The sequence below is a fragment of the Taudactylus pleione genome, unplaced genomic scaffold (genome assembly GCF_031769625.1).
Source record: "Taudactylus pleione unplaced genomic scaffold, aTauple2 ptg000064l, whole genome shotgun sequence".
NCBI classification, from domain to species: domain Eukaryota; kingdom Metazoa; phylum Chordata; class Amphibia; order Anura; family Myobatrachidae; genus Taudactylus; species Taudactylus pleione.
In genome coordinates this window covers 7205352-7277440 of record NW_028284466.1, presented here as the reverse complement: position 1 = coordinate 7277440, position 72089 = coordinate 7205352, and positions in this window count along the sequence as shown.

Here is a 72089-nt window from a genome sequence, read left to right as displayed (position 1 = left end):
ATTCCATGGGAGGCTTTGGAGATAACTATGAATTGAATGGTTTCTGTGTGAAGGGCCCCCATACGAACCTGTACGGGTCAAGTACGGTGAGATACAGTTCCATGAGTAATTAAAGTGCCATCCACAGCAGATAGGGTGATAGTATGATCTAGGATGGTCACAGGAATCTGGAACTTCCGGACGAGCTCAGCGGAGATGAAGTTCTCGGTCGCCCCTGAATCAAGGAGAGAGAGAACAATTTTAGGAACGTGTTTTACTTTCACAGTAATGGTCAAGGCAGACTCAGCTTTTGATGGAGACAAAGACATAACTCCCAACCTGGTGTCTCCAGTACTGGTTAGGAGCGTGAGTTTTCCGGATGACGGGGACAGGTAACGACCAGATGACCAGTCTCCCCGCAGTACATACAAAGATTCTCTTGACGGCATCTTTGACGTTCCTCAATAGTGAGACGAGCCCAGTTGATTTGCATGGGTTCGTCGCCCACGGCTGGAATCTGAAGCGATCACCTCTAGTTTTCTCACTTTGTTGCTCTCGAAACCACGGATCCACTTTATTACAGAGGAAACATAGTTCATTAAGAGTAGTAGGAAGGTCTCGGGTGGCGAGATCGTCCTTTATTCGGGCAGACAACCCACTCCAAAAGGCAGAAATCAGGGCCTCCTCATTCCATTTTAGCTCTGATGCCAGCGTTTGGAACTGTATAATATACTGGCTGACCGGGCAGTTCCCTTGACGTAGGCATAGAATCTTGGCTGCGGCCGATGTAGTTCTTCCTGGTTCATCAAAAATCCTTCGGAAGGACGTGAGGAATTCAGAGTAACTGTCCAACAATGGGTCAGACCTCACCCAAAGTGGTGAAACCCATTCAAGGGCCGTGCCGGACAATAGAGAGACAATATAGGCCACTGTATTTAGGGGAAGGAAAGTTCATCGGCTGCAACGTAAAGTGGACATCACATTGGTTAAGGAATCCCCAACATAATTTAGGGCTCCCGTCAAACTTGTTGGGCATCGGGAGACGCAAAAGGGGTGGTGCAACTGGAGCGAGGACAGCTGGAGATGGTGGCTGGTTCATAGCGGAAGGCATATTTACTGTGACCAGGGAATCTTGTAACGTGTCCTGACGAGCGGACATCTCCTGTAGGAACTGAGCCATTTGCCATTGTGTAGCCTCTAATCCTTCTAACCAACTGTCAATACCTTGAAGTAAGTCGGCCCTCAGATCCTGTCCACTAGCCGAATCCATTTGGCCAGTGCAAACTGTCATGGCTAGGAGCGAACCTGGACCCAGTGTGGAATTGGATGGTACTGGAAAGGTTGCTTTTTGGTACTGGAAGGCAGCTGGTCTTATTGGGGTGTAACTCATGACTGGAGGATACAAGTAGGGCGAGGACCGTTATGGAGATACTGGCAGTACTAGCGAACCGGGGTTAGCCGGGCGTATAGCAGATGGTGAGTGCCGGAGGCGGTTGGAGACCAGGAGCCGGACTGCAAGTGGGATATGAGACAGAGGTACTGGGAAGCACTGGAACTGGAGCACACTGGTTCTGGAACACTCTGGTACTGGAACACACTGGTACACACTGGAACTCACTGATACTGTGGAATACAGAGGCAAGGGAGCACAAAGAACTAGCTCACAGCATAAGCTGTGATAGACGTTACACTGGCAACTAAAGAGCCTCTTGACAGCCCTTTAGTACCCTCAGGTAGTGCAGGATTGGTTGCTAGCACTCCAGCCCAAGCTGCAAGCTGATTGGCCCAAATTAGACATGTGACCTGGATCCAAGATGGCCGCGCCCAGTGGTCACAGTGCGGAAGTGCTGCCAGTTACATTCCCTCTCACCTGTCTCCAGATGGAAGCTCCTCAGTCTGCAGAGACTCCCTGTGCCCAGCGCTGCTCTCTCCCGCCAGACGCTCCATGCCAGAGCGCCCAAAGCGGTAAGGACCGCGATCTCGGCAGCCCCTCAGCCCTGGTCGTCACATCTGGTATCTGCCATTAGTGCAGTGGGATTTAGACAATTGATGGAGGTAGTGGGTCCCCGGTACCAAATCCCATCTAGATTCCACTTCACTAGGCAGGCGATACCGAGAATGTACAGAGATGTCAGAAAAAGTGTCCTCAGTGTCCTAAAAAATGCGGTTGTACCCAATGTCCACTTAACTACGGACATGTGGGCAAGTGGAACAGGGCAGACTAAGGACTGTATGACTGTGACAGCCCACTGGGTAGATGTATCATCTTACGCAGCAACAACAGCAGCGTCACCAGTAGCAGCATCTCAGAAATACCAGCTCCTTCCAAGGCAGGCTATGCTGTGTATCACCGGTTTCAGTAAGAGGCACACTGCCGACAAATTCTTAGAGAAACTGAGGGAAATTAACACCCAATGGCTTACCCCACTTAGACTCTCCTGGGGATTTGTGATATCTGACAACGCCACCACTATTGTGTGGGCATTACATCTGGGCAAATTCCAGCACGTCCCATGTTTTGCTCACACAATAAATTTGGTGGTGCAGAATTTTTTGAAAAACGACAGGGGCCTGCAGGAGACGTTTTGGGTGGACCGAACATTTTCGAGCCACTTTCGCCATTCAGCGACTGCATGCCGAAGACTGGAGCACCAGCAAACACTCTTGAACCTGCCCTGCCATCACCTGAAGCAAGAGGTTGTAACGCAGTGGAACTCAACCCTCTAAATGCTTCAGATGGTGGAGGAGCAGCAAAAGGCTATTCAAGCCTATAAATCCACCTATGACATAGGCAAAGGTGGGGGTATGCGCCTGACTCAAGTGCAGTGGAGAATGACTTCTGTGTTGTGCAAGGTTCTCCAGCCCTTCGAACTTGCCACACATGAAGTCAGTTCAGACAATGCCAGCTTGAGTTAGGTCATTCCCTCATCAGGCTTTTGCAGAAGCAGCTGGAGAAAGTGAAGGAGGAGCTAAGACAGAGCAATTCCGCTCGGTATGTGGGACTTGTGGATGAAGCCCTTCATTTGCTTTGCCAGGATTCCAGGGTGGTCAATTTGTTGAAATCAGACCACTACATTTTGGCTACCGTGCTCGATCCTAGGTTTAAAGCCTACGTGGTGTCTCTCTTTTCAGCGGACACAAGCCTGCAGAGGTGCAAAGACCTGCTGGTGAAAACACTGTCAGCTGAAGCGGAACGTGATCTGCAACAGCTCCTTCTTCATTTACTCCCTCAACTGGGGCTGCCAGGAAACAACTTAGGTATCCTAAGGAACCCACTGGTGGTGATGCAGGGCAGGCAGGACCAAGTTTAGACATCAGATCTGGAATGAAGGACCTGCCAACAATTTCTGACATGTCTACTGTCACTGCATATGTGATACTGTTACCATTGACAGAATTGTGGAGGATTACATTGGTGACAGCATCCAAGTAGGGATATCAGACAGTCCATACCTGTACTGTCAGGAAAAAGAGGAAATTTGGAGGCAATCTGTACAAACTGACTCTATTTTACCTAAGTTGCACACCCTCCAGTGTGTACTCCGAAAGAGTGTTTAGTGCAGCCAGGTGTCACAAGCTGCCACGCTGCAAATGCTGTGTGGGATGAATGACGGACAAGCATTCGCTGAAGTCTCCTCCTTCCTCCTGTTAGGATCTGTAGTTAGCAGCATATTGTTGCAGATCCTGTCTTGGTTGCTGCTGAGCCTCTGCACTAATTACTGCCCATCTGTGTGCACTATCAGGTGCACACTGATTGATTCTCCTGTCTGACCACAGCCCAGGTACTCAATAATCTGTCATTAGGGAAACTTGCTCTGGTAGGGCCCTGTTTCTGTTAAATTCCAACCAGCACTTTACTCCTTGCCGGTGATAGTGTACATGTGTTTCCGGTTGTCGTTTTGGTCTCCTGTTTCACAGTCGGGTTCCCAGCACCTAGCCTGCTTCACTGTTCCTTCCGTGTGTGTCATCCAGGCAGCACAGTCTGCATTTGCTCCAGCTGTCATTTGTGTCATCCAGGCGGCACAGTCTGCATTTGCTCCAGCTGTTGTTTGTGTCATCCAGGCAGCACAGCCTGCACTCAGTGTTCCGAGTGCGCATCCCAGTGTCTTGTGTCAACCCGGTGACACAGGCCGCACATCAGAGTACACAACCTTGTTTATACCGCTGGTGTCATCTCGGCGGCATTAAGCACACCTCAGCATCCTATGTATGCACCCTGTGCACAACTGCTGATGTCATCGCGGCGGCACTAAGCACACCTTAGCGTCCTCTGTATGCAACTCTGCATCATTCCGCTGGTGTCATCCCAGCACACCTTAGCATCCTCTTGTCAAATCATTCTGCCCTCAAGGCAGCATCCAGCCCAAAGGCTGCTACCGGCCCAAAGGTCGCCTCACAGCTTATTGTCCCTCAGGTCTCAAACAGCCCAGCAGCTGCTACCAGCCCAAAGGCCACACCACAGCTTACTGGAACTCAGGTCTCAACCAGCCCAGAGGCTGCTACCAACCCAAAGGCCGCACCTCAAGTCGTTTGCCTACAGGCTTCAACAGTCCTGGGGCTGCTACTGGTCCAAAGGCCGCACCACAACTTATTGGCAATCAGGGCTCAACCAACCCAGAGGCTATAACTGGCCCAAAGGCTGCATCACCACTCATTGGCCCACAGGCCTCAACCAGCCGAGTGGCGGCTACCAGCCCAAAGGCCGCACCACCACTATACAGCCGCATCTAGCCAAGATACTCCACCCCTCAAGGCTGTGCAAGACTTTTCCCCCACTGTTTGCTCTTATCCTTAACACCGGAAACCTTGTCAGTGAAAGGCGTAGGAGGTTGCTTCCACAAAATGTGGAGAAGATGATGTTCATCAAAATGAATTATCAATTCTTCAGGGAAGACCAGCCTCCAGAATGTACAGAGGGACCTGTGGTGGTGGATTCCAGTGGGGACGAATTAATACTCTGTGAGGATGAGGATGTACACAACACTGAAGAGGGTGAGGAATCGGTGGATGAGGTTGAGGACGAAATCTTGCCTCTGTAGAGCCAGTTTGTGCAGAGACAGATTAATTGCCAGCTTGTTATGTGGGGGCCCAAACGAACCAATCATTTGAGCCACAGTCATTTGGGAAGACCCTGGCACAGAAATTATTGGTTTGTTAAAGTGTGCATGTCCTGTTTATACAACATAAGGGTGGGTGCGAGTGCCCAAGGACAATTCCATTATGTACTTTTTGGGGCCTAGTTTTTTCAAACTGCCATCCTGTCTGCCACTGCAGTGCCACTCCTAAATGGGCCACATATTTATGCCGCCCACTTGTGTCGCTTAGCATAGTCATCCAGCTACCTCGGTGCAATCTTTTGTCCTAAAAACAATATTGTGAGGTGTGAGGTCTTCAGAATAGACTTGAAATGAATGTTCTTGAGGTTAATAATAGCGTAGGAACAAAAAAAACCAAATTCTGTGATTTTAGCTGTTTTTATGATTTTTTCCAAAAAAATACAGATCCAGAACCAAAACCAAAACCAAAACTCGGAAGGGTGGATTTGGCAAAACCAATGCAGATCCAAAACACAAAGAAAGATCCAGATCAAAAACACAAAACACGTAAAGTGGCCGGTGCACACCCCTAGTTCAAAGTCCGTGTTTTGGTTTTGGTTTTGGATCTGGATCTCCCCTGGTTTTGGATCTGAATCTGGTTTTGGATTTTTTCCTCCGTGTTTTGTTTTCATGTTTTGGTTTTGGTTTTGGATCTAGATTTTTTGCAAAGCAATCATAAAAACCTCTAAAACCACATAATTTCGGCCTGTTTTTGTTCCTACAGCATTATTAACCTTAATAACAATGATTTTCAGGCATTTCTAGGCATGATTAACCACCTCACAGCTCACATCATTGATTTCACTATTTTTCACCAATATAGGCCAAATGCTGCAGCGAGCTGGCTGGCTAAAGTAAGCAACAGAGCAGTGGCACAAACTCATGGCAGTTTAAAAAAATATCAGACATCTATGAAACATTGCCACACAGCAGTGGCAGACAGGATGGCAGTTTAATAAACTATAATAATGTCAGTCGGCAATGCCCCAAATTGTTGCAAATGCAAAGGAAAGAGGTGCAAGATGGAATTGTCCCTCCCACCATCTCTAATGTGGGATTTTAAAAAGGACATGCACAGTTTATCAAACCAAGCACTTTAGCCACTAGGACTGACACTTTCGTGGCTGAACTCCTTGGTTTGTTTGGGCCCTTCAAAACATTTTTTGGAAGGACTACCTTCAATTATTCAAGAGGAGGTTGATGATGAGGGTGTTGGTGGTGGAGATTGCATGTTATGGTCCAAACTGCTGGTAGCTGATACTGGACTGCTTGTTATCAATTTACAAATTATAATTTTGTTAAGCAAATTGCATGAACTCACTGCAAATGACGTAACAGGGAGGAGGTGTCTAGATGGTTAACGTCCCTTCCTCTGCTAACTTTGGCTTTACAAATGGAACAGATGCCTTCACAACTGTTGTCAGAATTTAGAATAAAATAATTCCACACCCAAGACGTTGCTTTTCTGGCATTCTTTTTTATCATTAGCAAGAACTGCTGCCACTGGTGGCTGATTTACGCAAACCACATCCTTATCATCAACATCCACATTAGCGTCAGATAGGACACAAATTTCCCCCTCATCCTCCTTTTGCACTTCCTCCACACTATCATCCTCATTTTTTATTATTTCACCATCTAATACTAGCACAGCCGTCATGGCGTCAGTGGTCCGCTGTGAAACTGGGTGACAGCTGTTATACTTACTTCCTCTATCAAAGGACTGTTTAATAGTCAATTGTTTTTTTAAATTCATTCCGATCACGAATGAGGATGTAGATGATGATGCAAGTATTGGTGTTGGAGATCGAAGGCGATTGGATCTCACAGAGAGGGAGCAGGTAGGTGACACTGGACTTGTTACGTTTTGAGTTTTGGAACTTGGCGACGTACACTTTGATATTTGATGAATGCGCTCCAAGTGACGTAACAAGGAGGAGGTTTCTAGGTGGTTTAGGTCCCTCCCTCTACTCACTCTTGCATGGCAACGGGTACATATGGCTTGACAACTGTTGTCTGGATCGGGATGGAAATAATTCCACACGTGAGAAGTAGATTTTTTTGTCTTTTGTCCCGGCATGACAACAATGGGCTTTGGCTTTTTCAAACCATGGGCAACAGCTGTTGCCTTACTTACACAAAGGACATCCTCGGCATCAACATCCTCATCACCAACACCAACATCTTCATCATCAACATCCTCCTCATCCTTAGCGCCTTCATCCACCAAAATATCCTCCTCCTCCATGTGCAATTCCTCAGAAGCATCCTCAATGACTATGTGTGCAAGATGTTGACTGCCCTTCCCCACATTTACAGAGGGCACACAAATGTTGGAACTTGGAGGATCCTCCAATACACTAGTATTTAGGTCGGGCTCACACATGGCAACCGCAGACACACTTGCACTCTCCTCTGGATTTGTGATTTCGATTTCGCAGGGCACACAGTTGGTTTTTCCGGAGCTGTCTTAACAACTTTCACATTTTTAATTGGACCACCACCACTACTACTACAAGCAGGAGGCCTATGAGAATCAGTAAGAAGGCCAAGGCCTTATCCTTTCCTTGCCGCTTCGTGTAGTGAATGGCATATTGCCAATTTTTTGTTTATCTAAAGTCAAATATCCTTTCAATTTTTTTTTTTAATTTCAGTAAAACCTGCTTTACTATTACTACCATATCGATGGCATGACTTAAGCCCTGGGGCATGGGCCTTCCTAGAGGTCGAGGAAGTTGACGGCCTTGCACTGCTGCTGGCAGCTACAACATGTGATTCTTGGCCTTGCTCTCCTGTCATGTGACAGCCCTCCTTATTTTTTCTGCAGTCTAAAAGCAGTGTCACAATCACCAATAGTGTGAAAAAATGACAAATGATGATTTATATCTTTCGTCAGCTCCAGAAGAACTTGGCCCCAGAGTAACGATTGATCACGACTGGAGTCTGGCAGCACAAGGTTGCAACTTGCGTTGCTGGCTGGATCTTGTCCACTAATGGGGTTAAGCCAAAAACCCACCCACAGAAACAAGAAAAAAATATGACACTTTAATTGTATTTTTTTTTCAAGAACAATTGGAGTCTGTCAGCACAAGGTTGCAACTTGCATTACTTTCCGGATCTTGTCCACTACTACGGTTAAGCCGAAAACCCACCCACACAAACAAGAAAAAAATATGACACTTTAATTGTATTTTTTTTAATTGAACACGGCTGTAGTCGCTATATCTTGTGCGCTACTGTGGTTAAGCCTAACACCCACGCACACACAGAAGAAAAAAATATATAAGACAGTGACACTTGTATTGGTTTTTTTTTAAGAACGACTGGAGTCGGGCAGCACAAGGTTGTAAGTGCAATGTGCATTGCTGGCTGGCTCTTGTTTTTTACTGTGGTTAAGCCTAACACGCATGCACACACAGAAAAATTTAGAAACTTAAAAAGACACTTTTTTTTTTTCTTTTTTTGGAGTCTGGAACTTGGGCCCAGAGATGGACACAGCACAAGCCCAGGACACAGCAGACAGCCCAGATGGATCACCAGACAGCACCGTGACCAGAAACCAGAATGGATCAGCAGACAGCACAATGACAGTGACAGCACTGTGACCAGAGACCAGAATGGATCAGCAGTCACCAGCCCAGGACACAGCAGATAGCACCAGTACCTCTCCCAGCCCTACACTCCCCACCCTCCCCGTTCACTTTACACAGCCGGAGTGGAAATGGCGTCTGTCGCGTGGTCCCTTATATACTACATTGATCATAGAGACGGAAGCTCGCGAACCGCTAGATTTCCGTCTCTATGGTTTTGCCTCAGTTTCGAGAACCGAGTAAGGTGGGAACCTACGAGTCTGCTTGGATTCGACTCGGTTATGCTAAATTCGGTGGCCTCGGTTCTCTGAGAACCGAACCCGCTCATCTCTAGTTGTAATGCTCATACAATGTTATTTGCATTATCGGAAATGACAAATTCTGAGGAGAATCTTAGCGGGTAAGCCAATCTGCAATCACATCCCTGAGTTTGTCCAACAGATTGGCATTGTGTGTTAGATACTACTGCTGCTGCTGAAAGCAATACACCCACCCAGTGGGCTGTCACAGTCATGTAATCTTTAGTTTGATCAGTACCGCTTGTCCACATATCTGAAGATAAGTGGATAGTTGGTACAATGGAATTTGGTAATCAAGTGCTTACAGCTACAAAAGTTGGAACAATTAAAACCCGCTTGAAAGTTGGGACAAGAATTAAAGTCACAGAAATCCAAGACGTACTTTATGTACCAGAAATGGGAACAAATCTAATAGCCATCAGTGTCCTTAAACAGAGAGGTCACAGAGTTCACTTTGCTAAAGGAAAATGCATTGTGAGAAACAGAAGAGGGACAGTAAAAGCTACAGGCACAAGGTGTCAGCAATTTTACATCCTTAATACACGGCACTTTTATGCAATGATGACAAGTGGATCACAGTCACTGGAATTCTGACATAGACGTTACCAAGGAAAGACGCAGCAGCTCCTGGTAGGGGAGGCGCAAGGTACATTGTATCGTTAGGCCCTGCAAAAAAGTCCAGAAGACCCCTCTCTGTCATAAATAAGTAAAGCCATAGAAGAGGCTAAACCAAGTGTATATTTTGATAAAATGTGTATTTCAGGAAAAGTGTTAGGAGATTGGACTTTGATATTAACCCCTTAATCACTAAACATCACTGTTGCAATTTACCTGGGACTGGTTACCACTTAAGCAGGGGGATTATTGTGAAGTGTGCAGTGCTGAATGCGGTTGAAGCCTTGTGACCTGCTCTGCCCATGAAGCATGTTTGCCCTACCTATCAACAGTCATAAAGTGCTCTAGGTACAGCCTATGCAGCAGTGAGCTGAAGCCCCTAGGACTGGGAGGTTACAAACAAGTGAGAAAGTGGGCCACAACTTCTCACCACCCTTGAAGAGCACTGAGCCTTATCCTGGACCAGAGGGTGCTAATAAGAGACATACTGTATTTATACTGTGCTTGGTGCAGTACATAGGTCCATGTGTCTAGGGAATCCCCGCGCCATACACCTTGCACCCAGGAGAGATTTGCAGTTGTCCATGCAGCAGTTCTCCTTCCTATACTTGCACCAAGCAACACCAACTTTGATGTATTATATTCAGAAAGATGGCGCCAACACACAAGGTAGCAACGTCTATGACACTGTGAGGTTCTGGTTTTGTTGTGGACCCGGGGTGGTATCAGGAGCAGACACTGAAGCAGATTTAAAGGTAAATGTGGAACTTTTAATGAGTGGCTTAACAGACATGGGAATGGCAAAGAAATAGTCCAGGTATAGCACTAAAGTGCACTTGATAACTGTAGTGGAGTAAATGGGAGAATGTCCAGAAAGTGACAGGCAGGAACAGTCCAGTATGCAGGTATGTTGAGCTGTAACAAATGTAGCTAGAGGTAACAAAGTCCAGCTGGGTGTAAGTGGAGGCAAGGTGCAGGGAAACAGCAGGTTCAGGTTCTCAGGCAGGGGAAAAAGTAAATGGAGGGTGCAGGGTAAGTCTAGATGAGACAGGTGCTCAGGCAATAGGGAAGGTAATTGGAGGAGGCAGGGGAATCCAGCAGGGTTGTAGCAGGTCAGGTGAAGCAGGCTTAGGCAATGAAACCAATAGACAGGTGAAAGCACAGGAACTCACTCTCTCAGCTCTCACTGAGGAACACGTTGCACTGGCAATGCAAGGGAGCACTGAACTCCCTTAAATCCCCAGTGCTCAGCCGTGACTGGTCAGAGAGGAGCATGTGAAACAACAGGATAGGGCAACTAGGTCACCTGACCGGAGACAAGATGGCGGCGCCCATGCCAGAACGGAACGGAAGCACCACCAGGCCTAACTAGACCAGAGTGACAGTATGCCCACACGGAAGCATGCACAGCCAACACTCCCCGCAGGGCACCAGAGGCACCGCCAGACGCTCCTCGCCATAGCGTCCTGACAGGTATTACCCGTCAACTACCATGTCGAGAAACCCTGGTCGTGACAGACACTCTGCTCTCTACTGGGCATGCACCATCTTTCCATATATATGGGAGCACGTATAGGGAGGGTTCCTCAGGGGCCAACCTACCCACTGGTATAAGTATGTGGGGTCCACTGCACATGGGCCCCTCATTTTTAAAACGCCCATGGTGGCAGAGTAATGGTGCTTGTAAAACAATTCGTATTTTGTATCTGTAATAAAAATGAAAGACAAATTATGTGATATCCAGTTGGGTAGATTCATTGTGTTTGAAATTGTAATACAAATTATACAGTGTAGAAGCATATAATAAGCTTTGATCAAAATATGCATTAGGTCCTATATATCAGAGCATGACAATGGGTGATGTGATGCCTGTTATCTGGGTACATTTTTTATGCAGTACTGTTTTAAGTAATTTAATTTAATTATTAAAATAAATAAAATATAAATCTAATATTTTTTATCAAACATTTCAAGTTAAGTTAAACAATTATATTTATCGCCTTAATAAATATTCCCCATAGTGTTTTTGTTTCACTACCTCTGAGGAAATCACACCACTGAAATAAAAGTGTCAGGTGTTTAACAAACTTCTTAAGACCTGTAAGGAGACCGTAGGTGGCTACACCATAGAGTATACAGAGGACATTGAACATTTATCACTACCCCATCTGCTATATGGCCAGCATAGACATGGATCACACTTATGGTGAGCATTTATCTGCAGAATTTGGAGCTAGTTGCTGCTTGGACATTGTTTTCCTACTATACGTCATATAATATATATGGAATTATCACCTATATAATCAGCTCGCAGTTTCTTCTAGAATTATTATCCTACTCCTAATTTCAAGACCATAACTAAGGGTGGAGGCACCACCCCACAGCCCCTACATTTGGTTTGTATGGTGCCTGGAACTGCATCCTGCCACTAGTAGTGCTACTCCAGAGCTGCTCAGAACATCCTTAGAGCTCTACTTCCTATTGCCACCCAGCGTGACACCACAAAGTCACGTGTTCAGGGGTGGAGCTGACTGCTTTGGCGCTGCATAATTTATTCCACAGTTGTGAATATTAAGAATTCTGCCCTCTAAATTTATAAACATTTACTCATGTTGTTTACCAGATTATAACAAGTTAATAGAAATTGCCCAAAACTACCAATCAGATTCTAAATGTCATTTCAAAGACTGTGCTAGATAAATGACAGTTAAAAGCTGATTGTTTGCATTGGGCAACTTCACCATTTTATTTCTCTCCAAGGCTTGATATATCTCAACCAGAGTCTAAATAATGTTTAAAGCAGTGACTGTGAGTGTTACTGTTATATACTTTAGAGAATAACTCATATTATTTTGACATAATCTCAAATTGTAGAATGAGCTCTACAGGTTGTCTACTGTTTTAGTGTTGTTTCTGCCTCCAAACTGTAGATGGCGCTGTAATAAATTTTGTTGCAGTAAAGGATTTGGGAGATCTCTGTGCCAGTTGCTATGGTACTTGTGACTAGGAGGTGAAGTTGTCATGTGTTGTGATGATGGAATCAAACACAGAGGTCTAACAGAAGAATATATTTGTGTTGGTCACCAGTAGGTTCTTTGAATGTCAGGTAAACTGGCTTAATTTAAAATTTTAATATGTGTTAGCACCCTTAATTTACAAGCAGGATGGTGCTGATCAGAGATGTACTGTACTAATCAAAAGAAATACCATTTATGTATACCCTTCACTGTGGGCTCTGTAATATATTCATTATATGTTAATGTATTTTATTTACAAAAATGTGTTTCAGTTGGACAAGTAATAGAGAGATGGCCATCTGATAGGATTGTCTGGGTGGCTCAATTATTTAACTAGTGTAAAAATAAAAGACTTTTGAAACAATTAATTGAGCTCAGGAAAAATGTCAGTACTAAGTTTAAGAGCAGACTAATGTTGCCTATTGTCAGAGATGCAGAGAAATGTCTTGGGCCCATACTTGCGTGCTTTCATTAACTCCTCTCAGGAAGGAGTCCAGAGAGGGGATGCAGCTAACAGCTTCAGAGGCAGGGCTAGATGCAACACATATTTTTGCTCCACCCCTCTATACAGACCTGCGAATTCTCCATATAATCTCATTCTGCCCACTTCACTAGGAAGTGGGCGGCATGCAGTAGATCCACCTACTGTGAGGGGGGTGCAAGAGACTATCCGGAAAATTGGGAGCCTCTCGCAACTTCTAGGAGAGTAAGCAAGTATGCTCCTTGGCCCCAATGTGGGATGAATCCTGAGGAGCCCTTTAAACTGCCTAATTGCGATATGACAGGCAAGAACAGCTCTATAGCTCTATGCTTCACACTCAGGACCTCATTCAGAGTCGGTCGTTGCGACCGCACGGTCGTAAGGTAAAAGGGGCCGGATATGCAAATGAAGCGCTCGCAAGTTGCATCTTTAAGATGGGATCGTTAGCTGGACGAGCGAGGAGAGGATGCGGCCGTAAGACTAAAAATACACCCATTTCTCGTTCCCATTACACGTCATCTCCGGGCATATAAGGATTAATCAAGACCATCGGGAACCATCGGAGCTGGTCGTAGACCTTAAGGTTGACCATACCCTCTCTTAAGCACTACGATCAAGTCAGTGTAAAAACCTCCCATGTCACATGTGCCATGACACTACTTAGTTAATTATGCACTCCCATAAAACGCCGTTTGCATAGTCAGGCACGCCTGCGTTCGGATCTTCACTCCCCCGTTCACAAGCACCTTCCCCTGTTACCACCCACAAACGCCTCATCCTGTCACTCAAACTAACGACCTGGCCAAGTTGAAGGAGAGAGCAATTTCTGATCGTAATAGCTAGTTTGCGCACATGCATTGCGAATTTTACGCATGCGCAGTTTAGCGAACATCGGTGGCGTACGACCGTGCGGCCGTAACGACCGACTCTGAATGAGGTCCTCAGTCTACCAGAGATAGATGTGACTGCATGTTCTTCTTATAGGAGACCCACAATCTGGCCAAGATGAGTCAACAGCTCATCCAACCCCACAATAATCACAACCGCTAGGACCCCAAAAATGATTGAGCCAAGATGCTCCCCTCTTCCACCGCTCAGCATACTGCCTATATGCAGTGAGACAGTTTGCTGTTCTATGTTTAGCTTCTATTACTTAGAACCCTCTTTCTTAGAAAGTTTTAAAAATCAGGCAGGAGAAAAGTAAATAATTGCTGCTGATTGTAGATAATGTCATACACACAGACATAATTGACAATTATTTACTTCTACGGCTACTGCGAGGCATAGTGTTACACAACCTAATGAGTTGGGGAATGCCAGTGCCAGAATGAGTAATGGGTAATTTATAAATGTAGTTTAGTATATTTCCGTCATGGTGCTCCATATGACGGGTTAAAAAAAAACATTATCTGGAAGATCCAAGTCCAAAGGATTCTGAATAATATATATCACACCTGTACTTATTTCACATATTTACTGTACATACAATTTCAATAATGACAATGGGACTTTTGCAGCAATCTAACCTTATTATTGTATTTCTAAGCTCTATTTATTACATTAAATATGAAGCAAATAAGATATTAGAATTTATAATGGCAATGAGGCTGTGAGAGGATTTGTGCTGGAACAGTTATAGTAAGTAATCTAGCCAGGGGCGCTTCTAGAGAGGAGGGGGCCGGTGTGCAGTCTCCGACATGAGCTCCCTCCTCTCTGTCAGCTGCACTGAGCTCTGTGCATGGCTAGCACCAGAGTTATAGACCCTGGGCACTAGAGTGCGACCAGAGTCTATAGAGTATACGCAATCTATAGACTCTACGGCAGCCATTTTCCAGTCGTTTTAACAGCGCCGGACCACCGCGCCGATGTGGTACTCCGGAGAGTAAGTAATACTATGGATGCAGGGTGAGCGGTGCGGGGCCCCCCTGGACCCAGGGGCCTGTGTGCTCCATACACCCTGCACCCATTATAGACATGCCCCTGAATCTAGCCTCAACATAACAAATTTAGGGGCTGATGTACAGTTATACGTACACCTGGTGGTTCACATTTCCATCTCTCCACTTCTAACTGAAATGTCAATATCCAGAGAGGGCACGTTGAAGGAGTTGCAGGTTTCACTTAAGCTGGGTACTGTCAGGGCTCAGCCGGGGATCGGCTCTCCCTTACCGTCCCACTGGCTTCCTCTGACAACCTGGGTGGTGGAGCGACTGGCACGGTGGTGGGGGAGAAGCTGAGTATTCTCTGAGCATGCAGTAGTCAACAGGTGGTCCGGTGTCAGGGATCGCAGTTCCTGACATGGGCGCCGCCATGACAGTCGGCCCATATGACAGTATCTTCGTTCCAGGATAGGTGAGTAGTCAGCTGATGCTGTGCACCAATCAAAGGGTTCCCCTGGGTATATATTTGGCCCACAGGTTACAGGAAGTTGCCTGAACAACGGTTGTCTCCTAGTGCTTTATAGTTGAGTTCTTGGTCCAGGTTCCTGTTCCATCGCATCAGTAGCAGTGTGTTACCATCTCCACCTGTGTGCCCAAACATCTCTGGTGATTCTCCGTGTGGCAGTGTGTTACCATCTCCACCTGTGAGCCCAAACGTCTCTGGTGATTCTCCGTGCAGCAGTGTGTTTCTACCTCCACCTGTGTGCCCAAATATCCCTGGTGACCCTCCGTGCAACCGTGAGTTATATCTCTGCCTATGTACCAAACATTACTGGAGAACTCCATGTCAGAGTGCACTTACCAGCGTGCTTCCTATACTACAAACATCCTAAACATCATACTGTTTAGTGCCTTATCCCCGGCACTTTCTCCCAGGGCCACTGTTATCTGTGTCTCCATTCCCACGGGCCCTTGGGTACCTGGTCAAAGGACCGCGACCTGCTTACAGGGTGCAGCTAAGCCCAAATCCCGCTTGGAGGGGTCACTGGCGAACACCATCTTGTGGGTTAGACTCCGCACCTTTGCCCAGGTCTCGCCAACACCCAAGACCTGTGGATGAGGAGAACATATATCCAGGCCCCCCGTCTCCACTTCCTCCCACAGCTAAGGCCCACTGGGCCCCATACCTCCGCTACAGACGTGACAGGTACACACTATGCAAACCATTGCACGATATATTTGTTCCGACATGGATCGGAGTGATTTATAGTGCGGATCGCATAGTGTGTACGGCCGATCGCACGTGCCCGCTTGTTGTTCATCTCATCATACCATCTGCAGATGGGACAATGCAATGAACGACACCATGCTGCTAAATGCAGAATGGAATAACACATGGCGCCGTCCTCCACTGCATTGTGCAGTGTGTACGGATGGCGCAATGTATCGCACCATCGTGTCATCCCACCGTCGCTGGTACACACACCGTGTATTGTGTACCCAGCATTAGTGGCCGGAGGCATAATTGTTTTCAGAAAGATCTTTTGCAGAAAGGTTCAGGCTGGCACACATGCACATTAATGTTAGAGATGGGTATCAATCCAAGCAGTCCACTCACAAAGATGTGTACAACACTGCATACAGGGGAACATACACTTTTAGTTCTGCACGCGCAATTTGGGAGCAATTATCAATGACATGTTCAACTCTACATAACCCCTTTAATACACTATCATGAAGCACCTTAAAAGAGCATCACTGCATCTTTATTCCATTATTCTAATGCAGTGCTTCAGCTATAGCAGGTTTGAGACTTGTCGAAGCTGGATAATTAGCTGAGATAAGATCAGCTTAAAATTAGATCGTAACGACGCCATCTTGCGATTGGCCACAAGACGTCATCTTGTAAATGAGATAGCAAGACGCCATTTTGCGAATGGCCGCCCAGTGCCATTTTAGCTAAACTCACACTTAAGTACATATGGCGATGGTACTATTAGCATCATGCGATTGCATCTTACACCATTCCTCATACACACATTAATACGCACAATTGCGCTGTTAACTAGTCACACATTAGCGAATGCATAAGATCCTGTATGAAAATGCTGTTTATTAGCCTCATGCGCACGCATCTGCCCCAAGTTAACTAGCGTCTTTCTATCAAACCCCAAATACTTACACATTACATATTTACATACAAGGTCCCATAAGCTTTAAAGTATAAGACTCAAGTTTGTTCATTTTTTATAATTGCTGTGAAATAAAGGTTATTTGGTAGCTAAGGTTTAATACATGATAAGTATGCCGTGCTTGGCATTATACTGATCTGCACCCTCTCCACAGCTTCCCGGTATCATCGGTGGGAAGATCGTAACATGCACTCACAACTTATGGACCGCAGAGACTTCAAGCACCGAAATGTACATTATAAGACCAACTGTTAGGATTTGCATGAGGCGGGAAACAGAGGCAACCAGCTGTCGGAGGCTGGACTGTGTCTATTTAAATCAACCTGTTAAATGCTCTGTAACAGATGCGTCCCCCTTGGGAACCAATGGCATCAGCAACCAGCCTTTCTATTGTGTTGTCTATTTCTGTGGGGGGTATAAATATGTGTGCTCTGACCCTGGGTTGCTAGTCTTCTTGCTGAATGCTGATTGATGGAGGTTTCTTGCTGATGCCGGGATCTGGTCCAGAGCGCATGCATATGTATAACTGAACTTGGGTCTGTATAATTTCTTTGCGCTAAATTGTACTTAGATCATAGCGTGTAACTGACTGTACTTTTACTTGACTAATACTTTGTGCTTTGGAACCACAGGTTCAAGGTCTGGAGTCTCTATTTACTGTATGACTGATTACGCAAAATAGCGTCATCCTTAGAGGTTTATAGGAAGGATATTAGAAGGTATAGGCAGGAGTGTATAGAGGTTCAAAGTCAATATCGTTAGACTCAATGGGGACCCAAGCAAGATACCCATTTGGGCCCCCTGTTCTCTGGCATAAAGGCCTGTGTACAGGCAAAGTCAAGTAAATAATAGGAGATATAGTCAGGAGCATTTACCTTGCGGGTTTAATAGATGGAAAGAAAGGTGTAAAAGAAACCAGGGAGAGTGAGATGGAGAACGCGTTACCTGATGTCTATGACAATAGGCGCAGTCACTGATCCTACCAACATATGAAAGCAGTCCGTAGGCGGGTACAATAGATGAAGCCTACAGGGTGTGAGGAATGGAAACAGTCATACAACAGGTGTGAGATACTGTATGTGACAGACAGGAATTGACAGGAGAAGATACTCTGGACCCCTCAGTGGTGACCTATGCAGGAACCTAGATTGCTTTATGGATGATCGAGATCTGGCTTGGAACCTTTGTGTATAGACAAGCAATTATGATATTTGAAGGCTACCACTTGTGAACAACTCCCTTAATAATAGAGATGTGCGCTGACTCCCATGCTTTGGTTTTGGATCTGGATTTTAAAAACATCTAAAATTATGTAATTTTTGCAATATAAAACCTGAAATTCGGATTTAAATCCGAACACTGAACCATGGGATGATCAGAACCGCAATTCAGATTTATCTGAATCTCCTCAGGAGATCAGAACCACGACTCGGATCTGTCCGGGTTCATGAAATTCGGGTGGATTCTGATTTCTGGAGAACCGAACCGCACATCTCTACTAATAATCAACCATATAATTGCTTCCATCCCTTGGGATGTTTGTTGTTATCAGGCTCAGGCACCCAGAGCTTTACTGCTACAGTTATGTCAAAGCAACTTCTATTGCTCACAGTACAGGAGGAATCAGTCATTCCAGATCTGTTCTGGAGAGCAGAAAAGCAAGTTCTAATTCTACTCTATTAAGTCCATAACTGGCCCTAGGCATAGGTAGTATAGGCAAATGCCTTTGGGCACCTGGAAAAGCCTAGGGGCATCTGGAAAATCCTAGGGGAAACCAAGCAGGCTGGACATCTAAGCTCTGTTGTGCCAGCTCCAAATTTCAGAAGTCCAGGCTGACAGTCGCTGTCTCCCAATAGGATGTAGAGGCTTTCCAGCATTGCTGTGCCGTTGTCTGTCATATTATATGACAGGAAGCACCAGAAAGCCTGTACAGTCCATTGCTGATCATACAGCTCCTGTAGCTTCCATCAGTGACCTAAGGTCACTGCATCATTCACAGCAGAAAGTGTGCCGCAGAGGAGAGAAGCAGAAGGACAACAGCAAGCAAAGTTAATCAAATTATGAGTTCTTGCTAAATAGATAGGCAGGGGACTGGATTGGTGGAGAGACACAAGGGGGAGAGATTTGGTGGCTGGAGACACAAGCGGGAGAGATTTGATGGCTGGAGACACAAGTGGTAGAGATTTAATGACTGGAGACACAAAGAGGAGAGATTTTCTGGAGACACTGACACCCTCTGCCTACCCAGTCACCTACTGTCATGAGGCCATTCCCATTTGGTGAGGCCATTCCCCCTTCTTGGGTCCCACATTGGCAGAGGGGGTACCAGCCAGAATCTTGCCTAGGTCATCAAGTTGGTCAGGGCCGGCTCTGATTAAGTTCTGTTGGAAGGAGTGAGTTGTCCTGTGCTCTGAGCTGCTTCAAATAAACACTGGTTTCTGACTTCCTGTCGAGCATTTTTGGGAACCCTATGCCACAAAGGGGGCTGGCCAAAAAATAAGGATGGAGATTTTGTAAATGGGGACAGAATATTTAAATGAAGTCTTCTAGTGATGTAAGAGACTAAGGATTAAAAGCTACTATACAACTGGAGAGCATAGAATTCCTTGAAAATTGCGTTACTTATATAATAAAGTATGTAGGTAAATTGTAGACAGTGTCAAACAGCTATCAAAATCTAATGACAAGTGCATTTAGACAACTTATGGGGTCTATTCACAGAGTAGTGAAAAGCCCTGTTTAGCTGTAAAACAGGACTTTTCACTGCCTTCATCAATTCATACAGGGGTTTACCGTGGTAAAGGTTATTTCTTCTCCGGCAGCACCCCAGCTTCATGTATGAATTGTAACTCCATACTTTTGTATGCTGAGTGCAATTCATAGAAGAGCAAAAAGCTCAGCTTTAAATTCCCCTGCTGCATAATCTGTACAGAGAAACAAACAGAGCAGTGAGGTTGCATACTTCTCTGCTCTCTGCCCGGCACCCTGCTGCTTTGCCCAGCGTCCTTTGCAGCAGATCTGACCTGACCTGTTGCTATCAGACACGGCTCGTACAGTGAGAAGCAGACATATAGGGCATCCAATATGTCTGTCTTCTCAATGCTTCCAGGGATCATGGAGGGGCCAGATACCGCACAATGAGCCTGATTCATTACGGAACGCAACTGTGAATGCAATAGCAAATACGCACACAGCTCAACTGCGACAGCATGCTAATTCATTGTGATCGCAAAGCTGCCGCTGCACAACATAAGGACGCCCACTTTACCTTACACACATCCTTTATGTTTAGCAAGACTGCGAAACCATCGGTACCGTCGCAGCCTCACGCACACTTGCACAAGCCCTGACCTTACTCAGAAATTGCTAACTTCCAGGCACGCTATGAGGCCTCAGGCTGCGTATGGCATCACAGTGGATAATTTTTGCATGCCCATGCAACGGCGTTCAAACGTACTGGCACGCCTGCATTCGGCTGACCACCACCCACAAATGGCACTTCACTCTGCAATGGGTCTGCGTAGTGACTGTGATCGCAGTCCCGATCTCAGTGGCTTGTTTGAGCATGCGTGCTATGATGCAGTACTCAACAATCGGCCTATTGAGTGCATATTAGCAGGGGCGTAGAGAGCCCTGCCGGACTTAGGTAAAGAGGGGACGTGGACTAATCGCGGGAGGAGTGGCCACGCCCCCTTGAGGAAAAAGAAAACACTTTTGCAGCGTTGCGAAATGGCACTGCGCACTGGGGAGGGGGGCGCTGTGAGCCCCTCAGCCCGGCACAAAGCCAGGGAGGTGCGATCAGTGTGAACGCTCCCCCCCACAGGCATAGGAGACTGCTGTGGCTGTTGCTCAGCAGCCACGAGCAGTCTCCCACTGCAGCTCAGCATACGCTGTGTGCTGGGCTGCTGTGAGGAGGGGAGAAGGGAGGGGGCTCCGCCGGACCCGGGCCCCTGCTGGGCCCCTCAGGAAGCCCGGGTAAATAGTACCGCCCCCCCCCTCTCCCTGCGTTTTAGCAACTACGTACTTTGCCGAATCAGGCCCAAAGACGCCAGACAGGTAAGTCTACATGAATGGCTACTAAACATCACTATTTATTTTATCGATGTGATGCAATATAAGGTGATATTTTTTGTTAACCACTTCATGTTCTACATTAATAGACCCCTAGATTACATGTTAGTCAAGTAGTCAACATCAGGCTAATACCTATTTGAAAATGCTTATATACAGTGGTTTGCAAATGTATTCAACCTCCTAAAAAATCAACAGACTTGTCTGTGTTACAAATGACACGCATTGTTCCAGACAGTGGGCCTGATTCAGCTTGGATCCCAATTGCAATTACATCTGTGAATCCTGATGGAACGCAGCTGCTAATATATGCTGATGCAGCTACAACCTTTTCAATCCATAGAGACACGCAGACCAGGAACATCGGTCCAGTGGCGTAACTAGGGTACTTGCAGCCCAGGGCAAGATGAAAAAACAGAGGCCCTGATTCAGGGCCGGCCGCTCTTTTTTTTTTTTTAGAGTGGCCTCCTGGCCACCCACAGCTATAGCGAGCGGCCAGGAAGATGGTCGCGATGGTCAAGACCATTGCGACCTTCGGGCTTGTGACGAGACCCTTGTGGTAGGGTCTCATTGCCGCAAGCCCCAGAGAGCTTTCGGCTCAAGCAGAGCCGAAAGGTCTCCCACTGACATCACTTGTGGTGTCAGTGGGGCCGCTCCCAAACGGAGGCATTCACATGGAAACGCCTCTGGTTGGGCAGCCACTCCTCCGGCCCGCCCACCAAAGGGCGTGTGCTGTCACTCAACATCGACAGCACGCCCCCTTTGGTACGAGACCCAGAGCGACGGATTGCCCGTCACTATCCGGGTCTCGTGCATGCACACGACGGAGACGACTCCATCGTGCGTATGCGCACTGGCCCACCATCGACCTGGTTGCGAGCGCACAGCACTTGCGACCGAGTCTAAATCAGGCCCAGAGTTTCCACCTCCCATCTATGTGTGTACGCTGGAAAAGTGGGCGTGGCCACATATCACAAGTGGTGTGGCCACATGTCACAAGGAGCGTGGCCACTGGAAAATGGGGGCATGTCAACATGACATACCACCGTTTATCGTCACTCTGGGAACATTCCTTTCCATTCCATATGCACCTTAGTGCCCCCAGTGGTAGTGCCCCTTATGCAATGCCCATAGTAGTAGTGTCCCTTATGCAATTCCCCCTGTTGTAGTGCACATTATGTAGTGTCCCTTATGCAGTGCCCCTTATGCAATGCCCCCTGTTGTAGCACACATGCAGTGCTCCCAGTAGTAGTGCCCCTTATGCAATGCCCCCTGTTGTAGTTCACATTATGCTGTCCCCCTTATGCAGTGCCCCAGTAGTGCCCCTTATACAATTCCCCCAGTAGTGCCCCTTATTCAGTGCCACTCATACAGTACCCCGCCAGTAGTGCCCCTTAAACAGTGCCCAGTACACACATAATTATACTTACCCGAATCCCCACTCCTGCGTCCACCGCCATCTACTCCACCAGTACCTCTCAGCACTATGGGAGAGACGTCATGACGTCTCTCCCTTCACCAACTGTGGGAGCTGGAAGGCGGAGCTCATGAGTGAGCCCCAGCCTCTCTTCGGTCCTAGGTGCAGCAGCCAATAAGAGCATGTCTGACTCTAATTAGCTGCAGTGCTAAAACAAACACACCGCCTATGGCGGTGGCGTGCTTGCTTTATTGTGCAGTGCCGTGGACCGCACTGCCGAGGAAGGCCGTGCCCCCCTCACCGCTGGGTCCGACAGCACCAAGGGCACACGCCCCGCTCCACCCACCCTAGATACGCCACTGCATCGACCACCATCGATCACTTGTGGATAGTCTGACCTGTCTCTAATTTTGCAAGTCTCTGCACATGCAAAGATCGCTGTGGAGGTGATCGCACTGGCTAAATTATAGACGCCCATTAAACGGCATCCAAAAGATAAGACACACCTCCCCCAAACATTTGCTAACTGTCAATCATTTCTGCATGTTCGCTGGCTTGTGTGTGCCATCGTTATGCGATCACATGCATGCGCTATGATGCATACGCACAGGATAAAAATCACAACCTTAAGCAGGTTGTCTTGTAGTATCTCCCTATATTTTTCATCATCCATTGGTCCTTCATGTTTAACAAGATGCCCAAGTCCTCTCTAAGGAAAAACATGCCTGCAACATGTTGCTGCCACCCCTATATTTCACTGTTAGGAATGGGCAATATTAGGTTTGCTCCACACATAGGGGTAAATTTACTAAAGTGAGAGTTTGTTAGAAGTGGAGATGTTTGCCCATAGCAACCAGTCATATTGTACTTAACATTTAACTTGCACCTTCTAGAACAGGGGTGGGGAACCTTTTTTCTGCCGAGGGCCATTTTGATATATACAACATTAATCGCAGGCCCGGTGCATGCCACGCCCCCTCAGTGTGATGTCACGCATGGCGTGGCCACAATTGCCGGTGATTACAGCAATGCCCGGAGCATCCTGAAGATGCTCCTGTGAGCTGTAAGGGCATCGGTGTGACCATCTGAAGCGTTCTAATGACGCTCCAGGCGGCACTGCTACCTAGATTCTGGCTGCAGGGTGCCATTCTTGGCACCCTGCAAGCCAGATGAGGCTAGCAGAAAAAAGCTCAGAGGGCCAGACCAAATGATTCTGCGGGCCTTATATGGCCCCCGGGCCTGAGGTTCCCCATCCCTGTTCTAGAAGATAATAGCTACAATCTGATTGGTTGCTATAGGCACCATCTCCACTTCTAAAAACTCACACTTTAGTAAATTTACCCCATAGAGTTTTGAATTTGGGCCATCTGACCACAAAACTTTATCCCACATTTTAACTGGGTCACTCTAATGTTTGCTGGCCACTCCATAAGTACTTTGATGTGTTTAATTCAGTAGTGACTTCTTTCTAGCCACCCTTCCATACAGGCCATCTGTATACAGAGCTCTTGATATGGATGACAGGTGCACCTTTACTCCAGTCTCGGCCATTGAACTCTGTAGCTCCTGCAGAGTGGTAATTGGCATCTCTTTTGCTTTTCTCACAATTCTCCTTCTTGCTCTGAATCTGAGGTTTGAGAGATGACATTGTCTAGGCAGTGCCTGGGTGATATGATGCAGCTCCATTTCCTCACAATAAATCCATAAATCCAACAGTGGATATTATTGTGTGGCATTTTTCTATCTTGTGCATGTCTATAACATTATCTACAGTTTTCTAAAGCTGGCAATCCACTATACAATTTTCTGTCAGATAGCTGTCCAATCTGGCTGGTTGGAATGAAAACCTGGTAATGTATGGGAGCAAATGACAGTCGATCATATGGTTTTAAACACTGAAAAAAGGACAAAAAAAATTGTTCAAATTGGTTAAATTTGTGTGTTTTAACTTTAACCAATTTGTCGGAACAACCATTTTTGGCTATTTTCCAGTGTTAGTGAGCAAATGGACGATTGTCATTTGTTCCTATACATTATCAGGTTTTCATTCCAACCAGTCAGATTGGACAGATATCTGACAGAAAACTGAGTACTTCCTCATCTTTGTGGCCCCCTGCTGGAGGCGCCGGTTACGCTACTCACTAGTCATTGAAGATACGTAAGTAGCGTAAAGATCAGCCAGTGTTCAACGTCATTCCCTACCATCCAAGTGCACATGGAGGGGGAATATATCTTTGTGGCAAGCGAAGCGAGCCACCGTATGCGCAGTGCGGCAAGCGAAGCGAGTCCGCAAGGGGCCGAATGGTATTTCCTCATGTTTACACTGCTTACGTATCTTCACTGACTAGTGAAGATACATAAGTAACGTAACCAGCGCCTCCAGCAGGGGGCCGCAAAGATGAGGAAGTACCGAAAATTGTATAGTGGATGCCCAGTTTAACACAAATGTAAGATATTGCTCTAGCAGTTGGCTTGAAATTAGCCACACTACCTGTGAATCATTAAAAAGGTCAGCTTTTATGTATATAAAAACTCCTAATGCAAATAACATTGGTCATACTCTGAATCTGAAGGAAAGCGATGAAAATGAAGACCAAAGAGCATTTTAATGCTGGGCATATACTATACAATTATCTGTCAGATATCTGTCCAATCTGGCTGGTTGGAATGAAAATCTGATAATGTATGGGAGCAAATGACAATCTACCATTTGCTCACACACACTGGAAAACAGACAAAAATGGTCGTTCAGACAAAATGGTTAAAACACACGAATTTAACCAATTTGAACAATTGTTTTTTTTGTCCGTGTTCCACTGTTTAAAACCATATGATCGACTGTCATTTGCTCCCATACATTACCAGGTTTTCATTCCAACCAGCCAGATTGGACAGATATCTGACATATAATTGTATAGTGTATGCCCAGCATTAGTGTTTCATTTTTTTAAACAGTCTGCAGAAAAATAATGACACTATTGGTTTATAATACAATTGCTTTGAACAATCTGTAATTGGCATTTATAATACAGAAAGATTGATTGACTTTTAGAGGTTTGTGAGCATATATTTGTATTATGGCGCTTATATCTTCTGTAATATACTTATTTTCTTGGTATTATTGTATGTATGCTTTATCAATGTTACTGTATGCATTTTACCTTTGCTTGTTGCATAATTTGCTTGTTGGGCCTCAACATTTTATGCACTATGCTCTACTGCATAACTCAACTGGGCTGCAGAATGTTATGGTGTTACAATAATAATAATTAGAGATGAGCAGGTTTGGATTCCAGAGATCCGTACCCACCCGAACTTAGGGGATCCAAAACAGATCCGAGCCGCCTCGGGTTTTCCTGCCTGACTCGGATCTCAAAACGAGGCAAAACATCATCATCCCTCTGTCGGATTCTCATGGGTTTTGGATTGTATAAAAGGTCCCGCGATCGTCGCCATTTTTCATTCCGACTGTGGAGATTGAAGAGAGAGGGGGCTGTGAAATTGTGAATGTGCTGTTGCTGACGCTGTGCATAGGGGCTGGCTACTTGTGTTGTCATTGTCACTTAGGGGCTGGCTGCTTATGTCCATAGCTGGCTGTTGTCCATATATAGGGGCTGGCTGGCTGTTGTCCTGTCCACTCCATAGGTGCTGGCTGTTGCCCATAGGGGCTGGCTGTTGTCCATATAGGGGCTGGCTGGCTGTTGTCCTGTCTATAGGGGCTGGCTGTTGTCCTGTCTATAGGGGCTGGCTGGCTGTTGTCCGTAGGGGCTGGCTGATGTGTTGTTCAGGGGCTGCTCTGTCCATCAGGGGTGCTCTTCACCCCCAGTGTGAAATGTATGTATTTTTCTGTGTGTGTGTTCACATTAGCCACACTTTTCAGCAACATATGTCTGCAGGGGTGCTGTGCTGCCTGTGTCATTTATCAAGGGGCTGCTGCCTCTTTCAGGGGTGCTCTTCACCCCCAGTGTGAAAAAAATAAAAACTTTTTTGTGTGTGCGTGTTAGCCACACTTATCAGCAATTTAGGTTCCGCAGGGGTGCTGTGCTGTCTGTGTCTCATTTATCAAGGGGCTGCTGCCTCATTCACGGGTGCTTCCCCCCCAGTGTAAAAAAATAAAAACATTTTTTGTGTATGCATGTTACCCACACTTATTAGCAACATAGGTGTGCAGGGGTGCTGTGCTGCCTGTGTCTCATTTATCAAGGGGCTACTGCCTTGTTCAGGGATGTTCCCCCCCAGTGTGAGAAAAAGTAAAAACAATTTTTTGTGTGTGCATGTTAGCCACACTTATCAGCAATGTAAGTGCGCAGGGGTCCTGTGCTGTCTGTGTCTCATTTATCAAGGGGCTGCTACCTCGCTCAGGGGTGCTCTTCACCCTCAGTGTGAAAAAAAATATTTTGTTTTTCTGTGTGTGGTTGTGTGTGTTAGCTGGAACTTAGCTGCACTATAATTGCTTGGTGACACTGCTGTAAGACCGCAGTGAGTATGGAGGACAGTCACATGACAGGAGAGCAGGATCCACATACCAGTCTTGTAGCTGTCGGTAGCAGTCATGATGATGATGCAAGGCCGTCAACGTCATCTATGAAGGGAATACACCAGGGCTTAAGTCAGGCCATGTAGAAAAAAAATCAACTTTTAACTGTTAAAGAAAAAAAAAATCTAAAGCTAAGTTAGCTTTAGAGAAACAAAAAAAGTTAGCTATAGAGAAATTTACTACACAAGGAAAGTATAAGGCCTTGGTCTTTATTTATGACTGGTGGTTCTAGTGATGATTTAAGCCCTTCTGCTTGTAGGAGAGGTACAGAAAAATTAAAATTGTTAAGACTAGTAAGACACCGGAACAAACTGTGTGCTCCGAAAAATAACAAATCCCCAAGGAGAGTCCAAGTGTGTCCGTGGTTGCCATGTGTGAGCCTGACTTTTCTAATAGTGTACTTGCAGAGGGCACCATTTGTGTGCCCTCTACAAATGTGGGGATGGGCAGCACAAGTCAACATGCTGATGTAGAAATAGAAGATGCTTCTGTGGAATTGCCCCAGGAGGATGAGGAGAATACTGTATTTACGTAGTTGGCGATAACAACAAAGATGATGAGGATGTTGCTGCAGAGGATTTTTGTGTAAAAACCGTAAATCAGGCAACAGTTGTTGCCCACAAAAAAACCTTATTAATGTCCTCCGAAATGCCATTGTGCCCACTTAACCACAGATATGTGGACAAGTGGGACAGGGCAAACTAAAGATTACATGACTGTGACAGCCCACTGGGTAGGTACATTGCCTCCAACAGTCCAAACAGCAGCATCTAACAAACGCCAGCTCATTCAGAGGCAGGCTACTCTGTGTATCACCGGTTTCACTAAGAGGCATACCGCTGAGAACCTCTTAGAAAAACTCAGGGAAATCATTGCAAAATGGCTTATCCCACTTGGACTCTCCTCGGAATGTGTGATTTCTGACAATGCCAGCAATATTGTGCGAGGATTACATGTGGGTGAATTCGAACACATCCCATGTTTTGCTCACACAATTAATTTGGTGGTCCAACATTTTTTTTTTAAATGACAGGGGCGGCCAGGAGATGCTCTCGGGGGCCCGAAAGATTTCTGGACATTTTTTACATTGAGCAACTGCGTGTTGAAGATTGCAGCACCAGCAAGAACTGTTGAATTTGCTCTGCCATCAGCTAAAGCAAGAGGTAGTAACTAGGTGGAATTCTACCCTCTATATGCTTCAGCGTATGGAGGAGTAGAAAAAGGGCATCCAAGGCTACACTATGGTCTATGACATAGGGAAAGGATTGGGAATGCATCTTAGTCAAGCGCAGTGGAGAATAATTTTCGTGTTGTGCAAGGTTCTTAAACCCTTTGAACTTGCCACATCTGAAGTTAGTTCAGACACTACCATCTTGAGTCAGGTTATTCCAATAATCAGACTTTTGCAAAAACAGCTGGAGAAATTGAAGCAGGAGCTGAAACAGGGTGATTCCACTAAGTCTGTCGGACTTGAAGATCAAGCCCTTCATTCACTTTGACAGGATCCAAGAATAGTCAATCTCTTGAAATTAGATCACTATATTTTGGAGACCATACTTCAACCTAGGTTTAAGTCATACCTTGTGTCTTTCTTTCCGATGGACATAAATCTAAAAAGATGCAAAAAGCTGTTGGTGAAAAAATTGTCAGCTCAAGAGGCACATGACATGGCATCATCTCCTCCTTCAGTTTCTGCAGCTGCCTGGAAAAAAAATTATATTTTCCTAAGAGACCCACTGCTGGTGGTGATGCAGATCAGTCAGCAAAACCTAATGACATCTGGTTGGGTCTGAAAGAACTGCCTACAATGAGTGACATGTCTACCGTGACTTTGTCTGATACGGTTACCATTCATAGAATGGTGGATTATTATTTTAGGGATAGCATCCAAATAGGCATGTCACTCAGTCCGTTTCACTACTAGCAGGAAAAAGAGACAATTTGGAGTCCCTTACACAAACTGGCTTTGCTGCACTTAAGTTACCCACCCTCCAGTGTGTACTCTGAAAGAGTTTTCAGCACAGCGGGAACCTTGTCAGTGATCGGCGTAGGAGGTTACTTCCCCAAAATGTGGAAAAGATGGTGTTCATTAAAATGAATTATAAATTCCACGATGAAGACCTTTATCAGCAATTAAGTAAAAAAAATACAGAAGTGTCTGTAATGGTGGATTCCAGCGGTGACAAACTAATATTGTGTGAAGAAGAGGAGGATGCACACACTGATGGTGATGACGATAACGAAATCTAATCTAATGTATTGTAAAGACAGTTTGTGTATTGGGTCATTGCCACCAATGTCCAGTGCGCATTGGCAGCTTGTATTGTGGGGAGTCCAAACAAACCATAATTTCAGCCACAAGTGGCAGTCCCTGTCGCTGAAGTGATTGGTTTGTTAAACTGTGAATGTCCTGTTTCATATATACAACATAAGGGTGGGTTGGAGGGCCCAAGGACAATTCCATCTTGCACCTTTTTCCTTTCAATTATGTGCTGGTTGGGGCATTGCTGCCTGACATTTTAATGTTATTTTTTATGAATGTCCAGAAATTTAAATAGCCACAGACAGCATCTCCTGCATGCCCCTTTCATTTTTTTTAAAGAAAATTCTGAATCAACTGCTGCTTATTGTGTCAACCTGGCAGCACAAGTCACACAACAGTGACCTTCATCAGAGGGTTTGCAGCCCTCAAAGCTGCTACATGGCCCAAAGGCCGCAATCTGCTTCACGGCCCAAAGGCCACCTGTCATCATTCCTCACCAGCCCTCAAGGCTGTAACAGGCTAGAACTCTTGCCAAGAGTTCCAGCCCTCAAGGCTGTTGCGGGACTGGTTCTTTCCTAATCATAGCTCTGTATTCTACTACTAATCAGCCTGGAGGCTGCATCAACAATTAACTATCAACTATCAATTCTTACTTCAGACAGTGGCTGCACCAATTATCAAGTATCAACTCTTTTTACTTCAGCCAGTGGCTGCTCCAACTATCAACTATCAATTCTTTAGCCAGTGGCTGCATCAATTATCAAGTATCAACTCTTCTTACTTCAGCCAGTGGCTGCGCCAACTATCAATTCTTCAGCCAGTGGCTGCACCAATTATCAAGTATCCACTCTTCTTACTTCAGCCAGTGGCTGCACCAATTATCAAGTTTCAACTCTTCTTACTTCAGCCATTGGCTGCGCCAACTATCAATTCTTGAGCCAGTGGTTGCACCAATTATCAAGTATCAACTCTTCTTACTTCAGCTAGTGGCTGCACCAATTATCAAGTATCAACTCTTCTTACTTCAGCTAGTGGCTGCACCAATTATCAAGTATCAACTCTTCTTACTTTAGCCAGTGGCTGCGCCAACTATCAACTATCAATTCTTCAATCCTCAAAGGGTACCCCAGCCATCATCTTTGCACAGTCCTCAACTCTATTTATCACTCAGTTTTGAGACAGCTAGCTGGATGCAAACTTTTGGCCCTTAACTAGATGAAAAAATCAATATTGTGAGCTGTGAGGCGGTCAAAATTGACTGGAAATGAGTGGAAATAAATGTTATTGAGGTCAATAATACTGTAGGAATTAAAGCAGATCCATTTTAAGTGATTTTAGCTGTTTTTATGATTGTTTAAGAAATCCAGACCCAAAACCAAAACCGAAAAACAAAACACGGAGGTGAGGTTTTGGCAAAACCAATCCAGATCCAAAACCAGGTGAGATCCAGATCCAAAACCAAAAACAAAACAAGGGGGTCGGCGCACATCTCTAATAATAATATCTTTATAATAAGCAAAAAAGCGTGTCTATCTGTCCGTTTGTCCTTTATGCATGGCCAGTGTTTTGGACCTAGCTCCACCAGATTTGACGGGGTGGTGTAGTTTGACCAGGATTAGGTTGTGGCTTAGGTTTGAACTTTGTCAGGGCCACACACTGTCAAACAATCTCTCAAAATGGAGACACTTTAAATTATACAGGTTCCAGGGCTGGCTCTAGTGGAAATTGGCAGTCTGCCAAAAACCTATGCGAAAGCCACAAAAATATCCTTAAAGCTCACATTGAGGAAGTATCAAACTTTGGGCTCTATTTACTACAATCCACATATTGAATGCAGATTGTAGTGTGATATTAATGACTGAATTCCTATTGCGAATTCAGGCAATATCACAGGGATTTACTACAAGTCCCTTGCAAGGACAGAGCTTGCGAAAAAAAACTCTGTCCCTGCGAATCACATCGGCACACTAGTCACGGTATTTTCGGAAAAAATACCGTGACAAAGTGCCCGCGCGTGCGCCGACCAGCCGTCGCTGCTACCCCCCGGTGCTAAGCCCCACCCCCTGGTGCAAAGCCCCACCCCCCGTGATCGTGGACCCCCTGCATGATCCGGGCTCCGGTGATGTCCTCCATACCCTCCGGTCAGGTTTTATCCCATACTGCACTGGGACCTGATCACCTGATGACCAGGCCGCAGTACACTATGGGAGACCAGCTGACCGGAGGGAGGACATCACCCGGAGCCCCGATCACCGGTTCCTGGAGTCGGGTAAGATAAATATTTTTTTTTACAATTTTTTTTTTTCACAGTAATCAGCTTGCGGTCTGTTTAGACCACACAGCTGATCACTGGGACCGACTCCCAGCTCTGCTCTCCCCGTTAGAGTGGAGCATGAGTCCGGTAACCAGGGGAGAACCTGGATAACGCCACCTCCAGGTGGCATTATTATCATAGGGCCTCCCTAGGTATTTTTTTCACATTTTATTTTTAGTAACTCTGGTCGGATCACGTTTCCCATTACAATTATGGGAAATGCGATCTGATTACTAAAAATAAGTGATACTTAGGGGTTGGAGTATTGCCCTGTAATAACTATAGGTGATACTAAAATAATGTGAAAAGGGTGTGAAAACACTTTTTTCACTTTATTTTACTCAAAATAATGTTAATAAATAGAGCACTTTATGACTCATGCAAGTTCATATTAAATCCAGAGTTAGCCCTTTTTAAGTGACCATAAATATTAGTCAGCCCTCTGTGTTTGCATGCAAGGGTATAACTAGAACTTTGGGGGCAACATAGCAAGATCTTAAAAGAGCCTCCCCAGAGGTAACAAACGCATACATTTGCCCCCACACAGAGCCCATTCATGTTATGCCATGCAGAGCCCATTAAGGTTATGCCACACTTACAGTATGCACATTATGCCATGCAGTAGTAGTACCCCTTATACCAGTGATCGCGCTGATCAAAAAAAAATGTGGGTCCCAGGGACCCCTCACTTTAAAAAATTGGGGTCCTACTCCACTGTTTTTGGGTCCCATCACATATTATAGGGGTGAGGGCAGGCAGAAGTTGGGACAGTGTTGGGGGCAGGTAGCAGTTGGGGTAGAGAGGTTTAAGGGCAAGTAGGAATTAGAGCTGGGGATAAAGGCAGGGATAAGTTGGAGTAGAGCTGGGGCTAGAGGGGAACTAGAGCAGGCAGAGGTGGGGGTAGGGAGGAGTAAGAGTAGATAGCAGCTGGGGAAGTACTGGGGCAAGGAGGTTAGGGGCAGGCAGTGCTGGGGGTAGAGAGGGGGCAAGGGTAGATAGCTGGGGCAGTATTGGGGCAAGGAGGAGATTAGGGACAGGCAGTGCTGGGGGTAAGGTGGGGGGTGTACACAGTTAACAGTCAGGGTAAATGGGAAATACACACAGCTACATAGTCGGGGTTAGTGAAGGAATGCCTACTGTTACACAGGCAGGGGAAGGGGCCACACAGCCAGCCAGTGACATGGGCCACAGAGCTGTCCAGTTACATCAGATACAGAGGCCTTACAGCCAGCAAGTGATACCAGGGATAGGGCCACACAGAAGGCCAATAACGCAAGTGACAAGGGCCACACAGCCGGCCAGTGACACCAGGGACAGGGGCCAAAGTCGGCCAATAACACCAGGGACAGGGACCACACAGCCAGGGGCCCACACAGCTGGCTAATAATACCAGGGACAAGGACCACACAGCCAGGGTCCCACACAGCTGCTAAATAATACCAGGGACAGGGGCCACACAGCCAGCCAATAACACGAGGGACAGGGGCCACACATCTGGCCAATAACACCAGCGACAAGGGCCACACAGCCAGTCAGTGACACCAAGGACAGGGACCACAGCCGGCCAATAACACCAGGGACAGGGGCCACACAGCCGGCTAATAATACCAGGGACAGGGACCACACAGCCGGCCAATAACACCAGGGACATGGGCCACGCAGCTGGCTAATAATACCATTGACAGGGGCCACACAGCCAGCCAATAACACCAGGGACAGGGGCCACACATCCGGCCAATAACACCAGGGACAAGGGCCACACAACCAGCCAGTGACACCAAGGACAGGGACCACAGCCGGCCAATAACACCAGGGACAGGGGCCACAGCTGGCTAATAATACCAGTGAGAGGGACCACTCAGCCGGTCAATAATACCAGTGAGAGGGACCACACAGCCGGCAAATAACACCAGGGACAGGGGCCACACAACCGGCTAATTACACCAGTGACAGGGCCATACAGCCAGCCAGGGACAGATGCCCTCACTTATCATGGTGCTCTTCTCAACCAGCACTGTGTGCACCTGAGGGATGAGGTCAGACAGGAACGTCCTCATCTGCCCAGGGGGCTCTTCTCTTCCAGAGTTTCCCCCAGGGAGCCTGGGGCATCACAGCCATCTTCCAGCAGCAGCTGCACCAGTTTCCGGATGTGTTTCTACAACCTGAGTCTGACACCTCCAAGCCGGTACTGCCAACATTTCCCACATCCGGGTCCGACATCACCACAGAGTGGATGCTGAGGCACAGTAACCAGAGAGTGGCTGCGGCTGAGGGGGTAGTTTTGTGTGAGGAAGAGTCTGTATGAGAAACTGAGGGAGCGAGGAGCGGGCAGCGGCAGAAGGCTGACACAGAGGGAGGAGCAGCCGGAAGCACCAGAGGTATTCTGAGAGCTGTAGTAAGGAAAATCCGCCGGCACTGATTGGGTGCTGCTGCGCTGCACACAGGCTGCACACATAATGTCCTGCAGGACCCTCTGAGTTTTAAAAACCGGGTCCCAACTAGCTAAGTGCATAAAAAATGTGCTATAGCACGTATTTTGTGATCACTGTATACATATGCCACACATTAATGCCCTTTACAGATTATGCCACATAGTAGTAACACTCCATGTAACACATTATTCCACACAAAAGTAATGCCCCTTACACATTATGCCTCCCCAGCAACTCACTTTCACGTGCCCCCTCAGCAGCCTCTCTCCTCCCACTGTGTGTCATCAGCAGCCAGCAGGTGTGGGTTTGGGGCCAGGTGGCCAGCTAATTATAGCTAGTGCAATGGCGGGCACTGGCAGACATGGACATACAGCGCCGAGCACAAATTGAATCTGGCGCCGCTCATGAGTCAATCGGAGCTTGTAGACTGGCAGCCAATCAGGAGCCGCCATTGCTGATTGGTTGCCGGTCCACGAGCTCCGATTGCCTCATGATCGGTGCCACTGTCTCTCCATGTCTGCCTGCTGGTGCACCAAATCAAGACCGCTGCCATCCAGGCCCCCCTCGGCAGCCCTGACTAGACCGGCCCACCTTGTGTGTGTGACTGGGTGCAGGGGGAGTGGCGGGCCACAGAGGCAGCTCGGGTACTATAGCAGCAACACCCTTAGCACCCACAGTAGTTACAACACTGTTTGCATGCATGTTCGCAAACAGTGGGGTCCTTTTCAGGATCAATGAAATGGGGTTATAAGTGAGGACAATGTAAACAAATAAAGGCTTCAGGGTCCAGTCTTCAACCCGGGCAACCATTTATGCATTCTAGTTCTTGTATAACCATTACATTTGACTATTGTTATATAAAGTGTACATATTTTGTAGCTGTTACATTTAGCGGTTTAGCTGCTGGAATTCTGCCGTCTATCCAACGATGTGGCTTCTACCAGTTTACACAATAGAATATCTGGTTTAATGTATTTAAAGAACTGATAAATGCAGCATTATGCCATCATATCTCTTGGGGGGAGTTACATTTTTACACAGTTATCAGCATAAACATTTTTTAAAAGTGTCCTCAGACTCCTCACTACATTCAAGGGTTTTTGATCGATGGCAAAATATCTATTTTTGAACAAAGGAGGCTGGTAAACTTTTAAAATGTAATTTTGTGTGGAGTTAATTAAATATTAATCCAGTATAATACCTGGAGTCCTGCATTTGGGATGTAGGCGGCATCCCAGCGGTCAGGATGCCGGTGGTCAGAATCCTGGCACCAGAATGCCGACAGCATTTGGAATCCTGACCACTGACACCCCGATGGTAAGTATTAGGCTTGGGGTTAGGGTTAGGCTGCAGGGGGTAGGGTTAGGAATAGGCTTTGAAGGGGTTAGGGTTAGGCTGCTGGAAGGGAGGGTTAGGGTTAGGCTGCAGGAAAGGTGGGTTAATGTTAAAGGGAGGGTTAGGGACTAGCGTTAGGGTACTTACCTGCAGGCATTGGGATTCTGACTTTTGGGATGCCGCTGTCGGTATTCTGACTGCCGGGATACCGTACCCAACCCCTGCATTCCATCTGAAACTGCTGTGCTAATGTATAGTTGTTCAGCAATGTTCCTCTTATTACTTTCAGCATTGTAGTACTGCACGTATGAAAAATCCTGCCTCAGCGAGAGTGAGGAGATGGTTGCATTATGTCAATATTCACAATGTCGATACCACAGTGTCAACAGTTAGTATGTCGACATTGTTGAAATATTGACATTGCAGTATGTCCACATCTGCAGAATGTCGACATGTAAAATGTTGGCATTCTGCATGAACCCGAGGTTTAGGGTTTGGCTGCGGCAGTGGAGGGTTAGGGTACAGACCTAGGGGAGGGTTAGGATTAGGCTGGGAGAGAGGGGGGTTAGGGTTATACACCCAAGGGAGAGCTAGGACTAGGGTTAGGGGTTAGAAATACTCACCGCCGGAAGTGCCTCAGGATCAGCCAGAAGTCCTCATCAGCTGGAAGCAGGACCCGGAAGATACCGCAGGAGCCGCCGGACCAGGTAAGTCACCACTAGACCATCAAGAACATTTTGTCAACATTTTAATCATGTCAACATGATTAATGTCAATGTGGTCATTGTCAACCTGCCAAGCATGCATACATGCTGCATTTCAACATTACCACCATGTCGACATGATGAATGATGTATGTCGGCAAAGTATACAGAACCTGCTTGCATGATTACAGCAGATATCAGGGTTCCTGTAGGACTGTGTGGAGCCCCTCACCCCAGGTAAGTAATATTGTGAGATAATATATGGTAACATATGCTAGAAAGAGAGAGAATTCTGATAGCTTTATAAGACAAATGAGGTCTGACTTCTTAAAATTTAAGTTATTGATAAATCACATATTTTTATTAAATTCTGTTATACCTAGCAGTCCTCCACAATCTTTTTGGGTCCCAGTGCACACGATAAATAAGGCATGCGGCTTAGGGAGGTTCAGCCACAAGGACCTATCCACCCTATGCCATCTCCCCTTACCCCAATTGCACCACTAAGCTGCACCAGAGGCCTAGGTACTTTATACCCCCCACTCCCAGCACTTTTTAAGCTAGGTACACACTGTCCAATTTATTTTGATCAGGGAGCGACAAACGGGGAGATTTTTTGATAAATTGAAAGCCCCAATATATGTGTTACACATTATGCAATGTTTTATTAGAACAGTGGCAAACGCAGGATCTCTAGAGGGGGGTTTCCAAATGCTTGATTTTAGAGAGAGGGTGGCCAATCCATGAAGAGGGTAGAATTAGCACTTAACCAGCTTTAATATGCATCATACAAAGTATATTGTGTGTCATAATTCCAGCATATACAGGACCAGCGATCACAGTAAGCCATCAAATGCGGCAGTAGGGCCATCCTCCTGACTGAGCTGAATGTATTTATTTTAGATGTGGATACCATTCCAGAGTATTAGAGCAAGTCCGGGTGTCTGGGAACAGCAGAATAACCTAGCACTGCCCTGGACATGTATGTACATATTGGGCTCTATAGCAGCACATCCCTAACAGTGAATGTTTTCCAGATCTCCTAGTTGGTGCACAGGTTATTTATTACTGACTGATACATGTTAAAAGATCCACAGGTGGTGCTAATTATTTCATGTGTGATACTGTGAAGAACATGCAGCACTAGTAAAATTCTATTACATTACTATTTCTATTGTGGTCATGGTGTGGGCTAGGCAGGGGGGTTTCCAGGCAGACGGAAACCCCCCCTGCATTTGCCAAGAAGCTACCGATTTTCCACCACACCATGCTGATTTTGCATATGTCTACCCACAAGGAGCATGGCATAGTGACAGGAGAGCATAGGGAATATGAGCATATTATTGAGAGCACACACACTGCTTGATATCGGAACATTAAGGCCAAGATTTTCGGTCTTGACCGATAGATTGGATAATCGAAGGAATAAATTTGTGGATGTTTTCTAACCGTTTTATCGTTGAAATGCTGAAATGATCTTTCATACACGCTATACAATAAATTAGGTCAATCACCCGATTATTGGCAAATTGGACCAATAATTGTGTAGTATGTAGTATGTACCTAGCTTTAGTCCCAGACCTGTAGATTGCACTGTACACCTTTGGTGCCTTGTACACCGTCAGCTGATAATTTATCATAAAATTATTGCTGTCAATGTAGAGGCTGATTCACAGCAAAGAAAAAAGGAGCAACTTTACAAATCAAGCAGATAATCAATTATGAAACTTCGCCCTGCCAAAAAATCAACGGTAGTTTGAAATCTAAACATATTTATTGGACAGATAACAAAAAAAAATATTTGTTTTATAACTGTGCAATTTTTTTTTATTTGTTTACTTTGATTGCCAAGATCATGTGTGAACAGTACAGTTGATTTGGTTTTAGACATCTCTGAATAGACCCAGATGAACGTTCTACAAAGTGTGGATTTGCTGTAACTAAATCCTCTGAACATTAACACTCTTCACACCATTTGGTCTTGAACTGATCCTATAGTGAGGTGTACACACACCAATGACAATAAAGAGCCATCTGGCAAAGTTAACTCTCAACAAACAATGCCAGGCAGAAGTGAAAAGAATGGCAATGATTTCCACAAACACGTGAAATACTATAAAAGCGTTTCATTTAGCAGTTTCCTGCCTCAGTAAGTAAACAAACATTACATGCTTTTCAGTGAAAGAGATAGCAACAATGTATCAACATGCAGTGATTTATGTGTTGGTGAAAAACATAGTGTAGATTATATGAACAACAATCTGGGCTACCCAGACATTTCTCTCTGGCCCTATACTGTCAGGGTGATGTACTGAAAGTCTTTATTTCATTTTGGCTGGGCCTCTCGCTAGTGCATTCTCCTCCTAGGCTGTTCTCATGCCTTTCTCATCACCTGCTGGGGCCTTGATCATGGTCAGAGTAGACAAGCAGCAGGGGACAATTAGAGAAGAGCTCAGACTTTGATCATTTGACCATATGTGAATACAACAGCTGACCACATGTTTGAAAAGACAACTCGCTTGAAAGTATTTAGAGGGATAACAAAAGAGAGCATAGATACTGAAATCTACATTTTAATTATCTGGCATAATGCACCATACACACATTTTTTACACATTTCTAAAATGTAACACATTGAAATGTGTTAAATGTGTTTATTGATTACATAGTGTTTTGTTGTCATTGTGTTTTGTCTTGTTTTGTGTTTTATTCCACTAGAAGAAAATCAAATTAACAATATTGTTGTAGTCAAGTTTGTGTATATATATATGATCTTGAAATATATTTTAAGAGTGCAACTGTTTATGTTTACGAAGATAATTATTAGGAAATTGGTCACTACCTTATACTTGAGAGAATACATCACTAACTCTAAGGAACTTACCTGAACTGGCAGCAAAGTATACCATATCAGACCTTTCTTTTCATTTACCACTGCCACAAGCATATATACAGTATGACATGCTTAAAATATAGGAAGAATATGTTTTTTATATGACTTTTCTTTGCTATTAATAGTTGATGCATAGTACTGCCCATGTAGAGTGAGTCCATTGTGACAGTGATCAGTCGGCCAATGCTACTATTGCAGAACTGAAGTCAGCATATATTATCCATGTGTAGAAGACGTGTGTAAATAGATTCAGCGCTCTGACGGATCTGTGTGATGATATGTGTAAAGGGTGCAGCCTGATGCTCTACTGGATTCAGTATGATTTACCGCCCGCCGCACCCCAGCAGCAGTGAAAATCCCGATCGTCGAAAGGTAAGTACTCACTAACCTATTCTACCCCCTAACCCTCCCTTAGGGGTGCCTAACCCTAACCTCCCCCCTAAGTGCCTAACCCTAATCCCCCCTCTAAGTGCGTAAACCTAAGGCACCCTCTCCCGCCACCTAAACCTAAGTCCCATGGGGGGGTCCCTAACCCTAACCTCGCTCTGGGGGTGCCTAACCCTTACCCCCCCCTTCCTCTAGCCTAAACCTAACCTCCCAGGGGGGTGCCTAACCCTAAGTCCCCTCCAGGAACCCTAAACCTACCCCTCCCCGCAGCTGTCCGCACCCGTCGCCCAGCTTACCTTCGATCGGTAAGCCGGGTGTCGGGCTCCCGGCGTAGGGAAAATAACAGGCATCAGGATTTCGACGTCTGTTATTTAACCCTTGCCGGGATTATACAGTCGGGAAGCCGGCAGTCGGGATTCCGTCCATCGGCTTCCCGACTGTTTCCCGCACTACTAGGGATACTCCATGAGCAGAGCTACAACACTGATCCAATGTTTACAGTGCTGCTGATTTTTGTGGAAGACCCTGAATTGTTCACCTAATCGGAGACCCTGATTGGTTGGAATACCTGAATATATCTTTAATCTATGCAGTACACATATTTTATCTATTTCAAGCTGCAAAATAAATGTACAATGAAACAGTGAAACGACCCCCCTTCAGATTATATATATATATATATATATATATATTGCACATTGGTGCCAAATCTGTAAATTGGTAAGATGCACTGTATTATATTGTGGCACCTTTTGATGTTTGTGGTCCTGCTTTCAGTCCTGGCTTTGCTGTACTCTTACTTTGGTAAACAGGCCCTTTGGTATTTGGATACATCATAGATGATAGATAGTGTAACGCTGCCCAGCAGCTACACTTTCACGCCAATTAGCATACTAATGAAGCAGATATTTACACTCCAGCAGAAAACCATGATGTTAAAATTACAGTAATTGTTTTGGCAACAACTTGTTTAAAAGGAGATATTTGGATGGGTAAATGTTTCTTTTGTGTTGTCAGGTTGCAAACATACTTCCTCTAAGGGAATCAACAACACTAATTTTATCAGGTAATTTGCACTTTTGGTGTAAAATTCCTGAAATGAGACCAGTGCCTGCTATCAATAAACATCGTTGTGTGTCATGTACCATGTACTTTGTGGGTACACTAAATTCTGCACAAATGATTTTCAGAGCAATATGTAAATATTTGTTCAGCGTTTTCTAGGTATGAAATCTATGATCTAACGTAATAAACATGATGGAGCTGGAGCAGAGTTGAAAGTAAGTTGGCCATAATTGCTCACACTTGGATGCAGAGAGCTAAAGGCGTTTATCCACCCATACGCCGTGATAAGGGAGAGTGGGCACTAGGGACATTATTCAGAGTTGGTCACGAACACTGATGCGCTCGTAACGGACTTGATGGTAAGGCCTGTGCATGCACAGCAACCGCACTGCGCGTGCACAAGCCCCGGAGCAACAGATAAACTCTGTCGCTCCGGAGCTCGCCTCCAAATGGGGTGCCTGTCGATGTTGATCGACAGCTCACCCTGTTTGGTAGGCAGGCCGGGGGGGGTGGTTTCCAAAACGGAGGCGTTCCTTAACGCCTACCATTTTGTGGGCGGCCGCACTAACATCATCAGTGATGTCAGTGGGGAGCTTCCTGCTCCATCAGAGCAGGAAGCTCCCTGGGGCTTACGAATGCCCAGACCCAACCTTAGGGTCTGGTCGTAAGCCCCGATGGTTGCGATGGTGATCACCATCGCGAACATCAACCTGGTCAGTCGTTGAGCTGTGGGTTGTAATAACCAACAGCTTAACGATCGACAAAGAGGCGGCCGTTCAGGATGCAAGTGGCCGCCATGATTCTGTGCTACCGCTTGCACCTAACGACCACCTCTGAATGAGGTCCTAATTACCCGAGCTTGTTGGAGGGGCCCGGTTCTGTTGCTGCCCCCCCCTCCCTCTTACTTGTCAGCAGTGGGAGACCAGGGAGACTGCTTGATGCCACTAAGCAGCAGCAGCAACAGCAGTATCCTCTCCTCTGCCCGTGGGGGGAGCGATCACACTGATCTCACAGCGCCCCCCCCTCACCAGTTTTTTCTTTTTTTTCCTAAAGTTACATGGCCATGCCTCCCACATGCTCTCTCTGAACATTGTTTATCTCGGCGGCAGTGCCTTTATTATTACTGGTGCTTTGTATTACAGAGCTGTGCAGCTGAGTAAGGGTCAGGTCGGGCCATTTGGTGTGTTTTTCTAAAGTATGGGGGTTTTTTTTCAATGAGCTGACTGGCAAGTATAAGAATTGCAGCAATATTCTTGTTAAAAACAACAGTACTTAAAGAATAAGCCAATAGTTTTATGTTGCCACTAGGGGGTACTATTGTTGTCTCTAGATGGTATAAGCGAGAGGTCGACTTAATTAGTACCTCAGTCAATTTGATTTAACACCTGTGCTCAACCATGGATATCTCTAAACCCTGAACTGTTGGGGAGCCTTGAGGACTGCGTTTGGGAACCTCTGGTTTAAGCTTTAGCTGCATATACAGTATGTGCAGAGATTGCTATTTTAGAACACACACTCAGGCCCAGACAGTACTGCATCATAGTGTTTTTTTATTTCTATATATTGACATTTAAAAGTCCCACTGCCATTCATCACCATTTTGGTACTGTAGCTTCTAACGGTCATTACTCTTGGATCCTATTCCCCTCCTCTATAGGTACTCCAGGACCTATAGAGGAGGACATACAGTATCCAAAACTAGAAAACTAAAAAATTTAATTCAATATTGTGAATTCAAGAACTATCCTTTTTTATTTTAGAGAGATTTTCTCTCCCTGCTGGGAGAATCCTCATAGCATTACTATATATACTGTAGGATAAGGCAGACCCAACTGTCAGTTATATGGAGTATAAACGTCATTAAGAGTTATGTGATCAAATAAAATTTTGGAGGTTTTATAGAGCTTTTATATGGTTCTCAAAAATCTGAGGTGACTTCTAATATCTGCAATGCAATACATTTGGGATGCATTATTTCTCAAAAATCAATGGCGGAACTACCACTAATGCAATGTAGGGTTGCAGCCACTAAGGGACCAGGAAGTGAGGGGGGCCTGCCAAAGATTGTCCACCACGCATTCCTCCCTTACAACCAACCCCTTCATGCTGAGAATAGTAGAGCACAGGCCTCATGAAGGTTGAGTTCTACCCCAAATTTTGCTACAGATCCCATCCATACTGCTGCTCTTTTTGAAACCCATTTTTCTAATGGAGTTTATACATATAGTAAAATAAGTGAGGCGAGATGTAATAGGGTCTGAGTTTTTTGTGTGAAACAAACTCAGACCTTCTTGCACATTTAAAGTTATGGGTTTGTCTCACAACTTGCCAATTGTAATAGCCTGCAAACTTGTGAGTTTGAGGCTACTACAATTATGCGAGTCCAGGTGAGTTTTCTCCTTTGAAAACTAAGACCTTTTATTGTGACTAGCATTAAAAGGTCCGAGTTATAGAGAAGACATCACAGATCAGTGAGATCCGTGATTGCTTCTGTGTTTAAAAAAAATAGTAAACAGTAAAAATTTTCAAAAAATTATGTGGGTTCCCCTCTAAAAGCAGAACCAGCCCCGGGCTCCAGTGAACCTGTCCTGGTTCATAAAATATAGAGGAAAAAATGCGTTGTGGTCTCCTGTATTTTATGAACCAGCACCAGGCTCTGTTTAGCCTGTGCTGGGTCATAAAATACAGGGGACAAAATGCATAGGGTTCCCCTGTATTTTATGAACCACCACAAGGCTCTGTTGAGCCAATCCTGGTTGTGGAAATACAGGGGAAAAAATGACTAGGGGTCTCCTGTATTTTCCATAACCAGCACCGGGCTCTTTCTAGCAGACTGTAATGCCATAGCCAGGAAACCATTTCACCGGGTCCCCTGGCCAAAGCATTACACCTGACCGATAGTCAGCCCAGGTCGGGGATCCCTTGGGAGGTGGTGACCCTCCCAGACCTCTCTACAGGGCACCCCAGACCTGGGGTTATAGCCCAGGGCTATCCCCGACACCCCTTGCCGGTGGGTGCCTGGTTGATTGTGTAAATGTATGTGTAAAAAATAGAATGATTAATATTGTCTTTTGCTGGAGAACTAGAGGTCCCAGCAAGCCTCCCTCACTAGTACCTCTAGTTCACCTGCAAAAGAAATATTAAAGTAACCACAAGACATACACACCATGACAGTAACATTTTATTAAAGCATAGATGTACACTCACATTCGCACTCACATTTATGCATACTCACCTAGAATCCCTGTAGCCATTCACATCCACTTGTCCAGTAGAATCTACGGCATCTGTAAAAAAAATTAAATACTCACCTATTCCTAGTGTAGATCATGTCCTCTTCGGTCCAAGTAGGCATCCAAGGGGTTAAAAACAAGAACAAGGGCAAGCAAAACCAGGTGTTTACATATACACTTCCAGTACGAATGACTGGGACTCACGTGATTCCTGTCATTACAGGAGTCACCAGTCAATCAGCGGACGACTCTGTAGAAGCTGCCTGCTGATTGGCTGTGAGCGGTCAGCCTGTCTGTTAAACTTTCCCTCATAGACTTCAATGGTGGGAAAGCACCATTAGAGTCTATGGTGGGAACTGCTACATTGTAGCCTATGATAGTAACCACAAGGTTAATTGAGGTGAACTTTTCGATCCCATCATAGACTTCAATCTAGCGGTTCCCACCATAGACTTCAATGGCGCTTTCCCACCATTGGTCTATGGGGGAAAATTTGACAGACAGGCTGATCACTCACAACCAATCATCGGGCAGCTCCTTTAATGAAAATCATGCAGGTCCCTGTCATTCACGTGGGGGAAGGGTATGTGTAAACACATACACTTCCTCCTGACCGACCTGGTTTTGCGTACCCGTTTTTATTGTTTTTAACCCCTAGAATGCATATTTGACCTTAAGAGGATGTGATCTACACTAGGAATAGGTGAGTATGGATTTTGTTTTATAGGTGTCGTGAATTCTACTGGACAAGTGGACGTGAATGGCTACAGGGATTCTCGGTGAGTATGCATAATTGTAAGTGCGCAAGTATGCTTTAATAAAATTTTACTGTCATGGTGTGTATGTCTTTTGGTTATTTTAATATTTGTTTTGCAGGTGAACTACAAGTACCAGCATGCTGGTACTTGTGGTTCTCCAAGTACCAGCATGCGTGGGAGGCTTTCTGGGGCAAAAGACAATGGCCCTCATTCAGAGCCGTACGCTCTGAGCAGAGCGCACGCTCTGAATGAGGGCCGCCCTCCATGAAAATGGAGCGTCCTCCTGGACGCTCGTATAGCTGTGGGTCACCACCCACAGCCTATATGAGCGTGCAGTTTGATGGCCGCGATGGTCTTGACCATCGCGACCATCGAAACTGCCAGCCGGAGCCTGCAGTTGAGGTTTTCAACCGCAAGCCCCGGAGGGATTTTGGCTCTATCAGAGCCAAAATCACTCCCACTGACATCACTAGTGATGTCAGTGGGCCGGCTTCTGACACCCCCGTCAGGGAGGCACGTCCCCGGCACGCCCACCAAAGGGGGCATGCTGTCAATCAACATCGACAGCACGCCCCCTTTGATCAGACACAACGAGCGAAGGACTTTCCTTCGCTTGTCGCGTCTGGCGCATGCGCACGATGGAGCTCCCTCCATCGTGCGCATGCTCAGTGCAGAACATCGACCCACTTGCGAGCGGACAGCCGCTCGCGAGTGGGTCTGAATCAGGGCCAATATTATTAATTATACTTTTTACACATAAAGTTACACAAGCAACCCGGTACCCAGCGGTCAGGGGTATCAGCTCAGGCCAGGGGGTGCCCTGGAGAGGGGGGAACCTCTTCATTGGATGGGTCCCCACCTCCCCAGGGATCCCCGGCCTGGCCTGACTATCGGTCAGGTGTAATGGTTTGGCAGGAGTGAAAAGGTTCGCCGGCTGTAGCATTACATCCCCGCTAGAAAGAGTCCAGTGCTGCTTATGTAAACTCAAGGGGACCCTTACTCATTTTGTCCCCTGTATTTCCACAACAAGGACCAGCTCAACAGAGCCTTCTGCTGGTTGTTAAAATACGGGGGAACCTTATACATTTTTCCCCCTACATTTTAAAAACCAACATAGGCTAAACAGAGCTCAGTACTGGTTCATAAAACACAGGGGGCCCCCTTTCAGGCAGTAATAGTGTGCAACTCTATTACATTGCCCGACTTGTAAGCTCACAATTTCAAAACATCTGTATGCATGTTTTGTCATTGCGAGTTGCGGGGATGTGAGAAATGTAAGTTTGCATGTTCTCACGTCCTATTACATAGGTTGAGTTCTGAAAATGTGTGAGTATAGCTCTATACTCGTAAAATTTTGAAAACTCACACCCTATTACATCTCCCCCGTGGTGTTAATATATATTTTTATCATAAAATCCAAATGAGTCAGGCACAGGATTGTTCATGGGATGCAAAAGCATTGCCGGGTTTTCTTTAGTTACCTATTGTAATACAGTATTACAGGGGATGTAGTTTGCATCCCAGCGGTCAGGAGGCAGGCACTCAGAATACCGGCGCCGGAATTCTGACAGCAGTTAGAATCCCGGGGACAGAATCATGACTGCCGCCACCCCAACGGTAAGTATTAGGGTTAGGGGGAGAGATAGAGTTAGGGTTTAGGGTTCAGCGCCAGGGGGAGGGTTAGGATTAGGCTGTGATGGGGGAGGGGGGAGAGTTAGGGATCAGTTGTGGGTCGGAGGGTTAGGCTGCGGGGGTAGGGTTAGGGCTTAGGGTACTTACCTAGTTGGGTGGGATTCTGACTGTTGGGATGCCGCTGTTGGTTTTGTGACTGTCAGCATCCTGACTGCTGGGATCCCGTACCCAACCCTATTACAGATGTCAGGTGAGGAAGAGGTCCATTAGGCAACATAACAGAATGTCTCTATACAACCACCAAAGTCAGAACTATAGGAAGCACAGCTGCTTTTGGTCCTCAAAACTGTGGCGGCCCCACTTTGAAAGCCCCATGTGTGTGTTCTTTAGAGATGACCAGTTCGGTTTTTAAGAAAGTTGTACACACGCGAATTTGGGGGTACTGAGTCATACCGAGGCTTGTCTTGGTTCACCCAGCAATATCCAGGTCTCAAATCGAGACAAAATATCATAATCCCGGTAATGTCAGATCTTGCATGTATTGGATTGCATATAAGTATCTCCCTGTCATATTCCAATTCTACTTGTAGCAGCTTCATGGGTAGGCTGAAAACACTGCATAGATCAGTATAAGGGATTCAAGCCCTGGCCTGACCAGTTTAGGGCTGGTTAACATTATGCCAGGGGGACCCCATGCTGAGTGTATCCCCACTATTGCAGTATTTCACCTCACTCCCCTCTTTCCCTGGCTGATTCAGCCTGGTGCTTGTTATTGGGAAATAGGGGGAAACCCATGCTGTTTTGCCCCCTAGTTTCAAATGTTAGCCCGGGCTCAGAGTTCCGGTGCAGGTACTGATTGGGGCAGGGTGGCATGTTTTTTTTTTTAATTAATCGTTTCTTCTATCCTTTAGTTATTCATTTGTTATCTTTTCTACTAGGCTGTTTCTCTGGCTTGAATCGCATATATTGGCCTGAGGTCTGTGATTTGCTGTTTGAAGTTACTTTGATGGTGATCTACTTTTCTACTAGACTTTACTCTGGCAGCAATCAACTGTACTGGCCGGAAACCTGTGATTTGCTGTTTGGAGAAGTGTGTTGGTAATATATTGTCTACTTTGACTTTACTTTTAGACTATTCCTTATTGATTAATGAAAATATTCCATAGGGTCATATAGTTTATTAAACTGCCATCCTGTCTACTACTACGGACTACAGGTGCAAGTGAGCCCTTAATGTCTGGGCAAGCTGGCACTGCCCCAGCACATCATGCTGGGGCAGGCTTGCTGGGACTTGTAGGACACCTGTAAAAAACAATATTATTAACTCTTTTACTACCATTAAATCTGCACCCACCACTCATAGATGTGTTATGTTCTTTCTAACTGCCATGTGTGTGTGCAGCCCATCTGTTACTTAGTTTAGTCAGGCAGCTTGCTGCAGCCTTTGGTCAATATTGGTGAAAACAATATTGTGAGCTGTGAGGTGGTCAAAATTGACTTGAAATGACTGAAAATGAATATTATTGATGTTAATGATACTGTATGCCAAAAGCAGGCCCAAATTACATGCTTTAGTTGTTTTACCAAAAACAAAATACAACGATGATTAAGAACCAAAAACAAAACATGGGGGTGTGCGCACATCTAGTTTTTTTCTCATAAACCTTTGCTAAGGGGCCCACAGATGACTAGTTATGAACATGACAAGTGCAAATATTGCAATATATATGAGCATATACCACTCTAATGCATAATATGTTTAAAACACAACTTTAGAAATGAAATACAAATAGTATTGACTTTTGATAAGGAGTAACTTAATTGCTTCGAGATGATGACCAAACAGGGCCTCCAACACATTGCTACCTTAATACTATTTAAAAGGGGGTAGGTTCAAATGTGGTAAAACTCTAAAAGGCATATTTATCAAAAAGTATTTTCAGGATATCCCCAAAATGACCTGTCTTGCTGGTGTAACCGCAACCATTGAGTATCATCTGGATATATGTATACGGACAACAGCAGGTATCAGAAATACTTGCTGCGTTCAACCATTTCTGGTCCTAGTCTGTATATTAATTATTGTGCAACCCCTACCTAGTCTGTATATTAATTATTGTGCAACTCCTTCCTTGTCTGTATATTAATTATTGTGCAACCCCTTCCTAGTCTGTATATTAATTATTGTGCAACCCATTCCTAGTCTGTATATTAATTATTGTGCAACCCCTTCCTAGTCTGTATATTAATTATTGTGCAACCCCTTCCTAGTCTGTATAATAATTATTGTGAACCCCCTTCCTAGTCTGTATATTCATTATTGTGCAACCCCTTCCTAGTCTGTATATTCATTATTGTGCAACCCCTTCCTAGTCTGTATATTAATTATTGTGCAACTCCTTCCTAGTCTGTATATTCATTATTGTGCAACCCCTTCCTAGTCTGTATATTCATTATTGTGCAACCCCTTCCTAGTCTGTATATTCATTATTGTGCAACCCCTTCCTAGTCTGTATATTCATTATTGTGTAACCCCTTCCTAGTCTGTATAATAATTATTGTGCAACCCCTTCCTAGTCTGTATAATAATTATTGTGCAACCCCTTCCTAGTCTGTATATTCATTATTGTGCAACCCCTTCCTATTCTGTATATTCATTATTGTGCAACCCCTTCCTATTCTGTATATTACTTATTGTGCAACCCCTTCCTATTCTGTATATTCATTATTGTGCAACCCCTTCCTAGTCTGTATATTAATTATTGTGCAACCCCTTCCTAGTCTGTATATTCATTATTGTGCAACCCCTTCCTAGTCTGTATATTAATTATAGTGCAACTCCTTCCTAGTCTGTATTTTAATTATTGTGCAACCCCTTCCTTGTACAATAAATAATTCCTTGTCTGTCTATTAATTATTGTGCAACCCCTTCCTAGTCTGTATATTAATTATTGTGCAACCCCTTCCTAGTCTGTATATTAATTATTGAGCCCCTCTTCCTAGTCTGTATAATAATTATTGAGCCCTCCCAACTAGTCAGCACAGATGGTTACTACCTCACAGCACTGAGGTCGTGGGGTCAATTCCCACCATGGCTCTAACTGTGTGGAGTTTGTGTATTCTCCCTGTGTTTGCATGGGTTTCCTCCCAGACTCCAAAAATATACTGGTAGGTTAATTGGCTCCCAACAAAAATTAACCCTAGTGTGTGTGTGCATGTGATAGGGAACATAGATTGTAAGCTCCGCTGGGGCAGGGACTAATGTGAATGGCCAAAATATTCTCTGTAAAGCGCTGCGGAATATGTGTGCGCTATATAATTAGCTGATAATAAATAGTCTGTATATTACTTTTTGTGCCCCCCCAACTAATCTGTATATTACTTTTTGTGCCCCCCCAACTAGTCTGTATATCCATTATTATACACATCCTTCCCCCTCTGCCTGTTTTGTTTTTTGCCCCCTCCCCCAGTAGTTAACTTACCTGCTCTCTTCTCTTGCGCCTCTTCGCAACTCAGTTCCTCCAAGAGTCATTGCAGCCACAGGTCTGAGGTCTCCAGAGTTCAGCTCAGCTCCTCTCCGAATCCTTCTCTCTGACTGGCAGCAGTACTCTGGAGTCTGGCACAGGCATATGGGCAATGTCGTGATGGCATGGCATCATGTATGCGATGTTGCTGCTAATGGGCACCACCACCATATCACTGAAAGATAGTGATCGTCACAGGGTGAAGTGCGGCTAGGACAGTGCCCAAACCCCTCTTGTGCATGCTGCTAGCCCTGGTGATGACAGGAAATACTCTCCTGTCAACACTGTCCCTGGTGGGCCGATGCTTCATGCTGGTATGGGCCTATTTTCATTTTGGGCCTGGAGCTGAAGCTCCATCCGCCCCATTGTTAATCTGGCCATGGGTGTGAGACACCCCCTAGGCATGCTTTTTTTTAATCATTTATTTAAAAACATTTGAAAAAATATGTTCTTAACTTGCTTAAATAACAAATTATTTTTGGGGAACAATATTAGCCAGTTAAGTTATTATATTTATTATTACATTTTATTTATAAGGCGCCACAATAGGTCCGCAGCGCCGTACAGGTTTCCTCCTTTCAGCCCCAAGTCCCAGTAGTGTAAAATTACTGTACTGTTTACTATACTTCTGCTACAGTTATTTTTGTAAGAACTGTAAAAAAAAGTTCCCTCTATCACCTCGTACACTTGTTAAATTATAAAGAAAAAAAAGATATTTAAGAGACTACTTATTTAAAAATGTGAAAAATGCCTTTGTAATAATTTGCCACTAAATGTTCAAAGTAAAATTATAGGTGGAACTACAGTATCAAGTGTTATTAAGTTTACAACACATACTGTTATTGTTACATACAAAGCTGGAGTGAGGTGTTTGACAGATTTAAACTGTAATAAACTCATGTACCTTGACGAAGCAGCAATACTTTTAAACGTAACCTGTGAAATATCGCAGCATGAAGGGATTTATTTATTTTCTATGTAGCTCAGATTTGCTTTACTTTTTCAGGAGTTGAAATAAACAAAAGTACATTGGGTAAATCCATAATTATATGTGTAATGTACAATATACATCCGTCCAATGCTGCCTGAGACCAATCTGTTGGTCCCTTATTGCACTGTGGGGGTTCATGAGAACTGACAGGGCACCACAAATGACAGGGATAGCAGGGGGTTAAGTTGGTTCCCTGTTGTTATTTAAAAGCAGGAACTTTATCAACACATAAATGAACCTTTCTCTTTAAGATTAGCTATCTTGCACAAATGGCATGCATTTCAAGGAGGAAAATCTGTTGTCTCCCCCTCCTTCTTTGTAAATGCATGCAGGAGAGTAATCAGAATTTTAACAGGAGTTTGACCTGGAAGATCTACACAGATACCACACAACAGCAGCTCTCACAAAGCTGCAATAAATTCATGTCGACAGGCAGACCGCATATTGTCTTTTCAGTCTCTGCATTGCGTAATGATGTCTATGACTTTGGAAGCATTTCCACTGTGGAGAAGAAAGTCTACTGTGGTGATTGGTGGCTTGTGTCAGTCATCCGTCCTTGAGATGTCATCCATGTGATAGTAAATCAAATGAAATGAATAGCGACAGTGTCGGTGGAGAACAGGTGTAAGAACAATTGGGAATTTTCAATGTGTAATTAATATTATATATATAGAGAGAGAGAGAGAGAGAGAGAGAGCCAGAGAGAGAGAGAGAGAGAGAGAGCGAGAGATAGAGGAGTCCTGAGAAAGAAGGCACACTTTATGCAATTCTTGAAAAAACAATATCTTTTTAAAACATCTTCATCACCACCCAGTGCGGCATCAATTCAACTCCTGGCACTTGTTGGTGGTTTTGACAATATACTGCATCAATGTAAAGGACACATCATAGTGGAAAATACATGGTATTAAAACCATATGTAGGCTAAGCAGTCAAAATATTAATGAATGATCCACAAAGCATGTTCAAGCATATTCAATCAATCACTGATACTTATAGAGTCTGTCGATTGCTCCAGACGCTGATAGAGGTGTTGCTGTACTGCTTGTCTCTAACAGCCCAATAAGAAGGGGACCAAGGTCGACAGACTCTATAAGTATCAGTGATTGATTGAATACGCTTGAACACAGCACATTTCGGGTATTCTTTTTCGGAACACATCAAATCCCCAAAAAATCCCAGATAATTGCTGATTGGATAGCCCCCATGGGATCTATTAGCAGCGGGAAGTATGCTCAAGTATGTTGATGGGGCAGCAAAAGCCCAGGTGAAGTCTCCTGCTCTGGGGTGATCCCCATGAAATCCAGACAATGACCAGATTTAAACTAGGGGTGGGCACCGGCCACTTTTCCTGTTTTGTGTTTTGGTTTTGGATCTGGATCTTTCTTCTTGTTTTGGATCTGGATTGGTTTTGCCAAAACCACCCTTCCGTGTTTTGGGTTCTGGGTTTTGTGTTTTGGATCTGTATTTTTTTTTTTTGGTAAAAAGCATAAAAACAGCTAAAATCACAGAATTTGTGGATTTTTCTGCTCCTATGCTATTATTCAATAACATTAATTTCCACTCATTTCCAGTCTATTCTGAACACCTCACAATATTGTTTTTAGGCCAAAAGGTTGCACTGAGGTAGCTGGATGGGAATTGGTATGAAATACCGCCTTCCGCATGCCCTGCGGTTCGATTCCCGTCAGCGGCAGCCCGACAAGAGCAGAGTGCGACGCAGCGGAAGCCCGACAGCGCTGGAAATCCCGATCGTGGATAGGTAAGTATTTACTAACCTAACCTAACCCCCCTAACCCTAACCCTCCTTAGGGGTGCCTAACCCTAACTTCCCCCCAAGTGCCTAACCCTAATCCCCCCTCTAAGTGCCTAACCCTAACCACCCCCTTCCCCGCTGCCTAAACCTAAGTCCCCCGGGGGGTGCCTAACCATAAGTCCCCCCCCCCAGGGGTGCCTAACCCTAACCCTCCCTCCCCCTAGCCTAACCCTAACCCTCCCGGGGGGGTGCCTAACCACAAGTCCCCCCCGGGAGCCCTAAACCTAACCCTCCACCCCCCCGTGGCTGTCCGCTCGCGGCGTCGGGGAAATGCGGGCGTCTACATCTAGACGCCCGGCATTTCACCCTTGCCGGGAAATGGCAGTCGGGAAGCCGGCTGCCGGTATTTAGGCAGTCGGCTTCCCGATTGCCTCCCGCTGGATGACTATGCTAAGCAACAAGAGTGGGCGGCACAAACACTTGGCCCATCTAGGAGTGACACTGCAGTAGCAGACAGGATGGCAGTTTGAAAAACTAGGCCCCAAACAGTACATAATGCAAAGAAGAAAAAAAAAGAGGTGCAAGATGGAATTGTCCTTGGCCCCTCCCACCCACCCTTATGTTTTATAAACAGGACATGCACACTTTAACAAACCAATCATTTCAGCACCAGGGTCTGCCACACGACTGTGGCTGAAATGATTGGTTCGTTTGGGCCCCCACAAAACAAGCTGGCAAATAATCTGTCCCTGCACAAACTGACTCTACAGAGGCAAGATGTCGTCCTCATCCTCCTCATCCACCGATTCCTCACCCTCTTCAGTGTTGTGTAAATCCTCATCCTCACAGAGTATTAATTTGTCCCTACTGGAGTCCACCACCACAGGTCCCTCTGTACGTTCTGGAGGCTGGTCTCCCTGGAAGAATTGATAATTAATTTTGATGAACATCATCTTCTCCACATTTTGTGGAAGCAACCTCCTACGCCTTTCGCTGACAAGGTTCCTGGCTGCACTAAACACTCTTTCGGAGTATACACTGGAGGGGGGGCAACTTAGGTAAAATAGAGCCAGTTTGTACAGGGGCCTCCAAATTGCCTCTTTTTCCTGCCAGTACAGGTACGGACTGTCTGACATGCCTACTTGGATGCTGTCACCAATGTAATCCTCCACCATTCTGTCAGTGGTGACAGTGTCATATGCAGTGACAGTAGACATGTCAGAAATTGTTGGCACGTTCTTCAGTCCGGACCAGATGTCCAAACTGGCCCTTGACTTATGACACAGGCGTACGCTTGGCACTGCTACTGATTTGATGCACAAGCGGCTACAGCGCACACAAGTCACAAACACAGAAAAAAATAAATTGTATTTTTTATTCAGGCACTTTGGGGGTTACATCACCCTTCAACAGAAAAGCCAGCCAGTCCTTGATTTATGACACAGGCGCACACTTGGCGCTGCTACTTTGTTGATGCATGTGCGGCTAATGCGCACACAAGTCACAAACACAGAAAAAAATGTTTCTTATTTTCTGGGCATGGTTATGAAAACTGATGTATAGTAACTGAGGAAAGGTCCTGTGACCTATAACAAACAGTCTAAGTGGGATATGTTTTTTTTATTTACTGTATTTACTAGATGGGATACCCAGCAGCATTGCCCGGGTTGAAGATTGGACCTTGAAGTGCATCTGCAGCCTTCATTTCCTACATTGCAGACCAACTTTGGAGACCATGGCATATGAAAATGGCTTGGAGGAAATTGATAACTGTCAGTGCAGGTGCAGTGACATTGATCTTCCGACTCACTGCTCTTCCATTAGGGCTCTGCCTGCATATCTGCCTGTGCATTCAGATCAGGGCAGTTTTAGGCTTTTGCTTAAACAAAAATCAGGAACTCCACGGCTTACTTGGTGGACTCCATGAAGCTCTTCATGGCCCTGACAAACTTCAAACATAACCTAATCCTGGTCAAACTACACCACCATGCCAAATTTGGTGGAGTTAGGTACAAAACTCTGGCTGTGCATAAAGGACAAGTGGACACACACTTTCTCACCTATTATATAAATGAAATTTTTAGTACAATTTAGAAAATAAGAGCAAGCATCTGGTTATCTATGTCCCCTTCAGTGCATTACTGTACAACAGGCACACTAAAGTGAACATTGGCCCTCATTCAGAGCCACTCGCTATTTGCGGTCGTTCGTTCTAAAACAAGGGGTGGCTATTCAAATGAACTGTTCGCTGTTTGCGGTCAGTTCACGCCTCTATGTCTGAACGAGCGAGCAAAACTTGCGTTCGTTTTTTGGAAAAATACGCCCCCTGGCCGCTCGCATCCTACGTCATGTCCGCTATTTATTAGATTAATCGAGTACATCGACAAGGGTATGAACTGCTCGCTATTCTTGGGGTTGGTGTTTGCTACCACAATTTTGCGAGCAGTTCTGACTATAAAATAACCCAGTGACGTGGTCAATGACGCTGCTGTTTTAAATATGCACACCCATAAAACGCCCGTTTTGACCTTTAAGCACGCCTGCGTTCTGATTTCCACTCCCCATTTTCAAGCACCTTCCCCTGTTACCACCCACATACGCCTCTTTCTGTCACTCAAAATAGCAGGCATTCGCTATTTTGCGAGCACATGAATTTCGGCCGCACTGACTGGTTAGCGCATGCGTATTACGATCCATACGCATGCGCAGTTGGGCTAACATCGCTCGGAACGAATGAGCGGCCGCTTACGAGCGGCTCTGAATCAGGCCCATTGTCTACTGCAGTAGGAACAGCATTAGGCAATATTTGTGAATTACACCAAATATTCAAACAAAGTTCATATATTTAAATTAATTTCTTTGGTTTTGTGCAATGACATGCTAAAAATATAATATTGTGTCCATGCATTTCAATAAAACATTAACAAATAAATTTAATGACATGAAATTTAATTACACATAACATCCTGACACTGGGGCTGATTCTGTTTTTTTAAAAAAAAAAACAAGTAACTTTACACCTGGGCAAAACCATATTGCAAAGTAAGGGGTGCAAATACATTTGTACAGAGTAAATACTGGCTGCTTTTCAATGTAGCCCACAAATGCTGGCCAGCTTTATTTGTACACTTCAATTTGGATTCAAATTTGGGCACTTCTCTCTCAAATCTAAGGAGTATATTTACTAATTATCGGGACTTGGTTCCAATAATTATAATTTCTTATCACCGCTTAACATGGCAACAAGAAATTAAGGATCACCAGAATGAATGAAAAAACACATGAAGGAACAGAGGTTTAGTTAGGAGCATGTCCCTGTGATGTGTAACAAATAAAGTGAAGGTTTACTTTCGGAATCGGGACACAGCTGCGTTCTGAAGCTGGCCATACACTAGAGTGATTATCGAATGATAGTCGTCTAGTGTGTGGGAACAAACAATTATCATTCCTTTGCTCCCACATGCTGAAAAAAGGTAATGTACAGTTGGTCCAACTTGTTGGGAAAATCACGTTTGATTTTGCTCAACTAATCGTTCTAGTGCAGGGGGAACATTGCCCTCAGCTGAACGATAAGTAGGCAGTTACTGGCTGGCAGTGTCCGCCTACTTCACCACCGTCTGCCGGCTGTGCTGCCCTTCTCAGCCCGGGATCCCTGTCACTCAGCAGCGGCTGAGTGGGAGGAGAGGATCAGTGCTGCTGCACAGTCTCCCTCCCCTCCCCGTGATCACCCCTTTCCACCCGCAATCACCCCCTCCCCCTCCAGGGACTGCTGCCATGCCAGGGTCCACAGCCCGGACCAATGATGGGACAGCTTCCATGCCAGGGGCCACACAGATCAGACCTATAATGGGACAGCTTCCATGCCAGAGGCCACAGCTCAGACCAATGATGGGACAGCTTCCTTGCTAGGGCCCACAGCTCAGATCAATGACGGGACAGCTTCCATTCCAGGGGCCACAGCTGTGATCAATCTGGGGGGTGTCAGATGTCACACTAGGGGGAGGGGGCATCTCCATCTCAGAGGAAGGGGGAGATGCACAGCTCAACATTAGGGGGTACAGCCACCATGCCAGGGGCCACAACACAGATCATTAATGGATACATCTTCCATGCCAGGGCTCACATTCTGGGGAAAGGGGGGAAGAGGGTATCTCCATCTCAGGGTGGGGGCACCAGACAGATCACACTGGTGCATCACTGCGAGCAGACATGACATCCAGCATGATGTACCCCTCCCGGGGTCCCTATGCCCTCCCCCATGCCTGACACCCCTCGATGGGGGCCAGCCTTTGTGAAATTGTACATGTACGTGCTGCCTGCTTGTGAACCATAGAAGCATGACACATTTAGTTGGAGAGAATTTGGTTGGTCTGATGAAAAAGTTGGTTTGATGTGTGGAGCACTGTTTTAGTTCGACAGACAAGTTGGATGGTTGGAGGAAAGTTGGTATGATGTATGGTCATATACCAGACCAACTTTCCTCAAACCATCCTACAAGTTGGTTGGTTGGAATGAAAATCCGGTAATGCATGGGAGCAAATGACAATCAGCCATTTGCTCCCAAACACTGGAAAATGGATGAAAGCTGTTGTTCAGACAAGTTGTTTAAATCAGATTTAACCAACTTGCCTGAATTACTTTTTTCATGTTTTCTGTTTTTTGGGAGCAAATTGCTGATTGTCATTTGCTCCGAAACATTAGCAGATTTCCATTTCAACCAGCCAACTAATTGGATGGGAGGAGGAAAGTTAGTCTGGTGTATGGCCAGCTATATTCTGGCATTAGTGCTTGATAAATTTAATCAGATAGGCAGGGGTGTATCTAGGGGTCTGAGAGCCCCTGGCAGAGTAAGGGACTGGTGCCCCCCCCACCCCCTGCTAGCAGTTAGTAAACCGACACCATGCACGGGTGGCGATCACCCCCTCACCCCTCCTTCATCGTCCGGCAGTGATGCTTCTGACTGGGAGATCATCAGCAGCACAGACTTTTGATAGACAGAACAGTGTGTATGTGTGTTGTAAATAAAAATACACCTTATCTATATGGTGGTTTCTCTGCGATGGGGAACCTCTAAAGAAATTGGTCCTCCTTGGGCAGACAGTCGGTATTCACTATTCATGGAGGAAATCTCATTTACCGGAAGATGCCTGTTTGTGTAGGAATATAACCAATGTCATTATCAAACAACAGAGGTTCAACTAAACTCGTGTCTCATGTCCCCTCCAGCCTCCAACCTGTGTCACTAGAGTCTCCTCCTCCATGTTCAATTCATCCATGTGTCTTTCAAGCTATATGCCCCGGGTCTCTCAAGTCTTGTGCCCCATGTTGCCTCCAGCCTCCTGCTCTATGTGTTAACTCCGGCTCCAAGTCCCCACCAACGTTCTGTGTCTCCCCAACGTCCTGCTCAGTCACCTCCTGCTCCATGTCCCTTCTAGCTTTCTGTGTCATCTCCAGCCTCCTGCTTTCTGTATCACGTCCTGCCCCATGAACCCCCCCATCCTCCTTCATTTTGCCTCCTGCTCACTGTGATATTCCACTTTCCTGCTCCCTGTGTCACCTCCTGCCCCATGTTACTTGAGCTTCCTGTCCCACTCATTCCTTCCTCTGCTACCCGTCTTTCAAGTCTTCTGCCCCCTCTGTATTTCCAGCCTCCTGCCCCCTCTGTATTTCCAGCCTCCTGCCCCCTCTGTATTTCCAGCCTCTTGCCCCCCTCTGTCAATCTTGCCTCCACCACCTCCTGCCCCCTCTGTAATTTCAAGACCGCCCCGCCCCGCACAGTCTTACCAGCTTCCTCTTTCTGTCTGCAGTGCAGCCTGCATGGGGTCTCTGTAGCCTGTGTGGGGCGTGATGTCGCAATCCAGCTCCCGGCAGTCTTGGAGGTAGGAGGTGCTGTCATGCCGCCGAGCACCATGGTCTTGCTCGGCGGTGCAGGGCACTCTGGGGCTGGAATGGAAGGGAGAGACAGGAAACGAGCTGGGGAGGGGGCGGAGCACATGGGGCAGAGAGTGCAGCGCTGCCCAGTCAGTGCCGCTGCTGTAAATGTAAAGTGTATTAGTAGCGGTGTGCCCGGCAGCAGAGGAACCGGGCACACCGCTGCCTGTATACATGTAAAAAACTAGTGCCCATGATCAGGGGTTGTGGCGGCCGGTTCCACCCGCAGGGCATGAGCGGTTGTGGCGGCCACACCACCCTAGTTACAGCCCTGGACTGGCACTGCCGGGTGGCGCACCCCCACCGGCCGGCGCCCCTGGCGAGTGCCATCCCGGCCAATACAAAGATACGCCCCTGCAGATAGGTCCCCCAAACTTTGCAGTATCCATTGAATTAGTTTGCCATTAAAATACATTACAAGTGTATACATATATTGCTATATTATGCTGCAATATGTATCCTGCATCAGTTCTACTGTATAACATAGCACCACATGATACCTGACTGTTGAGCATTATAATTAAGAGGTTATTGCTACACATAAATTAACAGATTTATTCTTTGATACAGAAAGTTATATACGAGGGCTGATTGAAAAGTAATAATAGAAGGTTAACTTTAACTTTACGCAAACTTTCGGCTTCACCTGGCATCTCATTCAAACGGGTTCAGCATATTGTGACAAATAAACTAAAAATGCATTGTGTGTGTGTGCCATGTGGTTACCCCGAAATCTCACAGAAGAGCAGATGGGACGACCAGTTGAATCATGATCAAGAACACCTTTCAAATGTTGGAGAGGATACCTGATTTCCTGACATCGAATGTGATGTGTGACAAATCATGGATTCATCATTATGATCTGGAATCTAAACAGTCCAGCGTATATGGAAACACGCAAATTTGCCTCCGCCAAAAAATTCAGTGTGATTCCTTCAGCATGTAAAGTCATGCTTCTGCTGTTCTCTGATGCGCACGGTATAATCCTACAGCACTGGGTTCCCCGTGGACTGAAAATTAATGGTGACTACTACATAAACATCCTGAAAACCCGTTTGCGTGAAGCCATGGGGAAGAAAAAAAACACATTTGCTGAAGAAACAGTGGTTTGTGCTCCAAGACAATGCCCAATCACATGTTGCTGCTGTTGCATTGGTGGCACTGACTGAAATTAATGGGACAGCACTGGAACGCCCCATACGAGCATGCAGGGGGGGTTTCTGAGTGCCTAGAAACCCATCATAGTCGCAACTCCATTGCCGTGCAGCTGAACGACAGATTTTTTTTTTAATTAAAAGAAGGAGCAGCCGGAGTTCAGGCAACTGTGCCTGCTCTTACACTGGCTGGAGCGCAGCTCCGCCCAGGAAGTTCTGATGGGGCATTGCAAGAGGGCCAGGCTGATCTGCCACCAGGTGACTCTATTCCCGGCGCTTTCTCCAGGACCTGGACCTGCAGGTTGATTTATGTGGGGGTGCCCAGTGGGGGAGGGGCTGCAGGCAGGAGGTTACTTCCAGTGCAGGGGGTTACTACCAGCGTGGGGTGGGGGGTTACCAATGGGGGTGTTCTTTAATAACTGATGCTGTACTTGTTTGCCTGCGCTTATGTTTATTTGTGAAAGAGGTGTGTGTGTATGTGTCTGTCTGCATGAGTGTGTCTGTGTTAGTGTGTGTATCTGTGGGTAGTCTTTGTGAGTGTCTGTCCGTGTCAGTGTGTCTGTTTGCGTGTCTGTGTCATTGTGTGTGTAATGCCGAACTGACTGTCCATCATCCAAATATATATATATATATATATATATATATAAAATATTTATTGTGGCTACATTTTTTTTTTTGTATTTGGAAACCCCCCTTTCAAAATCCTGCGTTTGCCACTGCACCCTCCATATAGCTTGGACATAACGCCCTGTAATTTCTGGGTATTCCCAATCCTGAGAAAACAACTACACGGAAAGAAGTTCTCAACAGATGATGAAGTGAAAAAAGCCACAGCTGCAACACTAAAAGTGATGTCACAAAACAGTCTACTGTACGTCTTTGAATCATTGAAACGCTGGAAAAAATGTGAAGGATGCTACTTTGAAAAAGAAAAATGTTCAGATCCTGTGGAGTCATCTGATTCTGAATAAAAAATCAGTCTCATTACTTGTCAATTAGCTCTCGTATATGCTAGCTGTTGTCTGCGACTTCGCCCACTATGAAATCGCTTCTGCCAACTTTTTTGTTATTTGTGGTGTTATGCAGTTTTATTGGTTCCGTAGTCGTTGCGTCAACTTGGAACAAACAGGCAGGCATAACGTTCTTATAATATTAGTGTATATTAGCCAGAACTCACATAGATTTATTGTGCCTGAGAAAAACCAATTAGGATTTGGATGAAACTAGTGATGTTCGCCAACCCCTGTGTTTTGGTTTTGGATCTGTATCTCCTTCAAGGTTTTGGGTCTGGATTTGGTTTTGCAAACCACCCTCAAGTGTTTTGGTTTTGGATCTGGATTTTTTAAATAAAAAATAGATAAAACGTTTTAAAAACAGCTAAAATCATGTAATTTATGCAATCCAAAACCCAGATTTAAAATCCAAATTCCAAACCTCAAAAAGATTAGAACCGCGACCCAGATTTACCCGGATCTCCTCAGGAGATTAGAACTGCGACTCGGATTTACCCAGATTCACAAAATTCGGGTCAATTCGGATTTCTGCAGAACCGAACCGCACATCTCTAGTTGAAGAGGTCGTCGGGCGGGCTTCTGCTACTGACTATTGGACGCTGTATTTTTCATATGTGACTTTCACAATAAATCTATAAATCTACTAAACTTGAGTGCTGGCTTTTTTTTGCTTTTCTTTCTAAAAAAAAGTGAGTGTATATATATATATATATATATATATATATATACACACTCTTTCTTATAACTGGCGCTCCACTACACAACGAGTAGTAAATACCTGGGTTCCCATCCCGGAATGATGTCACTTCAAATGTATAGCGGTTATTAAGGCGGTACTCATCAGATTAAAGACAGGACATCTCTTTTATGATTTCTTAAGAAATGTCCTGTCTTGAATCCGAGGAGTACCGCCCTAATAACCGATATATATATATATATATATATATATATATATATACATATTGCTATTTGACACTATTGGTAGGAATTTTTGCCTTTAGGAGCTTACAATCTAAAAGTGTGATGTGGTTGGAGCGAAAGATGTTTAATTATTATAAATAAACATTTATATCAGTCAAAAGGAAATTTTCTTTTAGTGGTTCTGTCACTATTCATTAATTAAATTGAAGGGAAATCTTTAGAAGCATAAAAATATATATTTTGACACTAGAGAGCTCTTTTATACATGCTACAATGAACAGAGGGAACAGTTTTAGCAGTTTGCTTGGTTATTGCTTAGAAAGGAAATTGAAGGGGAAGGCTTGTCTCCCCCTATAAAGTAGAAAGAGGTCATGTCCGTAAATGGGGAGATTGGAAGTACTTAACTTGTAGCAACCACAGAGGCTGGTCGGGGTCTTCCTTAAGAGTCTTTGAAGGTTTATATTGCAGAGAAAGGTTAATTCTGAGGCTGCAACATTTTTCTCTTTCCTTCCAGGTTATCTACAAAAAGAGATTGAACATCAATTGGTCTCTTTGTCGACCATTTTCTTCCAAATGGATCATGCCTCCTTTCTCTGTAAATGGATTATGCCTTATTTTCTTCTTTTCATGAGCAGTTTAAAACTTTAAGCATAACCCAAAAGCCAAAATATTACACAATTTAGAAAGACCATTCCAGCAAATCTGTGGCGCTAAGGGGATGACCAAAATTAAAATGGGATAAATGATATGTGGGGGCCAAATGTTTTCTCACTTTTGTATGGATGACATGAAATCATGGTTAGTTTTACGAATTATGTGTGTGTGAATTGACAGAAGGAGTATGTTCAGATCAGTGGAGTAACTATAAATTTTGCTCCCCCTGCCAAAAAAGTTTCTGGCACCCTCCCCTCATGGCAATTCGGTAAAACAAACAGGGCCGTTTCTAGGCAATTTGGCTCCCAGTGCAGTTAAAGATGGGCCCCCACCCCATAGACATCTTAAAAATAAAGAATTTGCATACATGGTAGGTGCGTGATCCAAAAAGGAGGTGTTGCCTCGCTGAAAGGGGCGTGGCCTAGCAGGAAAAAACTACCTTATACCCCCGCCACAAGAAAAAATAAATCCTGATTCATGTTCCACACATTATTTGTCATTTTTCCTCCTTTTAGTAATGCCCTTTACACATTATGCCACACACCATAATGCCCATTACACATTATGCCACACACCATAATGCCCATTACACAATATGCCACACACTGTAATGCCCATTACACATTATTCCACACATTGTAATGCCCATTACACATTATTCCACACTCCATAATGTGCATTATACATTATTCCACCCACCATAATGTCCCTTACACATTGTCACACACTGTAATGCCTATTACACAATATGCCGCACATCATAATGCCCATTACACAATATGCCACACACCATAATGCCTATTACACATTATTCCACACACTGTAATGCACATTACACATTATTCCACACAACATAATGCCCATTACACATTATGCCACACACCATAATGCCCATTACACATTATGCAACACACTGTGCTGTCCATTACATATTATGCCACTCACACTTATGCCCGTGATGGTATTTTATACCTCACAGTAAGGCTTCTAATTACTTTTAAATGACCTGCTTTTAGGGGTCTCATGCTTGTTGTCAGGGGTTTCATGCTCTGGGTTTCATGCTCGTTGTCAGGGGTTTCATGCTCATTGCCAGGGGTTCCATGCTCATTGCCAGGGTTTTCATGCTCTTTGCCATGGGTTTAATCTTTCTGCATCTTCTGCCGGTCGTTGCCAGTGTTCCCGGCACCAGCCAGGAGAAGCTGTGCTTCCCTGACAGATGCTAGAGGTCAAGTAGCACCACTGCACGGTCTGCAGGGGCTAATGTGATGCCACTGGTGGAGATTTAGGGCTCTATTCATTATCACTTAATTTCTGCAAAAGCAGGTAAAAGTTAACATTTTCACCTGCTTTTGTAGAAATTAAGTATTCGGGCCATTCATCAAAAAGGTAATGCAGGAGATAGCACGGATATCTCCTGCTTACATTTCATCAAGCTCCGAAAATACAATATTTTCGGAGCTTGACTGCAAGAGCATTCGCCATTATCAGATGACATTTGCTCCGGCAACTCGCTCCTTCCCTATGGGAAGGAGTCCCGGGTGCTAAAGAGTAATCCTTTCGGATCCCTCTGCCCCTGTCTGGCTCCTTACGCTGGATGCCGGGGCTTTGTGCGCCTGCGTGAACTATAGGTCACGCAGGCGCACTAGTTTCACTGCTCTGAAGCGAGCAGTAAAAATTCGGGGAGACAGCTGATTACTCCCGGCGAGTTGAAATGTTAATTATCGGGCCCTGATAATTAACATAATGAGTAGAGCTCTTAGATTCAAAATGTTTCTGAAACTATTATGATATTAAGAGCTAGTTACTGTAACAAGTTAACTAGTAAAGGTACATGGTGCATTGAATCCTCTAGAGGCCAGAGCCGCCTTGCAAATTAGCTCTCCATAACACTTAGCAGGGGAAGGGGATCTGAAGGATCTTTCTGTACTGATTCCCTTCACGCTCAGTGACTAAGTGGAAGACCATGAGTTAGGATGTGGTCAGAGCTAGGTATAGTGAATGTAGTCACTGCTGGGCATTATGAATATATCAGGTTGGCCATGACTCCCCAGAAGATTAGGGAGAGCAGGGATAGTTACAGACACAATAGGCATAGTACAGTAGTTAGATGCAAGAGGAAATCTGAATACTGAGCATGCGCTATAGAAAAAAAATGAGCAACTGGGCATGCACAGGACACGTCATATGCACATTGATGAACATAAGTGAGGATGGTTTGATTCATCCATCCATAGAGCACTTTGAAAAGGGGTTTTTTGGTCTGCTACAGGGTGGGAACCATGTCGTGGAAGTGTCGTTGGCATGCAAGCTGACAACCATGCTGAATCATAGCGTGCGGACGGAGATGGGATGTCTGTTTCAAATAGATCTTTTGCACCCAGCATGGAGTCGGTGCAAGTCCAGATACTAATGATGACGGTGGCAGACGTTAAAACAGTGGATGGACTTCCGCATGCAGATGCTCAGTGCTTTCACATACATGGGCAGATTCTGGCATTAGCATAAGGAAGCAATTAGGCTGCCGCAGGCGTATGGAAAAGCGGCCACAGATGCATGCAACTTAGAGTCTGGCCTAAAGACAGAGCAGGGGAAATAGACTGGATATGCCTGGCTGTGTCATACCTAGTAGACTTCCTCTTAGTTTATTATCCGCAATTTATCAAAAAAGATGCCAGTGTTTGTAGATATGTGCATGGGTGAGCCCGCATGCCAGCTTATAGATGCAAAGCGGATCTGAAAACCAAGATCTGTGCTTTCTGTTCCACTTATAAAAATCTAGCTGTAGTACCCGGCGTTGCCCAGATTTAAATCTTCAAGTTATTAAGCTTTATTATGTGATGTCATCCAAATCTATCCAGTGGATGGCCCTGAACAGGCTTTCTGGGTCAAAGTTCTGCCCGGTGTACTCTGCAGTGAGGTCCGCCCGGGACCCCAACCATTTGATTTGGCATCCCAGACCATTTGCCACCCCCTGTGAAGTTTTCATCCAAATCCATTAGTGGAAGTCCCAGAACAGGGTCAAGGTTCTGCCCAGCATCCCCGCATCAAAGTTCTGCAGAGCGAACACCAACAGGAGGTCCAACCGGTACCTTGACTAACTAGCATGTCTTCTGGGATGCAATGTTACAACTCTGTGAAGTTTTCATCCAAATCCAACCAGTGGAAGGCTCAGTACAGGCTGCCCAGGTCAAAGTTCTGTCTAGTGTACACTAATAGGAGGTCCGACCGGGACCCTAAACCCCCTAAAACCTGGCCAGGATTCAACTGGACCACATCACGTTGGTTTCATCCCAATCGGTGCTGGGGTTTCATAATGCATAACCGGACAGATATATAGTACATACATACAAACAGACCAATTAATTTTATAGATAAGATATAGGGCCATATCTAATTAGCCCCGAACACTGTCCGGGCACTAATTGATCCCCACGTTCGGTGATAAACTGGGATTATTTGCCAATAATCCCCGATTTTCGGCAATATTTTTTTTCTCCCTATCCTATTAATTCGGGTGAATTAATAGGATAGTTCTCCCATTAACACAAAGGAGCCACGATAAGCTCACCGCCCTAAGTGTTCTCGCCTTTTTTGTTGACGAAAAAATGGCATTTATCGTGGATTATTTTTCGGGACACATCAGGTCCCGAAAAAAAATCCCCGATAAGTGTCGTCATCAGGCCGACTACGGGGCTACTTGGATAGCCCCAAGCGAGCCCCGGGCGAGCTAATTAGCCACAGTAATTTACTTCAGCTAATTAGATATGGCCCATAGAAAAAACAAGAGATATGGTAAGAACTTACCTTTGTTATCTCTGTTTCTACGAAGTCCATAGGGTCCACAGGGTGACCTTGGGGTATAGCTGGATCCTGGATCCTCGGGCACCACAGAGTTAAAGCTTTTAGCTGCTCCCAGGATGCACTTGGGTCCAACCTCCCCTATACCCCGCCCCCGAGCCACAGGCACCTCACTTGGTAAGCAGCCCAGGCCGGAGGAGGAGACGAAACAGAGAGAAGGAAGACTGGAACACACAAGAACCATACTCACAGAAATGGGAAACGGAAAACCGGTGACCAGTCACAGAGCCCATATGAAGCCAGGTGCGTCAGGGCGGGTGCCCTGTGGACCCTATGGACTTCGTAGAAACAGAGATAACAAAGGTAAGTTCTTACCATATCTCTTGTTTTCTACTTCAGGGTCCATAGGGGTCCACAGGATGACCTTGGGGATGTCCCAAAGCAGTCCAACTAAGGGGGGGATGCTCCTGTGCTGATAGGAGAACCCGGCGCCCAAAGGATGCATCCTGAGAGGCAAAGCTGTCAAACGCATAGAACCTCAAAAAGGTCTGAATGGAAGACCAGGTGGCCGCCTTACAGAGCTGAACAGCAGAGGCGCCACGGCTAGCAGCCCAAGAAGGGCCCACAGACCGAGTGGAATAAGCCTTAACAGAGGCTGGAACAGGTAAACCCTCCTGCATATAAGCCTCAATAATAACAGAACGAAGCCAACGGGCTAGAGTCTGTTTGTTGGCAGGCCAACCCCTCTTGTGAAAACCAAAGAGGATAAACAAAGAATCCGACTTCCTCACAGAACTAGTCCGGTCCACATAAACCTGGAGTGCACGGACAACGTCTAAGGAAGCCTCCCCAGCCGAAAGATCAGGCGACTGAAAGGCTGGTACAACAATTTCCTGATTAATGTGGAACCTGGAAACCACCTTAGGCAGGAACTCAGGACGAGTGCGAAGCACCGCTCTGTCCTGATGAAAAATCAGAAAAGGGGGACGACAAGAAAGCGCCCCCAAATCTGAAACCCTCCTGGCAGAAGCAATTGCCAAGAGGAAAACAGTTTTAAAAGTCAGCCACTTGAGCTCCACTGACTCCAAGGGCTCAAAAGGCGGACCCTGTAAGGCCCTAAGAACCACCGCCAAATCCCACGGGGCCACAGGTGGCTCAATATGAGGCTGGATTCTCAAAACTCCCTGGAAAAAGGTGTGTACGTCCGGCATAGCAGCGATCCTGCGCTGGAACCACACCAACAGAGCAGACACGTGCACCTTCAGCGAAGAAAGACGTAATCCTAAGTCCAAACCCGACTGAAGGAAAGCCAGAATACGTGAAACTCGGAACACCTGGGGATCATAGTTTCTGGCCTCGCACCACTGAAAGTAAGTGTGCCACACTCTGTGATAGATCCTCGCGGAAGCAGGCTTGCGCGCCCTCAGCATGGTGGTAATAACGGAGCTAGAAAAGCCCAGAGACCTCAGGACAGCTGTCTCAAGAGCCACGCCGTCAAAGATAGTCGACCCAGATCCGGGTGAAGACAGGGCCCCTGAGACAACAGGTCCCTCCATTGAGGTAGGAGGTACGGAGCGTCGATGGACAGGCTCCGCAGATCGGAGTACCACGGCCTTCTGGGCCACGCTGGGGCCACCAGGATCAGTGTGCCTCCGTCCTGTTTGAACTTGCGCAGGACCCGAGGCAGCAGAGAAATCGGAGGGAACAAGTAAGCCAGTTGAAACAGCCGTTTCACTGACAGCACGTCTATCAGACTTGCGCCTGCGTCCCTTGTCCTTGACCCGTACACAGGCATCTTGTGATTGTGACGGGACGCCATCAGGTCCAGCTCTGGCAGCCCCCACTTGTCCACGAGTAGTTGGAATACCTCTGGATGAAGCGACCATTCCCCGGGATGCACGTCGTAACGGCTGAGGAAGTCTGCCTCCCAATTGAGGATTCCTGGGATGAAAACTGCCGAGAGAGCTGGAAGATAGCGCTCCGCCCAAGCCAGGACGTGGGACACCTCCGACATCGCAGCTCGACTGCGAGTCCCTCCCTGGTGATTGATGTACGCCACCGTGGTGGCGTTTTCTGACTGCACCTGAACGGCCCTTCCGTGAAGAGCGGTGCCTGACAACTGCTGGGCTCTGTATACTGCCCGCAGTTCCAGGATGTTGATGGGAAGAATCACTTCCTCCGCCGACCAACGACCCTGAAGTGACAAGGAGCCTGTCACCGCCCCCCAACCCCGGAGACTGGCATCTGTCGTGAGCAGAACCCATTCCGGGATCCAAAAGGGGCGCCCCTCTAGGAGATGAGCCGTCTGCAGCCACCAGGCTAGGGACAGACGCACCTCCGAGGACAACACCAGCATCTGAGAGCGGATCCTGTGTGGCAATCCGTTCCATTCCGAAAGAATCAGCCCCTGCAGGGGCTTGGAATGGAGCTGGGCAAACTCCACCATGTCGAATGCCGACACCATGGACCCCAAAACTCTCATCGCTGAGTGCACCGACACTCTGCCACTGCTCAGACAACTGTGAATCCGCAGCTGTAAGGAGGAGACCTTCTCTGGAGTCAGAAAAATCCGTTGCTGACGAGAGTCCAGCAGGGCCCCCAAATGAACCATCCGCTGTGATGGGATGAGGGAGGACTTCTTCCAGTTGATCAACCAGCCGTGCGCCTGTAGACAAGTGACCGTCAGGTGGAGATGCTGGATCAGTACCTCCGGGGAGCTTGCCAGCAAGAGGAGGTCGTCTAGATATGGTAGCAACCATATTCCCTGGCTCCGAAGATGAGCCGCCATGACCGCCATCACCTTGGTAAATACCCTTGGTGCCGTGGAGAGACCAAAGGGTAGAGCCCTGAATTGGTAGTGGTTGTGGAGAATAGCAAACCACAGAAACCGTTGGTGCGATGTTGCTATAGGCACATGGAGGTAGGCGTCCTGGATATCCAGGGAGACCATATAGTCCCCTGGTTCCATCGCCAGAATGATGGAACGCAAAGTTTCCATCCTGAATTTGGGAACCCTGAGAAACCTGTTCAGGGACTTCAAATTGAGGATGGGGTGATGAGAGCAATTGGGTTTCTGCACCAGAAACAGCGTAGAGTAATACCCCATCCCACGTTGAAACTGTGGTACGGGTATAATGACCCCCGCCGTCAGCAAGGCCCCTATGGCTTCCTGAACCTGCAAGGCCTTGGTTTTGTCCTGAGAAGGACTTGTGCAAAAAAAACTGTCCAGGCGGCCTGTGCCAAAAAGACAGGGCGTACCCCTGGGAGACCACTTCTCGCACTCAGGCATCCGTGGTGGTATTGTGCCAGCACAGGGCGAATTAAAGAAGTCGGCCTCCCACTCTGGGGTCCCCCAGAGGGAGGCCTGTCCCATCACGCAGAAGGCTTATCTTCTTGCTTGGAAGAAGGGCGCCTAGCACTCCAGGCTTGCTTCTTTGGCTTTGAGGCGGTCTTGGGTGCGGACTGCCTCGGGAAGGACTGACCCTTTGCCTTGCCCTGAACCTGAAAGGAACGAAAGGCCGAGCTCCGGACCTTAGCAGGTGTAGTAGCTGAAGGGAGGAAGGCTGACTTGGATTTTGCCAGGGTATCTACTATTTTGTCCAGGTCCGGACCAAATAGTAATTCTCCATTAAAAGGTAAGGCCTCCAAGCCTTTCTTTGAATCCACGTCTGCTCTCCAAGACCGCAACCACAAGGATCTATGAGCAGACACTGCTGCCGCCGAAACCCTAGAGGTCAACAGGCTAGCATCCAACGATGCTTCTCCAATGTAGGAGGTGGCATCTCTCATCTGTCCTAACAACGCTCTCTGGACGTCCGGAGCTTCATCCGTAAACGTGTCCTCCAAGGCGTTGGCCCACCCCTCAATGGCCTTGGCCACCCAGGAGATGGCCATGGACGGCCGGGCTACAGCCCCTGAGATAGAATAAATAGACTTTAGACAAGTCTCCACCTTCCTGTCCGTAGGATCCTTCAGCGAGGATATAGACGGCAATGGCAAAGTAGCACTCCTGATGAGGCGTGTTACATGGAATCGACTGCAGGCGGAGTTTCCCATTTCTTACAATGCGCTTCTTAGAATGGATAATTGGACGCCAAGCGTTTCTGTGGCAGGAAACGCTTACTGGGTGTCTGCCAGGCCACCGCCATGTGATCAGTCAACTGATCAGACAAGGGGAACGCTGCAGAAGTAACCTTAGCTTTTTTAAAACTAAGATACCTCGACTTGGGAGCGGGTGCCTCATCCTCAATCAGAAGAATGGCCCGCACCGCCTTAACCAGAGCCCGCACATTGATGGAAGACTTAGTGTCTACCTCCTGGACTGAGGCATCTGAGGCTGAGTCATCCTGCACCTCACTATCATCCGAGGACCCCTCAGAATCCGAAAGATGCGCAGCCTGCGCCATGGCTGAGTGTTTAGACGCCCTGGAGGGCACGTCACTGTGCAACATCGACTGAAAAGCCGAAGATGCTGCCGCCAAATCTTGGACAGTGTGGGAAAGCGCATCCACCCAGGGTGGAGGAGCTGCCACAGGAGCCTGAAACGGCACCACAGCCTGCTGTGCTACATGGGTGGACTGAATATACATTGGCAACCCCGCATAGGGACCAACAGGATGAGACCCTGGGGGAGTCTGCAATAATTGTGGGACACCCAGGGAATGGGGGATGGCAGGCTGGGGCAACGCCCTAGTAGGGGCGGCAGTCGGGACCGACAGACGGTCCGCGATGGACACCAGCACCTGGGAAAACATCGCCCATGGTGGCTCCTGCGACATGGGAGGTTTAGACATACCAGGGAGCGCCTGGCACCGTCCGCACAGGCCGTCCTGTGACAAATCCTCCCTATCCACTCCTGCAGAACAGCGCCTGCAGGAGAACAATACTGGAGCCCTGGAGTGCTCAATCTCCTCCTCAGACATGACTTAGGAAGAAAACGTGCGCACTCACCAGTGTGCTGAACAACAGCCCACAATATGGTACTGTGTAGCACACAACTGTATGTGACGGACCTCACAAATACGTGATTTATATAGGTGAGGTCTGTAGAAACACCCCTCCCGCGCACAACTGTAGGGCTTGTAGGAGAAGGAAAGGGATAGGTATAGGCTGACAGTAAGTAGAAAAAAGACACACACAGGCAGCACTAGCAAAAGTCACATACCATGCAGGAAGATATACTCACTGCACCTTTCCACTACAATCAACCTCCCAGATTCAGTGTCTGGGAGGGCTATAGTGCTGTGTACACTGTCCTTGTCGGGGGAGAGGTACACAGGGGGACCGGTCCGTGTGCTCCCTGAAGATCTGCGCTGCCACTTGAAGAAAATGGCTGCTGGAGACCTCAGAGGAGGAGTGGCCGAGTAGCTGCAGCTCAGCGATGCCAGACTACGAGCTGAAAGGCGCGCTGAGCTGAGGGGAGGATCCGCTAGACAGGGAAGGCTTCCTCCCCTGGCTAGCATAATTAACCCCCGGGTTGCCGGCATCTCGCTTGCCGCATAATTTACCCTGGTGGTCTAGTGGTCTGGCGGGGTATGCCTCCGCTGGAGGGGGGCCCGCCGCCACCACTAGCGCCCCCGGTCTGTCCCCTAGACCAGGGGCATGGGACTGCATTTACAAGGAACCCGCGCACGGCCGCTAATCAGCGGTGCGCGGCTTACCTTAATCTCCCCTGCGTCTTCCGGCAGCAGTCCCGGGGGAAACCAGAGTCCGGCTAGTACAGACTCTGGCTTCCCCTGCCGCGATCCCCAGTTCAGTGCTGGCGTCGCGGCGCCAGCAGGGAGAAGGAGCGGCAGCGTGGGCGTCTGTACAGACAGCCCATCGCTGCCGCTCTGGAGAAAAAAACTATAGTAAAAAAATGAAACTAAGTTAAAATAAAAAGCTTTAGGGGGCTGCTCCTGCAGCCCCCCCCCCCCGCAGGGTGACCCGACTCCGGCCAGGCACCATCTTAAACTGAGGTGCCTGTGGCTCGGGGGCGGGGTATAGGGGAGGTTGGACCCAAGTGCATCCTGGGAGCAGCTAAAAGCTTTAACTCCGTGGTGCCCGAGGATCCAGGATCCAGCTATACCCCAAGGTCACCCTGTGGACCCCTATGGACCCTGAAGTAGAAAGTAACAAAATATAAACTATAAAATAATAATTGAATGTAAAGATTTTA